The sequence below is a fragment of the Lactuca sativa genome, chromosome 4, assembly GCF_002870075.4.
Source record: "Lactuca sativa cultivar Salinas chromosome 4, Lsat_Salinas_v11, whole genome shotgun sequence".
In the NCBI taxonomy this organism is placed as follows: domain Eukaryota; kingdom Viridiplantae; phylum Streptophyta; class Magnoliopsida; order Asterales; family Asteraceae; genus Lactuca; species Lactuca sativa.
Window position 1 is genome coordinate 346,601,840 of NC_056626.2, and position 72,089 is coordinate 346,673,928.

At 38.9% G+C, this 72,089-nt stretch overlaps 3 protein-coding genes across 3 annotated transcripts; all 3 read right to left on the bottom strand.

Moving 5' to 3' along the window:
- Positions 1–852: 852 nt before the first annotated feature.
- LOC111910688 (receptor-like protein 44) lies at positions 853–2,084 on the bottom strand. The gene has a single exon (XM_023906519.3). It carries the CDS (start codon positions 1,826–1,828, stop codon positions 992–994), a length of 837 nt encoding a protein of 278 aa, XP_023762287.1. The 5' UTR covers positions 1,829–2,084; the 3' UTR covers positions 853–991.
- A 422-nt stretch (positions 2,085–2,506) lies between these two features.
- On the bottom strand, positions 2,507–3,981 carry LOC111910672 (uncharacterized). The gene is made up of 3 exons (XM_023906507.1): positions 3,059–3,981; positions 2,977–2,996; positions 2,507–2,847 (listed from the first exon to the last, which is right to left on the bottom strand). The coding sequence occupies exons 1-3, from the start codon at positions 3,979–3,981 to the stop codon at positions 2,507–2,509; spliced, it is 1,284 nt and encodes a 427-aa protein (XP_023762275.1).
- Positions 3,982–31,177: 27,196 nt separating this feature from the next.
- LOC111910671 (uncharacterized) lies at positions 31,178–31,795 on the bottom strand. The gene has a single exon (XM_023906506.1). The coding sequence runs from the start codon at positions 31,793–31,795 to the stop codon at positions 31,178–31,180; it is 618 nt and encodes a 205-aa protein (XP_023762274.1).
- Positions 31,796–72,089: the final 40,294 nt, after the last annotated feature.

The following is a 72,089-nucleotide window of genomic DNA, read 5'->3' on the forward strand; positions in this document are numbered from 1 at the left end:
AAAGAAAATTCAATACCTAAGTACGATACTACGATGCACCGATTTATGTCAAAATTAATGGGTGTCAAAATACCTGTTTTCCTTCATTTCCCATATTAAATACTATCAGTAGGTATTTTGTACATCGAATGTATTCATAAGAATAATAGTTGCATAATAGTATAATACATTTATATGGATCAAGTCAACGAGAAGAGTTGATAGGCCACTTGTTAAATACTAGTTGATTACTTGATTGATGATTAACTAAATTATTGTAATTTTCATAATAGTTCTTCTACCATTAAAGATGTATCATAGTTGATAATTATATTTTTTATACATCATCATTTTTCCAAAAATTAATGCAAACTAAAAGAACTCTGTTTGAGCATAACACCGAAAGTTCATGTGAAAAATCAATCACAAAACACTAATAATATTTTAAACGTGTCAAAGTTTAAACTTTATACTTCATTTTAAAATTTCATTCCTCAACCATTAAACTGATGCTTGTATTAATTTATACGGGCACTTTTATTAAAATATTATTCAAAGAATAACATTTTAACAACCCAAAAGCTTTTATTATATTCTTAATCAAAAAATAAACATTTTAACAACCCAAAGCATAATAAAATGTTTACTTCCAAAGATTTATTAATTTACAGTTGTAGACAAAATGCCACCTTCCCTACCACCCACCCATACAGAGTACGACTGCAGTACCACTGACTACTACTGACTCATGCATACCACCCAGGCTCTACAATTATATTCTTGAATTTCGGGTATAATTTTCAAAAAAAAAAAAAAAAACTTTTTCTATGTTATCAACATAAACTGAAAATAAAAGAAAACCCATAAACAAGATTTTCCAGAAAACCTAATCACAATCTTTAGAAATTAGAATGCACAAGATAGACAAAAAGAACCTTACTTTTAAGTTTTAACACAAACCCACTACAATTCCCCAAATTAATCAAATGTTTGATTCGTTAAACACTTAAACTCAATAATCAGGCATTAACTGAGGAATCTTGGCTTCTTGTTCATCAGCTCTCTTCTGTTCAACCGATCTTAACCAAATACAAACCACCGTGAAACTCAAAACCAAGCTCAAAAGCCCACTTCCCAATCCGATTCCGACAATCACCACCACCGATAACCCTTTACTGTTCATCGGACCCAATGGGTACCCATAAAGATCCTTGTTACCGGAGAAGGAGCTCGCGTTTAGCCGTGGCAAGTTCCCCGTCCGGTTACCCAGGCTCGCCGGAATAGGTCCAGAAAGCTTGTTGTTAGAAACGTCAAAAACCGATAGCCTTGCTAAGGACCCGAGTTGAGGTGGGATTGTTCCTGTTAGATCGTTTTCGTGAAGGTCGATTACGTTGAGGTAATTGCACATGGCGAGAGACGGTGGGATGGCGGCGGAGAGGTGGTTGGAGGAGAGGTTGAGTACGGCGAGGTTGACGAGGTACTGGAGTTCGACGGGGATAGGTCCGGCGAGGGAGTTGTTTGATAGGTCTAAAGATTGTAAATTTGTGCAGTTGGAAATATACGGCGAGATTGTTCCCCGGAGACCGAGGTTTTGAAGGGAAAGCTTGTAGACACGGCCATTGTTGCAGGTAGCTCCGGCGAGATTTGAGTTGAAGTCGGAACAGGGGTTGGAGAAGGTGGGTATGGACCAGTTGCGGAGGTTTTTGTTGGGATCATCGAAGGATTGAAATAAATGGGTCAAGCAAGATTCATCTTTGGGATCCGGCGATGATGGTGGAAGGAAGGCGCATATTAGCATGAACAGAAGTAATGATTTGGAAATACGCATTTCTCGATGTGTAGTGCGCATGTTAGGGAAAGGAGATGGTGATGGTTAACAAGAGAGTGAATGGCATTTGGAGGGGTTTACTTTTTAGGCCATTTTTTGAGAGAGGAGGCGTGGGAAGGCACTAAAGTTTGTGTTTGGTCAAAACCCAACAACAAAAAGAAAGAAGAGATATGATTTTGTATATTTTTGAAATACTCTTTGTGCACGAATTAAATGTATTCTTTATAATTTTTGTATTGATAATGTATTTTTAAGTTTAAGCCACCAAAATGTCTTTCATTAAGGCAAACCAAAATGTTTCTGGTTCTAACACTATCATATGTTTTCTTTTTTTAAAATCGATCGTCTTAATGTTTATAAAAAAACTTATAAGGAAAAAGAATACTAGTATGATTATTCTCAACCCTTTGTTATGACTATAAATATTAAATAATTAACTTTCTTTTAACAGCATTATCATATATTAAAAAACTAAACCTCTAGCAAGGAGCTAGAGAAAAGAACAAATTAAGACCAGATTGTATTTTGTAACCACATCATCTATAGTGAAGTAGCCAATATTTTATTTTAGGGCATGCCAAATAATTTATGAAATATAAACTAGTAGCAAAATACTTCAAACGATAATAAAATGTAACAATGTATGCATTTTTAAAGTAAATTTTTCATTTTAGTTGCACACGACGCTCTCTTACATCATTAATCATTTAAAATAGGGTCTAAACTAAAAATCTTAGCGATATCTTTCTCGATGTAAAGAACTAGACTATCAGCAATAAAATCATCATCCATCTTGTTACGTAGTCTATTTTTCACAATTTTCATGGCAAAAAATGCACGCTCAGTAGTCGCAGTAGACACCGGAAGGGTCAACACGAGTCGAATCAATCTGTCAACAAGATAGTAATGACTTGCTTTCCCTATCTCTACCAAGTATTGACATACTTCAACAATAGATGACAACTTTCCCAAAAGTGGATGGTCCTTCACATAAGCTTCAAAGTGCTTCAACTGAAATTTTCGAACATCTATTTCTTGTTCTGTGAAATCAAGATAATAATATTTTTTTTGCAAGTTTGCAAATAGTATCAGAATTGAAGCGTTTATATCCCTCCTTTGGATCCAAAGCAAGACTAAGTTCTAAAAGCTCTACAACTCTTTCATTGAACCTTGTATCAATTTCCTGTAACTGAAAATCAATAGTTTCATTAAATATATCAAAATGATAGTGATGCTTAATAATAATATGACCTTCCTTTCCTGTTGCTTCTCCCTTCAAAATAAGGATCTTTGAATTCAGGAATATCAATATCATGCTTCTTACAAAACTCAATGACATCATCAAGAAAAGTTGCCCATTCATTATCTCTAAAGGTTTCAATTAGTTTCTTTGTGTGGGAGACCATTGTGATTGCACTTATGTTGTCTTGAGATTTTTGTTGTAAAGCTTGACAAAGAGTATTAGTAATTCCCAGAATTTGTTTCATCATATGTAAAATGAAAACAAATTCAAAAGATGTCATTCTTTTTAACGCGATACTAGCATCACCTTTTGTTTTATAATTAGAGCCCACCTTTTTTATGTTTTCCAAAACCGTACAAGTAGGATTATACATCTGAAGAAGACTGCTAGTAGAAGTAAAATGTGAGGTCCAACGAGTGTCTCCGACACGCTTTAAAGTACCAATTTGATTAGCCCCTTTACCCGTATTTATTTCACCAAACTCTAACAATTCTGCAATTCCAGCAGCTTGAGTAGCTTGTAGCTCATCTTGGCGTTTACAAGAAGCACCTATGGCATTCACAATGAAAGATAAATTTTGGAAAAATTCATGTACAGAGCTTACTTCTCTAGTTGTTGCAACCAACACAAGTTGTAACCGATGAGCCATACAATGTATATAATAAGCACATGGATAATCATTAAGGAATAATGCTTGTAATCCCTTCCATTCACCATGCATGTTGCTGGCTCCATCATACCTATCCACGGAGATTCTCAACAACAAGCTCATAAGAAGTAAGAGTTTCACATATAGAAGAATACAAAGTGGAAGATGATGTATCTCTGACATGAACAAGATCAAAAAATCATTCTTGTATGTAACCTTTCTTGTCAACATATCTAAGAACAATGGCCATTTGTTCTTTCTTACTTTCATCACTTGCCTCATCAACGATTATTCAGTATTTAGAATCACAAATATCTTCAACTATCTTTTTTCGTACTTTCTCAGCAAAAACATGTAAAATTTATTTCTGAACCTCAGGTGAAGTGTACTTCGCGTTGCCGGGTGCATTTTCTAAAATGACACCTGCAACTTCTTCGTTGTGAGAGGTTGTGTGCTTGATTAACTCAATGAAGTTACCACGATTTTTTGAATCAGTTTTCTCATCATGCCCTCTAAAAGAAATCCCCTGAAATGAAAGAAAACAAACAATATCTATTGATGTTTTCACCCTTAGCCTATTCTTTTCAATTTGATTAGCATATTGTTTTTGCATCACTTTATCAATATGTACTGAATGATTCATCAACGTATCACAAATCGCACAACATTATAATGCTGAGAGTTTGGTATATCTCCAATGTGTTTCAAAAATGAACAATGTTTCCCTTTAACTTTGTACCAATTTTTAAAACCAATGGTTGTAAATGCATCATGGCCATTATGGGTATTTGATTCTTCAAGGAAAATATAGCAATAAAAACAATATGCTCTATCTTTAGTTTTAGAGTACTCAAGCCAAGGGAATTCGGAATACCATTTAGATTGAAAACGTCGTGGATGACTTTTTGACCTAGATGGAGGATATTTAGGCAACACAGGTTGATGTGGCCCCGATCTTAAGTATGCTCGTCTATTTCATCCTTCATATTGGTTGCATATTTCCATATAGGTAGACGTAGGCCAAAATCATGTTCAATATAACAAAATGTAGGATTCTCAACCGTTGAAGATGGTGCAGGGCTCTTAACTCTTGAAGATGGTAGAGGGTTATCATCTTCTGGAGGCGATTGAGGTTTCTCAACCGGTAATGATGATGATGATGACGTGTTTTTCTCTTCGCCTCTTGGTAAAACATTACGCGTGAAAAATGAATCCAATCTTTTTTTGATGTGTGCCTATTGTTCAACAAAATTCACTAATCACAAAAAAATTCAATTACAAACATAATCTTATATTTGTATACAAAGCAAACTTATATGTAATACAATAACACATAATACAATTATTCATATAACTATTTCATAGCAACAATTAACAACCTAATGTATAAAAACCATACGAATATACGATAAAAATGTAAAATCAATGCAAATCTCAATGTTAAATTGGTAAGAACTAAGTCAATTAAAAATTATATATGATATACATAAAACAAATTGATTAATTAAGATAAAAAAAAAACAAACCTGTGACACTATTGAGAATTGTGTTTTATTGCTAAAAGAAATTGAAACGACGAAATTGAGATGCCGGCAAAAAAAGGTTTCCCTAATGTAATGAGAATTTGCGAATTTGCTACTCAATGATAAAAAAAAAACTTAAAAGTTGCAAAGGTGGATGGGTCACTATAGCCCAAAATTTGCTTTCATTAATATATATATATATATATATATATATATATATATATATATATATATATATATATATATATATATATATATATATATATATACTTAGGTTATTCTATTTACACTAATTATTGTGTTATTGTATGTATAAATGTGGGCCAATTATTTTACTTTGTAAAGTCCGAAAAACGGATCTACCAATGATCAAAGACAAATAGCAAATGCACAAAACGAAATAATAAGCAAATAAAGAACAAACCAAGCTTGCATACGCCTTAAAGCTTTAAAACGTCAGATACAACTCGGTGGAAAATACGAAGGCATCAACAATCTTAAAAGTCTGACACAACACCCTATTTATAGACACTTACAACCGTGAGGAGTTTACAGCCGTAAGGAGTTTACGGCCGTAAACACATACACAACCGCAAACTATAGACAAAATCGGATTTCATACACAACCCCTATCACTAACTATTATACCTATACCAAACCATTATCCAGGGCCTTTCAATCCCCCCCCCCCCCCCCCCCCCCCCCTTGGTTTGGACTAGCTCGAAGCCATCCCTTGTTAACGATCATCACGTCCATTTGGCCCATTGCTCCATTCCACATTCGCTTGTTCAAAATCTTCGCCACCATCATCGTGTACACCTTAGCTCCTTCTTCGTACACATCCTCAACAACTTTAATCTTGAAGTTGCTAAGATAGTGAATGTCCCATTTCCTGAACTGCAATAAGTCTCTGCGATCATACAACCTGATGCACCCATTTTTAAGTTTTATGACAGCACCAGAAGTATTTTCATCAAAAACCCAGCATTCCAATGAGCTAAGTGATCCATCAGGATAGCCTTGTAGCACCGGAAATTGCTTGACTTGCTTTGTTGCTGGCCACATCACAATCTGCAATGGCTTATCAGTGGACGGCTCCAAAACATCCGAATGCTCACATATAACAGATTTTGCGGTTGGCATCGATGGAAATCCCTTCTTCACTTGATCATCAAGAAAATGTTTGAACTAAGTTACCTGAGGATTATTCATCAGATTGATAAACGGAGCTTGAGACAACTCCGTCAGATCGATCCTTGTCAATGACCCAAATGCATGAATGTCTTTGTATAGTTCGGAATTACCACTCTTTCGAATGACAATCCACATCCTAAGCGGGTCATGAAATCCCCATGTAGCAACTCCCGATCTATCTCAAAATGTATCTCGGAACCTAACCAATTCAAGATCAGTAACAGTAATTAAAGGTTCGCTCCGAGATGCATTCCGATTAGTATTCCTTTTAAACATCAACTGTCCTTTCTGCACATCATCTTCTTGACCATGACGAATAAGTTCTTGAATATGTGGAGCCAAAGGAGGTTCATCTATAACACGATCAGCAGTACCAGAAGACTGACCGACTGGCGAGTCTACTGGAAAAGCTTGTACATGAAGATTAATTCTCTGTTCCTCAACAGACGTCTGGTATCTGTCACCAAGATCAACCTCAAGTTTCTTTTTCAGTTCAAAATAGCTCGAAGTTAGCAGATTAAAATGATCTTGCAAGTCGGAAATCTTCTTGGTCTTCAGCTTCTTATCCTTCTTGAGCTCAACCAATTGTCCTCCAAGACTAGACTTATCTGATTGTAGCTTAGAGACTTGAATACGAAGATCGACATTCTCGGCACGAAGTTCTGCTACCTGAATATCTAATTCAATATTCTTTTGGCTAAGAGCTGAAATCTCTTTCTGCAAACCAGCAAGAGTGAGATTGTCACTCCTAGCACCACCTTCATCAATAGAGACACCTTTTCCTCGAGGGCCTGGTGTTAAAAGTTGTTCTGCTGCCATGTGCAGCGCCAACCTTTCAGAAGCAGCATCCTGATTAAATCTAGGAACTGAGAAACCGGGCGGTGCAGAGGGACCAGCAACATCAAATGCTGAACTTGGACCAGTAGGGAACATCTTGGTAGTGGTGAGTCTAGTAATAATAGCAGTGACAGGAGGGGTAGGAAGACCGCTAACCAAACTTGCGATTAGCTCAGATTGCCTTACATCAAGTCTTCTTCTCTTAGATTGAGGTTGGTCAGATTCTGGGGTAAACACACTCATGAATGGTTCGGATGTAGGATAAGCGGATACAGGAGGGGAACATCCTATAACCATCTCCATAGGAATAGAAGTAGACACCATTTGCTTTGAAGTAGGAGTTCGAGTTTCAAACGTCTCGCTTGATTTCCTTGTCTCAGTTGTTTGCAGAACAACATCATCGACATTGTTGAAAATTGTGTCAAGATTTTCATGAGACACAATGTTGGCACTGCTTGCCAAAGAAGCTGCAATATCATCACAATCAAAACCGGTTAAGTCAAGATCACTAAATGAATCATTTCTCTCTTCACCAATATGCATCTCTCCACCAACTTGATCATCACTAAACTCCTTTTCATGTTCTGAGACAATTTGAGCTTTAGGAGTTGGTGAATCTTCTTTTTCGGTTTCTTCATCCTCTGATACATCGATAACAATATTGTTTGGAGTTGATTTTTCAGCAGATGCTTGCTCCGAGGATGTTTGCTCGGACGACTCGTAAGACTCTGTTGGTTCATCCAGTTCTGTAAACTTGTCAAACTTTTCCAGAGGATACAGTCCTTGAAATATAAACTTGCCTTTTCGATTCTGTTTGATGAGTCCCACCGTGTGGGGACCCAAGGACTTCATATCCAATGTCTCTCCCTCCTTCCTGACGTTGGGAAACTAAATGTTAATGAACATTTGCACGAAACGGGGATACAACAGAAAAGTATCCCGAGTAGAGGCTCTGATGTTGATAACAAATTCATCAAGGATGAACTTTGAGAAATTGAATCTTATACCAGCAGCAACAGATACCAGTGCACCAGTTGTGCGCTGAGAAATCTCGTCTGCTCCAGACCTCCTTCCCGAGATGCAGCTAACAAAAACATGTGCCAAAAACCTCCAGTATGGATGTAACAACTTTTTCAGTGTCGGCAGAAAGGTTCCCTCATAACTCATTCTTCGCAGAATTCTTTGAGCATCTTCGATTCCAATTTCTGTTGGGAAGTTGGGTTGATCATCAATCAACAATGCTTCACGAATAAAGCCTTCATCAATGACAATCTCTCAACCCTGAACTTTTGCCTTCATGGTAAAATTGCCATCATCATCCATGTATGTCTTTGCAGTCGCCCAAAACTCGCGAATTAAACTTTGATACACCACCGAATTGACTGTGATTGCGGTGCTAAGCAGCATTCACGCAATCAATGAATCATCGAACGCATATCAGAATGAATAGCTGGAGGATCCGCGAGTACAATTGCAAGGTTGTGCATATCTACAAATTTTAAGTTCGCCATTGTCTGCACTCAAACACAACTGTAAGAAACCTCAAAATAAAATTTTATTTTGACCCAAAAAATATTCTAATTAAAAATATGATCAAAATAAAAATTTCATTATAAAAATGAGTGAAAAATTGAGTTTACTGCCAAGATTGTAAAAGAAACTGTGAAATTTGATTTTAAATAAACATCAACCGAAAATTAAGTTCTTGGGCCATAAACTCGAAGTTTACGGCCTAAGGACCCTTTTGAAAAGACATCACACATCATTTCCTTATTTAATTCATTCAAAATTTTAAGGCAGTGAACACATTGTTCCAGGGCCGTAAACACAGAGTTTACGGCCTAAGAACAGTCAGTCGATAAATCGCCAAAACACGACCCTACACGTCGAATTGATGCACAACATTTGAAGATATGTAAATTTAAAAATCAGTAGCATCAAAATAAATTAAAAACAAAACCAAATTGCAAACATTTGGAGTTTACGGTCGGAGCTTACGGCCGTAAGCTCCGACGGATCTGTTTTTGCGATTTTCGACATAATGGCACGGTGAAAATCGAAACAAAATACATATTCGTGATCTATAAGTGATTACCTTTGTGATGATGTAAACGGTTTTTCGAAAATCAACAGAAAATTTTTGAGCTTTTGAGAGGGTTTGAGGGGTTGTTTGCGGCCGGAATCTCGTGAATGAGGAGATTCCGGCAATGAACTCCTTTTACCCTCTTTCACCTTCACTTACCCTCTTACCTGATAACTACCTAATATTTTCAACTTCCAACAATTAAAATTAAAAAAAAACTTTGAGGATTAATTTAAAATAATTTCGAAAATAAAAAATAAAATAAAAATTAAAACTAACAAAACACAATTTAGTGGCTAGAAAAATAAAAACAAGACAAAATAAAATTAAAACTAAGACAGTAAAAGTAAAAATAAAACAAAATAAAATAAAATTTAAAATTGCAAATTAAAAATAAAATAAAATAAAAATTAAAATTAAAATTTTAAAAGTAAAAATAAAATTCAAATAAAATTTTGACAAAACAAAAAAAACTTAACCACTATTACTTTTGTGATGCTTGGATCAAAGTTATTGGACAATCTTATTCACTTCTCGGTACCCTTATCTTCACATCTTCGTCTGATCGATTGCGAGTATTGTGGTTCACTTAAACATGAAAATTTTTGACAGTTTTGGACATTTTACCAATGACAAGATTCAGGCATATATCTATTATTATGATAAATCCTAAATCTTAAATAAATTTACCTTATGACCATTTAACTGACTACAACCAGGGATATTGTTGTCCACCTAAATCGAGCAGCGAGATCTACAGACAACCTGTATGTGTTCAATTTTAAGTGTACCAGAACGTGTTTCCCACTTCCTGATATGCTCCAGCCATCAAGAACTTCTAGAGTACTCCTTACACCGGGTGAGCAGACAACCATTCAGAGAGAAGATAGATTCATAATTCAATGACTTATTTCATTAGAGGGGTTGAGAAGTAGAAAGTTGCATATGCGGTGTACCAGGTCGGATTTGAGGTCACGCAAAGGGGACAACATATGGCTAATAGATAGGAGAAATTTCATAGATATCACATGCAGAGAAATAGAGTTGCATATGCTGTAATCCAGGTCGGATCTCTTCCAATCACGCAAAGGGTGCAGCATATGACTAATAGTAGGAAAGAAAGAAAATGATATTCTACAGACCTAATTTATCGGAATTTACCAGTTGCCCCATCCAACCAGAATTAAGGACAGAATCCGCACATCGAGGAAGAGTGACTCCACGGTTCCAGATACGGGTTATTTAGTGTGACCGACAGATTACCATGTATATCTCCTTGCTCAACCTATTCGAGCGTCGTGACATCAGGTTAAACGGATCTAACTAGGTCAAAGCTTGTCAAGTCCATAAAATTTATTAGGTTCAACTTTTCCTAGTCAAGTCCATTTAAAGTCTTTCATGCCTACCAGCACATCGAATACAGAGCGTAGACGATTCAACTTAGCTACATTACACCGATTTAGATTGCCTGTTATCACTAGATGATTTCATTTCCCATCACAATACTTACAACCGAAGTTGTCAACGATAAACTTTAAAATGCTAAACAGAAATGACGCTATTTTTGGATTTTTATTATTTTTTAATTATTTTTGTTGTTTTTGGATTATTATTTCTCCCCCTAAATTTGTGCATGGGTGAGAATACGAAACAAAATAATGCGCAAATTTAAACTATCCTAAAATAAAAAAATGAAAATGTAAACAAATAAAAAAAGAAAACAAATTAAGAAAAGAAACATAAAAAAACTTAATCCTCAAAACGTATCATTTTCAGAAATCCCACAAGCACATCGAAGCGAGCTTTGTTAAATGACTTTGTGAACAAGTCCGCCACATTGTTATCTGCGTGGACCTGTTCTATCCGAATTAAAGATCGTTCATAACAGTCTCTGATAAAATGAATTTTAATGTCGATGTGCTTGGTTTTAGAGTGTTGGACTGGGTTTTTAGCAATTTGAATTGCCGCTTCATTATCACAATAGATAGGGGTTTCTAAGTAATTCAAACCGTAGTCCAACAGCTGATGTTGGATCCAGATAACTTGAGAACAGCAAGCTGATGCAACAACGTATTCCGCCTCTGCTGTTAAAGTCGAGACAGTGTGCTGCTTCTTGCATTGCCATGAAACTAATCTGTCACCTAGGTATTGACATCCTCCTGAAGTTGATTTCCTGTCAAGCTCACAGCCTCCATAATTACTGTCAGTAAAAGCATAAAGATCAAATTCAGAATTCTTCGGATACCAAAGACCCAATTTAGGGCTTCCTTTGATATACCGAAAAATTCTTTTAACCGCAATAAGATGAGAAAGTTTAGGATTAGCCTGATAGCGTGCGCATTGACAGACTGCAAACATAATGTCAGGTCGACTTGCAGTAAGATACATCAGCGATCCGATCATCGATCGATAGAGAGTTTGATCTACGGGCTCGCCTTTAGGATTTGGAGTCAGAAGAGATCGTTCGGCCATCGGTGTAGAAGCAGATTTAGCATCGTGAAGCGCGGACTTCTCAAGAATATCCTCCACATACTTGGCTTGATGTAGCAGGATTCCGGTTGAATTCTGTTTAACCTGAAGCCCCAAAAACATGGTCATTTCTCCCAAAGAACTCATTTCAAATTGTTTCTTCATTACACTTTCGAACTCCTTGCAAAGCTGTTGGCTCGTTGATCCAAAGATTATGTCGTCGACATATATTTGTACGAGTATCTGGTCCTTGTTGACGTGCTTTATGAACAATGTTTGATCGATAGTCCCGCGAGTGTAACCATGTTCGAGCAAATGCTTTGTTAGGGTTGCATACCATGCTCTAGGAGCTTGATGCAACCCATATAACGCTTTGTCCAGCTTGTAGACATGATTAGGATACTTCGAGTCGACAAACCCTGGAGGTTGATCATCGTAGATTTCTTCCTTCACCTTGCCATACAAGAAAGCAGTCTTGACATCCATTTGAAAAACAGTAAAGTTCATATACGAAGCATACGCTAGGAAGATACGAATAGCCTCCAGGCGAGCTACTGGAGCATAAACTTCAGTGTAGTCAAGACCCTCGACTTGTCGAAACCCACGAACTACCAAACGAGCTTTGTTTCGCACAATAACCCTTGAATCGTCCTGCTTGTTACGATAGACCCATCGTGTGTCAAGAGACTTTTTGCCCTTCGGTAACTCAACTAACTTCCAAACACCGAGTTTTTCAAAATTGGTGCAATTCCTCATGCATTGCATCCACCCATCTAGGTTCGTTTAGAGCCATTTCTACATTCTTGGGCTTAATTTGAGAGATAAAGCAAGAATACAGACATGTATTTACGTCTCCACTCTGGCTTCTAGTTTTAACACCATCATCTAGCTGGCCAATGACGTTCTCGATCGGATGATCGCGTTGAGCTCTTGAAGGTATTTCTTGGCTGATGTCATTTAGAGAAACAGGAAGAGTATGAATGTTGATACCTCCTTCATTTGCTGGTTGGGCAGCACCAGATGGTTCTGTGACATACTCATCTGCAATAAGATCAGGAAAGAGTAATCCCATAAAGGTTGTGGAGACAGCGGAAGCATCGTTTGGAATGAACTCTTTCTCTATAGATATATGAGGTGTTGTTCTAGCATCAGAAGAATCAATATGGACTGATTGAGGACTATCATGTTCCAAGAACGGGCTCCCTTGAGGAGTAGTAGAAGACTCTCCCGAAAATGTTGCAGAAGACTCCCCCTTAGGTGCAGCAGAAGGCTCTCCCTCAGGTGAAACAGAAGGCTCCCCCTCAGATGCAGTAGGAGATCCTCCCTTATGCGAACCAGAGGTCTCTCCCTCAAGTGAATCTTTAGCTTTCCCTTTTGATGAAGCAGAGGATTTAGATACAGGCTTGTACACAACTTCTTCGTCTTCATCTTCAGAGATACTCTTACAATGCGAGCCAGTTCTAGATACATCATTTGAATACATTTTTATGGATTTGAAAAGTGACGTGTAATCAAACAACCAATCCGGACCCACTCTTGCGTCTGTCTCATTCTCTTCCAACCAACGCACGTCATAGGATTCCACAATCTGTTTGGTTTTCTTATTGTAGGCTCTATATGCAATGCGAGCAGCATACCCTACAAAATAACAGTCATCGGCTTTGGCATTAAACTTCGGGTTGGCATCTAGGTGAAGAAGGGTGCAAGGACAGCCAAATACTCGGAAATGACTGACTGACGGCTTGTGTCCATAGTAAATTTCATACAGAGTTTTCATTTGAGCTTTGTTGATAAGTACTCGGTTCTGAAGATAACAGGCAGTGTTTATCGCCTCAGCCCAAAAGAAAACTGGAAGTCTTGAGTCACACAGCATCGTTCTTGCAGCGTCTTTGAGTGTTCTGTTCCGCCTTTCAGCAACACCATTTTGTTGAGGTGTATGAGCTGAACTAAATTGATGCAGGATACCCTTTTTAGCGTAGAAATGATTGAGAACATAATTCTTAAACTCTGTTCCATTATCGGTAAGAAGCGCTTTCACCCTATGGTTGGTCTGATTCTCAACAAGTACAATGAACTTCTTGATCAATTCAGTGACGCCAACTTTGTTGGATAGAAAGAAAACCCACGTAAATCGAGAGAAATCATCAATCACAACTAAACAGTAAGAGCTTCTGTTGATGCTTAGCACGTTCACTGGACCAAACAAATCCATCTGAAGTAATTGAAGAACCTGACTGATTGATTTCACCTGTTTTGGCAAATGCGGCTTTTGATGATGCTTTCCTTGAGCGCACGACACACATTTTTCAAACGTAATAAAATCCTTGATGGGAAATCCACGAACCATCTCATTCTTGGCAAGACAATTTAGATTCTTGGCGTTAGCATGACCTAATCTTCGGTGCCACAGCATTGCAGTTTGCTCGAAGATCTTGGAGAATAAACACGTAACTTGTTCTGGGAGATTGCTATTCATATCAATGATATAGGCGTTCCCATCCCTTTTTGATTTTACGAGAATCCATTCTTCCGGGATGAAAAAGCCTGGCTTCAGAATCATGCATTCCTTGTCAATGAAATGTGATGGGTTTTGGCCATATGAACATTCCTATGTGCACATGCAAACCCTAATGCTTGGATCTAGGTTTCTCTAATTAAACATGCTTTGAATCCAAGACTTCTAATGACTAATTAGATATAAGAACTATACAAAATCAGATCTAGAAGTTTACCTTTGAATCTCTTGTTTGATCTTGTTGTCTTGGAGCTCTAGAGTCACAATTGTCACTCCTCTAATGGCTTACAAACACCAACTAGCAAGGAGGATGATTTGAGAGAGAGGAGAGGGATTAGAAATCAGCTAGGGTTTCTTTGCTTTAGCAGAGGTGCCGATTTCCCTTGGCCTAGGGGTCTATTTATACTTGTAAGGCTCCTAGGGTTTCACCCGTAAACCCTAATCGGATAATCTTTCCTTAAAGCAATCCAAATCCTTTCCAAAGATAAGCCTTGGACGAATTTGAGGCTATCCCAAGCCCTAGAATTCGTCCAACCTCTATCCAAGAAGGATTTACAGCCCAAAGTGTAACTATCAAACAATTGACAGTTTATACCCTCTTATTTAATTAATCTCTTTAAGTCACCAAATTAATACTAATTAATCTATGACTTATATTAATCAAATAACAATATTATTATTCATTATATTATTCTCATAATATATCAATAATATTTATTCTCTCATAATAAATCATCCTATCAAGTTGCTATGGTGAAGGCAACCCAAAAGGATCATGCACAATCGGGTCAAATACTTGCCTAATATAGTTGCAGCCTTCGACACTATTCCAACAGTCTCCCACTTGGATAAGTCTAGTAACTATATGCACAAGTACAATTCGATTTGCAATTGTAGCTCTCAAAGACGCTGTCAAACTCTGATCTAATCAATCTTGTCCTTTAGATAAGGGATCGTACAGTCCTCTGTTAGATATCATGCAGACAATTCTATGGAATATTTAGTCTAGCATTTTGGTTTCTCGATCTCCGATTTATTCAACATAGAACTTAATCGAACACATCAATTCAGTTTTGACCGGGTCCGACACATAAGTCAAATCAAATCATCGAGCGGCCGAGATATCGCTTTTACCTTCTTAGGATAAAAGTTACAGATAAACTTCGACTTATATGCATTTACTTATTCATTAATCAACTATACACAACAATGCGTTTTATAACATCGAGTTACCAATGCGTTTTCGCATTATCAATGTACAATCAATTAACAAATAACAAACCATATATCTAGGTTTTAAGACTATACGATATTATCGTCCTGCGATCACCTTTTTATATATCATATTCCATAAGGTGATTCCAGCAAGCGCGGGTTTGTTCCAATGCTCAAAACTAGTTCATAAGCACTCATGAACGTCGCAACAATCGTTTTCTATGTCTAATACCATTTAAACAATCTACACACCAATTCACGACAATCTTCATTCATATCTACATCCAACATATGAACGATTGTGGATAATTTGAATAATTCGATTATTCTTAATAAATTCTGTAACGACCCAAAAATCATGACTAAAAATTTCTTTTTAAAACATTACTAAAACCATATTTATAAAAACGTATCATAAGTCGTAACATAACTTTCAAGTATTAAATTCAAAACATAATCTCATTATCAGAGTAAAACATTCCCTAGGCTAACTGACTATGGTGTGTGCACTGCAATCTCTCCGAGCTCCTTTTTTGAAAACTGAGTACCTGAAACCAAAACTGAAAACCGTAAGCACGAAGCTTAGTGAGCTCCCCCAAACTACCACATACCATACAATAACATATAAAGCACATACTGGGCCTTGCCCACTGCATCGGACCGAGGTCCGGACTAACTGGGGCTTGCCCCCTGCATCGGACCGAAGTCCGGAAACTGACTGGGACCTTGTCCCCTGCATCGGACCGAAGTTCGGACTAACTGGGGCCTTGCCCCCTGCATCGGACCGAAGTCCGGAAACTGACTGGGACCTTGTCCCCTGCATCGGACCGAAGTCCGGACTAACTGGGGCCTTGCCCCCTGCATCGGACCGAAGTCCAGAAACTGACTGGGACCTTGTCCCCTGCATCGGATCGAAGTCCGGACTAACCGGGGCCTCCCCCTGCATCGGACCGAAGTCCGGAACTAACTGAACATAACATAACATAAACATATCAACTAGCATGAACACATATATACTGCATACTGCATCGGGCCGTAGCCCGGAACACATAACACATAAATCCTGTCTGAGCCACGAAGGCATCAAACATACCAACTACTGCATCAGATCAAAATCCGGAAACTACTGCTAGCTAAACGGGCTGGCATTGTGGCCTTAGACCCGTTCCTACTGGAAGGAAACTCACCTGAACTGTTGAGCTCTGCCGATAATCCTCTGGCTGCTAATCGATAATCCCCTGAGCCGCTGCTCCTCCAGCTCTCTGAGCTTCAATTGTTCTGGAAGACCTCACAAGCTTTGGATCTACTGCCACTTCCTGAATCCCTAATGAGTGCCTTCTTCCTTCTTCCTTCAAATCACCCAAAATGGCAAGAAAGCTTGAATGAGCAACAATGGAGGTTTAGGGTTTCTGGTTCTGGACTATAGGGCCGCAAATGAGCCCTAGGGGAGAGAATAAGATGCTTAAATAGGGTACCAAGTCCCGAAATTAGGGTTTCCCAACCCATACCAGACTCACCGAGTCCACTTGCCGACTCGCCGAGTCGGTCACTTACTTTACACCCGGATCCCGCTCCGACTCGCCGAGTTCCTCCCTGGACTCGACGAGTCAACCCTCTTTAACTTAGGGTTTTTCCTTTCCTTTCTTGACCTTTCTGATTTCGGGTGTTACAAATTCAATTATTCTGGAAGTCAAAACATGCAAAATGAAACAATAGTTAAACAATTAACATAAGACATTAACATTACTCATAAATAATACTCCTTTTATTTAATCATCAAATGTTAATTACATTTATCTATTACACGTTTCTACTACTATCTAATCTATGCTAATATCATCCTTCAGCCCAATACTCCTAGCATGCTGCAAGTGCTTAACCCTACTCAGTCCCTTCGTAAGCGGATCTGCTGGGTTATCTTTCGATGATATCCTTTTCACTACGAGTTGTCGTTCTTCTACACGATGTCTAATAAAGTGGTATTTTCTGTCGATGTGACGTGATCTACCATGATCTCTCGGTTCCTTGGTCAAGGCAACCGCTCCTTCATTATCACAGAAAATCTCCATGGGCTCCTTTATGGCAGGTACAACTCCAAGGTCACCAATGAAGTTCTTCAACCATATCGCCTCCTTCGATGCTTCGCTCGCTACAATGTACTCTGATTCGCACGTTGAGTCAACTACGGTTTCCTGCTTGGAACTTTTCCAAGTCACTGCTCCTCCATTCAGGGTAAAGACCCAGCCCGACTGCGAACGGTAGTTGTCCCCGTCGGTCTGAAAGCTGGCGTCACTATACCCTCACACCTTCAAGTCATCACTCCCTCTGAGGACTGAGAACCATTCCTTCGTCCTCCGAAGGTACTTAAGGATATTCTTAACCGCAACCCAATGAGCTCTGCCAGGATTCCCTTGATATCTGCTAACCATGCTCAACGCAAAGGCTACATCAGGGCGAGTACAAGTCATAGCATACATGATTGAGCCAACTGCGGAAGCGTATGGTACTCGGCTCATTTATGCTATTTCAGCTTCGGTACTCGGACTTTGAGTCTTACTCAACTTGGCGTTACTTTGTATCGGTAATTCTCCCTTCTTCGAGTTTTCCATACTAAAACGTTTTAGTACCTTCTCTAAGTAAGTGTTCTGACTAAGTCCTATTAGTCTCTTACTTCTTTCTCTCACTATCCTTATTCCCAAAATGTAAGAAGCCTCTCCGAGGTCCTTCAAAGCGAAGCACTTCCCGAGCCAGGACTTAACTTCCTGCAGAGTCGGGATGTTGTTTCCTATGAGTAGTATGTCATCGACATACAAAACGAGAAAGCTAACTATGCTCCCACTGGCTTTGACATATACACACGATTCATCTTCGCTTCGTACAAATCCAAACTCTTTGACTTTCTCATCGAAACAAAGATTCCATCTGCGAGATGCTTGCTTAAGTCCATAAATAGACTTCTCAAGCTTACACACTCTATTCGGATGCTTCGGATCCACAAACCCCTCTGGCTGAGCCATGTAAACATCCTCAGCCAACTTTCCGTTAAGGAAAGCGGTCTTGACATCCATTTGCCAATCTCATAATCATGAAATGCGGCAATCGCTAGCCTCACTCTAATAGATTTTATCTTCGCAACTGGTGAGAAGGTCTCGTCATAGTCAACTCCGGGAGTTTGAGTAAAGCCCTTCGCGACCAATCGCGCTTTATATGTGTGTACGTTTCCATCCACGTCGGTCTTCTTCTTGAAGATCCATTTGCACCCAATGGTCTTATGTCTGGGCACATTATCAACCAAATTCCAAACTTGGTTATCATACATGGATTGGATCTCGCTATCCATTGCCTCTTTCCATTTTGCAGACTCCGGGCCTGCCATGGCTTCCTTATAGCTATTAGGTCCATCAAGGTTTATTAGTGTACCATCACTAATATACAAGTCCCCTTCGGTAGTAATATGAAAACCATAAAACTGGGGTTGAACTCTAACTCTTTCGGAACGTCTAAGAGGTAAGGACTCGTCAATTGGTTCAACCGGAGTTTCCTCCTCGGGTTGAGTGCCAGCGGTAGAGGTTCCTTCATCTATCGACTCTTGAATCTCTTCAAGCTCGATTTGCCTCCCACTGTCTCCTTGGCCTATGAGTTCTCGCTCTCGCAAAACTCCTCTCCTCGCAACAAAGACAACATTGTCCTTCGGTCTATATAAGAGATATCCAAAGGATTTCTGCGGGTAGCCGATGAAAATACATCGCTCACTACGAGGTTCGAGCTTGTCGTGAGTATCTCGTCTTACGAAAGCCTCGCAACCCTAAACCTTGATATGTGCTAACGAGGGAGCTTTACCTGTCCACATCTCGTGAGGTGTTTTGGCAACCTTCTTAGTAGGGACTCGGTTAAGGATATGGGTGGCAGTCTCTAAGGCATACCCCCAAAAAGAGATTGATAGTGAAGCACGACTCATCATAGAGCGAACCATATCCAATAAGGTTCTATTACGCCTTTCTTCCACACCATTCAACTGCGGTGTCCTAGGAGGCGTCAATTGTGAAACTATTCCACACTCCTTGAGATAATCGTGGAATTCAAGACTTAGGTACTCTCCTCCTCGATCAGATCGAAGCATCTTGATTTTCCTGCCCAATTGGTTCTCCACTTCATTCTTGAACTCTTTGAACTTTTCAAAAGTTTCTGAATTTTGCTTGATTAAATAGATATACCCATATCTACTATAGTCATCGGTAAAAGTCACGTAGAAGCGGTTCCCATCCTTCGTGGTTGATCTAAACGGTCCACATACATCGGTATGTATTAGGTCCAATAGACCCTCGCCCCTGTCACACGTACTTGTGAAGGGTGACTTGGTTATCTTTCCAAGTAAACAAGATTCGCATGTGTCATCTTCCCTAAGGTCGAATGACTCCAACACTCCATCCTTTTGGAGTTGGGCTATGCGTTTCTTGTTGACATGTCCAAGACGACAATGCCACAAGGATGCTCTATCCATACTATTGGAAGAATCTATGTTCAAAACATCATTTCCTAAGTTATCAATAATTATAACAGTTTCATAAATTCCATTACATGGTATAGCTTCAAAATAAAAGACACCATTTAGATAAGCCAAAATATAACCATTCTCATTATTAAAAGAAAATCTAAAACCTTGTCTAAACAAACCATGAAATGAAATGATGTTTCTAGCCCTTTCTGACGAATAGCAACCAAATCTAAACTTAAACCATTCCTAAGCACTAAAGAATACACTCCAATCTTGGTCACAGACGACGATCTTCTATTCCCCATGATTAGATTTATTCTTCCAGCCTCCACATCCCTATTTCTTCTTAGTCGCTGCACATTAGAACAAATGTGGTAACCATAACCGGTATCAAGAACCCAAGAAATAGAATGAGATGAATCGTTAGATTTGATTGTGTGTACACCTGCGAAAGACGGCTTGATCTTTCCTTCCTTGATGGCTTGCAGGTACTCTGGGCAGCTTCTCTTCCAATGTCCTATCTTGTGGCAGTGGTGGCGCTCTGCCTCCTTTGGGTTAGGGCAGGGTTTAGCAGGATCAACTTTGGTCCCACTAGAAGAGGCACCATCTCGGGCTTTAACCTTGTGATAGTTCTTAGACGAAGCCTTCCTCTTCTTTCCCTTTCCTTGTCCAATAGCCAAGACAGGAGCAGCGGGTGGATTGGGAGTTGGTGCAACAGACTTGTCCTTGAAGTTGCTCTCAGCGACCCTCAAGAGACCTTGGAGTTTGCTTAGGGTGACCTCCTCTTTGTTCATGTGGTAGGTCATCCTAAATTGATTGTAGCTTGGAGGCAAAGAGTGAAGCACCATGTCGATCGCCAAGTCTTCCCCAAAGTCAACATTCAACTTGCGAAGACGGTCGACATACCTTTGCATCTTTTGCAGGTGCACAGTAAGAGACTCTCCATGACCCATCTTAGCGGAAATCATGTTAGTGAAAATCTCATAACGCTCTTGTCTCGCGTTTTGGTGGTATCTCTCTAATAAGTCTTGATACATCTCGTACGGGTACATGTCCTCATAGGACTTGTGGAATTCGGAGTTCATAGTAGCTATCATGATGCAATGTACCTTCGTTGCATCTCGTTCGTGAGTTTCAAAAGCGGTCATTTCAGCTGGAGTAGCGATTTCAGGGTTGATTTTCTCGAGCTTCTCATCGAGGACATACTCCTTATCCTCATAGCAAGCAATGGTACGAATGTATCTTATCCATTCGCTAAAGTTCGTTCCATCGAAGGTGATCTTTTGACAAAGGCTCATCAATGTGAATGAACTAGCAGCAGTGTTGTTTGCGTTCGACATCTACAATTAGAAAGGACAAAGATAGATTTGAATATGAATCCCTAATTATCACCCAATAAGAAAAATTAGGGCTAGGATCCAACAACAATATTTACATATTAGAAAAGGGATGCCGTAATCTAACATGCAAACAATTTGAAGGTAAGTGAATGACGATTCACTAATTCTCCACCATGAAAACCTGACTTAAGTTATAAATGAATTTGAGAATTCCTAGGTTTAGATGAGATTCATTGAAACTTTTCAATGGCATGTTTAAATCTCGATATGCCACACTTGTTTGTGACTGGGATTCTGAGGATCACAAAGCGGGTGTGAATTACCATGCAAATTCACATGGTGCCTTCATTGTAACGATCATCTATTCGACGTGCCGGTAAACCATACACGCTCCATCGAACTATGATAAACAATGAATCACCCTTTTCCACCTTCGCTTTGAACCAATTAGTGTGCCGGTAAACCACACACGCTCCACTAACTTCTTAGCTAGGTGTAAAGTGTAATTTCATGGGATTGCATCAATTCACTTTTCCTAAAGTAACTAAGATTGGGAAATTTTTGAAAAACATGTAGTTACTTTGTATTTCATATTATACTTTTAATGAGAGGATGAGGTTGCCCTATCCTACCCGTTCGGCTAACGACCCTCCACCGATCAAGCAAGCGGTGGGTGTGAGTGTACACCCATTAAGCGCCATTTTATAGGCCGCAACCTTATACCCACCTTATAGATCAGCTTCGTGAATAAGGCCTACTAACGGTAAGACTAGCATTTTAGTTATACATATATATATATATATATATATATATATATATATATATATAATAATAATCTTGTAATATTATATTAGTATAGGGTTGTATTTTAAACTTGTAAAATTCTAGGGTTTGAATTTAAATTGTCTAAATTAAACTTTTAATCACAAAACATAAATTTCAAAACTTGAGGACAAGTTTTAAACATTTAAAACATGGAGGATCAAATAACAAATAATCTTAATTAACAATTAATTCCATAATTATCCATATTTGATTTATTTAAGATTTCTTGCAAAATAATTTACCAATTTAATCAAGATAATTAATTAATTATCGCATAAGGAAATTAAATATTTTATTAATTGATAAATCTCTTTAATTAGATCAAGATTATAGTCATATATATCAAAAAATCGGATTAGGGTTAATCTAATAAGATAAAGGCAAGTTTCCATAAGATAAATATCAAAAAATCCTGCATTTGGCCCTTCCTGACGCTCGGACTCGCCGAGTGCACCATGGGACTCGCCGAGTCAGGCCAACTCGCCGAGTCCACAATGGGACTCGTCGAGTCCATGACTCAGAAACACAAATTTCGAATTTTGCAGGTAAGATTCAAACAAACAAGCAACAATTTAATAGAAACCAATCTAGTCTCTGATACCACTGATGGGTTTTGGCCATATGAACATTCCTATGTGCACATGCAAACCCTAATGCTTGGATCTAGGTTTCTCTAATTAAACATGCTTTGAATCCAAGACTTCTAATGACTAATTAGATATAAGAACTATACAAAATCAGATCTAGAAGTTTACCTTTGAATCTCTTGTTTGATCTTGTTCTCTTGGAGCTCTAGAGTCACAATCATCACTCCTCTAATGGCTTACAAACACCAACTAGCAAGGAGGATGATTTGAGAGAGAGGAGAGGGATTAGAAATCAGCCAGGGTTTCTTTGCTTTACCAGAGGTGCCGATTTCCCTTGCCCTAGGGGTCTATTTATACTTGTAAGGCTCCTAGGGTTTCACCCTTAAACCCTAATCGGATAATCTTTCCTTAAAGCAATCCAAATCCTTTCCAAAGGTAAGTCTTGGACGAATTTAAGGCTATCCCAAGCCCTAGAATTCGTCCAACCTCTATCGAAGAAGGATTTACAGCCCAAAGTGTAACTATCAAACAATTGACAGTTTATACCCTCTTATTTAATTAATCTCTTTAAGTCACCAAATTAATACTAATTAATCTATGACTTATATTAATCAAATAACAATATTATTATTCATTATATTATTCTCATAATATATCAATAATATTTATTCTCTCATAATAAATCATCCTATCAAGTTGCTATGGTGAAGGCAACCCAAAAGGATCATGCACAATCGGGTCAAATACTTGCCTAATATAGTTGCAGCCTTAGACACTATTCCAACAAAATGCTTAGAATAGCCCTTGTCACAGATCTGAGAAACACTTAACAGACTGTGTTTCAACTCGGGAGCGAAATTCACATTTTCGAAACTTAAAACTCCATTTGATACGGTTCCCCTTTGAGTGATCTTACTGCCATCTCCACCCGTAAAAGAGACATATCCCCCATTAAATGATTGAATGTTGTACAGTTGGGCGATATCTCCCGTCATATGTCGGGAACAGCCACTGTCGACGAACCAGGGTCTGACGACATTTCCCCGCAACTGTCCCTGCAAAATGTGCGGGTTTAACTAGATTTGGGCACCCAGGTCATGATCTTCCTGGGTGATCCCGATGCCTTTTCAGATTTATTACATTTAAACTTCTCTGAGGACACAGATGATGTATTGGGAGCAGATTTGGGCATCCATTTATAATTAGGTTTTCTAAATGTCCCAGTTGACTTAGTCATTGTATGCTTGACAGTCTGCTCAAAGCATGTGTGACTTCTACCAGAATTGGTTGAAGACCCACTACTGCTTTGTGACGAGCTTGACCTTGGCGTGGCTGTGCTCCTTTTCGACAGACTGCCTAGGACATGGTGATTAAAAACCTTTTTATGTCTGTGAAAAATAGCCCGTTTTCTATTTCGTTCATCTGCCCAATCATCATTTTGAGAGCGACTTCTAGAGGAGTTTTTATTTAAGGACCTTCCTATGAACTTGTTCTCCCCTCTTGGAAGATTATAACTCACAAACATTCGATTAAGACAATTTCTAGCAATATGACCACTAGTACCACAATTAAAACAAATCTGTTTGTTATTGTTAGAACTTGTACTGCATTGATCAGATTTGTTTTCCCTACCAACACCCTTGCTTATCTTACAAGAACAAGCAACATTATTAGGTTGTGAGGCAAGTGAGGGTGCTATAATGGTGGAAGGTTGTGAAACTAGTGGTGTTTTAACATCTTTATCACAAACATTCAAATTGTCAACCAAATTATTCAAAAATTTATCAGACATAGGAGAACAACTCAAAACAGTATCAGAAGTAACAACCACGGTATCAGAAGAAATAAAAATAGTATCAGACGAATCAAAAACACCACAAGAACTATTGTCACTTAAAACATTTGAAAAAGAATTTTCTTTATTTAAAACTAAAACTTCAGGTTTGGACTCAATTTTATGTTTAGACACAGATCCTTCAACTTCGTGTTGTGACTGATTCAAGGATTGATCTGCAGGAGAAGTAGAAATGTTAGTACTTTCAACATTAATAAATCCTCCCGAAACAAAACCATAAGATTTTCCATAAACCATAAAAGATTCATTAGCAATTTCTTCTTTGGACAGTCGCTTATTCAGATATGAATGATTAAAGGGAGGTGGCACATTATTATATCCTAGACCTTTTGATTGATTTTTCTTAAATTTCATGCTGTGATCTATCATATTTGCAACTACCTCACTTGAATGATCATATTTTCTAACATCAAGCTTGGCAGTTTCAAATTTGCCACTTAAAGATTCAATTTCAGCCACTAGTTCTGCGTTTTGTTTTACTACATAATCATAGTTTTCACATTTATTACTGTAGTCCTCCTGGAGTTTTCTAAAGTCCTTTATTTTTGATTCTAGTTGAGCCTTAAGAGGTTTCTGACCTTTTCTATGTTGATATCCTTCATATCTAAGGTCTTCTACGTCCCTTTTTAATTTTTCATTTAATTCATGAAGGATTTTAAGGCTTTCTAGTTCGCTTTCTAAAGTTTCAATTTTATCATGTAGGGTTTTTACATAATCAATACAAGCCTGAGAACATGATGGGAGACTTACCTTGGATGAGTTAGGTTCATGAGAAGAGGATACCATCAAGGCAAACTGAAGCTTCATCACGCTGTCCTCAACCGCAACAATCCCTACTGGAGTATCATTTCTTACCTGTTCCAGGTGAGCATTTTCTGGTCCAGAGATGTTGAGAGCTTGTATTTGATCTTCCCAGTCAAACGATTGTGCCACCATAGCCTTCTCATTGTTCGGTTGACCACTGCTTCGGCTGTTTCCCACTACAACTATTGTTCTGTCATTATCAAGTCTTCTATCGGGATGTGGACAATCACGAGCAAAATGCCCTGGCTCGTGGCAGTTGAAGCACCGAAGCTTTCCTTTATTGAATCCAACCTTCTTGTCAGCGCTCATCCCCCAATTGTTCTTCACTGTCTTTTTGGTAAACTGTTTTGCCCTAAAGACTGTCATGGCAATTTGCCATGTGATGTCCATTTCCTCAACGTCCTCCGGATGAATTTGATCAAGATCTACAAATGACAATTGAGGAGGAAGCTCCCCAGCTACAAGTGCATTGTAGCAATTGACTAGCCCTGCAGAAAAGACAAGGTTTTCATCAAGCTCCTTTACCTTTGAAGAGGAAGCCACATTTGAAGGAGCAGTCAAGAATGATTGGTTCTGTGGCTGGGGTATAGCTGAGGCAGAGGGAGCAGATGGATGAGAGAGCATCTGAGCCTGAGAAGGAGCAGTGAAGGATAAGCCTGCAGATGAATAAGAGAATGAAGAAAGATCATTATTAGATGAGATGCCAAGATTTGCAGCTGAGTATGAATTGACATGATTTATCTCTCTTTTCTTGTCATCAATATCACATGCTTTGATGACAGCCATCACTTCAGCTAGGGTAAGGTGATTGAGATCTTTAGTCTTTTTAATTACAGCTACATTCATGTCCCAAGATTTTGGGAGAGCATTCAGTAGCTTCTTATTAATCTCAGACTTTGTACAAAAGATCCCTGCCACTGTCATCTCCGTGTTGAGAGTTGTAAATCGCTGCAGCTGGGCTTCAAGAGTCTCTCCAGGCACATAGTTGAACATGTTAAACCGTTGCCTTAACATGTCTTGGCGACTCTCTCGCATATCCTCATTTCCCTCATACACCTCAATCAGAGCCTCCCACAATGCTTTAGCAGAAGTGTATTCCCTGAATCCTTGAGCAATGTCCGGTGAGAGAGCCATAGTTAAAATGGTCAATGCCTTTTCTTGTTCCTCGATGATCTCGAAATCTTCATCGGTGTAGTTTTCGATTTTCTTGTCCACCACATGTCCTGCAACTGTAGTGGTCATTCTGATCGGGTCCTTTATAATGCATTTCCAGACTTTGAAGTCCTTCATCTTTATATACTTCTCAATTCTGTATTTCCACTCGGGGAAACCATCAGCGGACATGAGCCTTGGAATGCGCGTGGTGGCACCCATCACAGCATCGAGTTCTTGATATTGATTAGGATTTTGTAATTCCATTTTTTTATTTAAATTAAAATTAATTAATTATTAAATAAAATTTAATTTGCGATTTAAAGAGATTTATTTTTCAGAAAAAATATTTGCTGTTAATGGCTAACTCCCGAAAATTAATTAATTAACCTTCGAAATTAGTTTACTGCCGAGAAGTGATTGCAGCTGTAAACTCCTAGTTTACGGCCGTGAACTTGTCAAACTCTAAAACAGAAATTTTAAAGCGAAATTGATCTGAAATCGATTATCAGATAATTGATTTACGGCCAATCTTTTAGTGTCAATGATTTTTCTGTCAAAAATTTATTTTATTTTAATGATTGAATGCAATAAAATATGATTTTTAATATTAACAGCCTTAAATCAAGAACTCGATTCACTGGAGAAGAGATTTGTTTGCGGTATATGAGCTTGAAGAGCTTGCGGCCGTGAACTCAATGTTTACGGTCGTAAGCTCAGACCAGAAGCTTCTGAAATCACAAATCTCGACTGGAATGAAAACCCTTTTTCGCTGTGAAGATCGTTTCGAACAAAATCGCAACTGTAAGATGCCTTTGACACTGGTCTCGCTCTGATACCAATTGTAAAGTCCGAAAAACGGATCTACCAATGATCAAAGACAAATAGATAATGCACAAAACGAAATAATAAGCAAATAAAGAACAAACCAAGCTTGCATACGCCTTAAAGCTTTAAAACATCAGATACAACTCGGTGGAAAATACGAAGGCATCAACAACCTTAAAAGTCTGACCCAACACCCTATTTATAGACACTTACAACCGTGAGGAGTTTACGGCCGTAAGGAGTTTACGACCGTAAACACATACACAACCGCAAACTATAGACAAAATCGGATTTCATACACAACCCCTATCACTAACTATTATACCTAGACCAAACCATTATCCAGGGCCTTTCAATACTTAATTTAAGAAAGTGATTAATATATATTATTAAATTAAAGATAATTGAAAATACCATCTAATTTCATTCTAAGGGTATTTTAGACAACTGAGATAAATTTAAAAAAGAAAATTCCATATTTTTGGGTATAATTAACTCTCTTGATTTTAAAATTCAAAATTTTTTAATTACTTTAATTTTAATTATAATGTAATTTTATAATTAAAACCGATTTTATTCTGTTAGAATTAGATTTTCTATAAATTTCAGGATACATATTTCTATTAGAATGATATTCTATGCGAATGCAAACACTGACTAATAACACATTTTTGGATACAACTTCAAATTTTTCATTACATTCTTAAAAAGGTAAAAACTTTATATAATAGTCTATGATAATGAAATACTCACTAATAACAAATAAAATTATGTATATTATTCGACCTTAATATTCTAACAGAATATATTATTACATATACTCCTATCATTCTATTGTAGAATATTCTATCAGAAGAATAACTCTTTCCTTGATCATCCATTGAAATTATACATTTAATGAAAATAACTATCATGATCAAATCATGTAAGAATAATATTCTCTGAGAATGCTTAGAATCACTTTCAAATTTGCGGTCCATTCTTCAAGCATCAACTTCTGTCAAAACAAAACTAAATTGTAGTTTAGATTCCAATAGAATTGGAATTCATGATTCCATTCCAACAGAATGGAATTCATGATTCCATTTCAGAAACATTGACGAGATCTTGAGAAAACAAAACAAAAATATTTGCAACACTTTTTATTTGTAGAAGAAAAACTGACACAACATTAACATGCAACATAGAAAAAAATTATGAGTTTATTACCATCTATACTTGGCTTGTGTTTCTGCTTTTGTGAGAAAGCCTTTTGAGCGCCTTTCTGCCAATTCCATCTCTTTAGATCTCATATCAAAGTATAAAGATCCAATCTGATGTTTCCTCTTGTGCAGCTTCGTTGGCTTCCCCTTCCCTGAAGAAGCCGACTGAGAATAATCCATAATAGGAGACTATAAGTACAATTCTAGAACATCAAAATCATTTTCAATCTTACAAATTGAAACAGGGTTCCTACTTCTTACTATGAGACCAAGAAAATATAACCAATTACCTGATATGAGGCCCCAAAAGCTATTCCAGTTGATTTGACTTGGTCTTCTCGTGGTCGATTCTTCATCAGTTCATCCTGACTAACCTCAATTATCTTATGCGGAATCTCATTCATACCTCTCTTGCCAGGAACCCTTGTCATATTTTGTATAACAGTTGCTTCTGAAATTTCTGGCTGCATATTTCTATCAATCCAAATTTCTAAAAAATTGGGGGAAATGAAAGTAAAACAGTGGCTGCTTGAGTCCTCGCTACACCCACAGAAGCCACAACAGCCTCACTGTGATTCCCGTTTCCTGTCTTCGGCCCCATCGAGCCCCGGAGACGAACATTCTCCTCCTGATAGATCGTTCAGTCAATCGAGGAACACTAACTGATTTGACCTCGGTCTTCCACCAATCGACAACACCCCTAAACGATTCCCGCACCCAATTGTACCTGGTTGTGTGAACATCCAAATGTCTTCAAAAAAATTGTCTATGAGATTGAGAGATAACAAAAGAAGAGTGAAATCAGGAAAAAAGACGAAGCATAAAATTGAAATGATTCCCGCCTAGGGTATGAATATAGGGAGAAATCCAACCTGGGTGCCAGGGACTTGATGTGTCGAGGAGTTTTGAAGCAAAGATGATGGCTCTAGTTTATTTTTTTCCTTCTTTTTTATTGGATTTATTCCGACGGCGGCGGTAATGGGGAGTCGGAAACCAGGTGGAGCAGCGCCACCGCCTACCAACAAATCGTCGATGTCTTCCATGTCTCCGGCGACACTGGTCCGTCGACTGTGTGGGTTTGAAAGTGGGGAGGAAAGAGGCGTAGTAGCTATGTATCAGTATCAACGACTGATGGTGCTTCACTGGTTGAAAAGCCCTAGTATTTTAAGCGGATACATTTGTTGAAAGCAAAGTCCTTATTTATTTAGGTTATAAATCAATACCATGATTACAAGGATTATTTTTGGAAGTTACTAAACAAATTACTAAATTACCCTTATTTATTTATTTAATTATTTAATTTTTAATTTAATTTTGATTGGCCCACATTGATACATATAATAACACAATACTTAGTTTAAACAAATAAACCTAGCTCTCTCTCTCTCTCTCTCTATATATATATATATATATATATATATATATATATATATATATATATATATATATATGTATGTATGTATCCTCAAGTTAATTAGGGTGGGCCATGGCCCACTCTTGCATTTAATTAGCTCCGTCCCTGATCATCCAGTTAACCCGAACCTTAGAATTTTGAAACGAAAACCAATGAAAAGAAATATCAACAACAGAATCAAAGAGCCTATATTTTCTAGGTTTATTGCTACTAAATAGTAAAGAATTACAAAACGTCCAAAGCATCCATATGACCACCATAAATACCGACTCAACAATCGGGCACTCCATATGAACCGTCGGTCTAGAATCAACCCAATCCATCACCTCACGAATAGATGAAAACACAAGAAGGTCCAAGTGAATTCAATGCCCAACCCGACTCCAAACTTGATCAACAACCGAACATTGCAGCGACAAATGGTTCACACTTTCTTGAGAATTATAACACATAGGACACAATAAGAAATCTATCACCACCCCGCTTGCCACCAATTTAGCTTTAATCGGAATGCGATCCAAAAGCACACGCCATAAAAATGTTAATTTTAATAGGGACAAAACGGTCCCACCTAGTAGGCATACTACCCATAGGAAGCATCATATCATCAACCCAGTTCTGTGGTGATTTAATAGTAAAAATATTCGACGGGTCAAGCTCCCAAGAACACTTTTCCGACATCTCCCCTATGCGAATAAGATTTAATATCTCCACAAGATCATCAAATTGGGTCGATTCAGCCCCTCCTCTAATCCACCGACGCCAATGAAAATTTCATCCCCCCGAATCCCAATAGTCACTTACCCGAGCATCTTGATTAAAGGATAAAGCAAAGAGCCTCCTGAACCGCTCCCTAAAAGGAATATCCAAGCACCAAACATCCTTCCAGAACCTCGTTTGAATCCCACCCCAACCACTTTATGCATGAAATTAGAAGGGATACAACAATGCTCATGGAGATGATTAATGGATCCTATAATCTTTTGCCAAACATCCCCACCGCTTCCTATTCTCTAATTGTCCAAAAAACCACCACCTTCCCCATGAAAAAATTTGACAATTTTAACCAAAATAGGTCCCTTGTCATTAAGAAACCGCCACTTCCATTTATAAAAAAGTCTGAGCTTAAAAGCATCCAAACTACCAACCCCAAGATCTCCATGAGCATATGAGTTCAAAAATTAACTTCCAATTAACCCAATGAATACGATGTTGACCTTCATCCACTCCCAAAAAAAATCGAACCCTCAAAGCCTCTAGAGAGTGACAAATAGTCGCAGGAAGACTAAACAGAGAGAAGAAGTAAATACCTAAACTCCCTAGAATCGACTTAATAAGGGTCAGAAGACCTCTAATGGACAACAACTTGACCTTCCATGAAGATAACATCTTCTTAAATCGGTCGATGATAATCTGCCAACCTTTAAGATGAACCATAGATTCTCCAACTGGGATACCAAGATAAACAAATGGAAGAGTTCCATCCGAACACCCGGTAAAAGAAGCTAAAGTAGCAATCTCCACCGGGTTAACCCCTACCCCATAAAGATTTGATTTAGTAAGATTGAGATTAAGCCCCGACACCAAATAAAAGCACCTTATAATACGAATCAAGTTCTGAATATTAGAGACATCCCACTCAAATCGTGTCATCTGCATAAACAAATGAGAAATGCGGACCTCACCAGAACCCATTGGAGCACTCCGAAACACTCCTTCAGTAACCACATCCTCTAAGGCAATATGAAGCCCTTCCATAGCTATGATGAATAACAAAGGAGAAATGGGGTCTCCTTGTCTAAGACCTCTGAAAAGCTAAAACTCATCAGTAGGGCTCCCAATAATCAACACCGAAGATCTAGCATTAGAGCACAAACCACGAATCCAGGCTCTCCATTTCTCACTAAAACTGAGAAACCCCATGACCACATCCAAATACTCCCAGCTCACAGAATTGTAAGCTTTTTCAAAATCAACTTTAAACATCATAAGCTTTTTCTTTTTCTTTTTAAACCACCTCACCAGCTCATTAACCATCAATGGGCCATAAAGAATTTGACGAGACTTAAGAAAAGCCGATTGCTCTGACCCAATAATATCATGAAGAACAAGAGCCAACCTATTAGTCAGCAATTTTGCAATAATCTTAAATTGCAACCCAATAAGACTAATAGGGCGATAATCCTTGATACAAAGCGGATTATCAGATTTTGGAATCAAAGTAATAAAGGATGAATTACAACCCTTCAGAAAGACCAGTTTGGCAAAAAAACTCTTGCACAAAAGCAATAGCATCATCCGCAAGGATCTCCCAAAATATATGAGAAAACGGAAAGCAAAACCATTCGGACCTGGGGCACGATCAACACCTGTAACATCCCAAGACCAGGTATACTCTATAAACCCTTGTTCTATTGGTAATTGTCAAGTTTGGTCCTTATATGAGAAAAGGGTGGTAAATGAGTATGCGGGGCGTATGTGAGTGTACGCTTAGCGTACTCATAAGCGTGTTTTTGACGCAGAAGCAACCTAGTACATGGGCGTACTAGGCCTAGAATGAAAATGCTAAATTGGGGTGTGTCCCTATTTAAAGGACATGATGGCCTCATTTATGGCCACCATTCCCAAACATCAAACTTCTCAAACCCTAACCCTTGAGCTTGTGAGGTCATTTGTGAGTTATTGAGTGTTCTTGTGTTTCTTTGGTGTGAAGAAGAAGCTTTGAAGAGGAAGGAGTGGGAGTCCAGGCTTTGGATCTGAGCTTATCTGTGGTTGGAGCTTTAGTTAGAGGTATAAAGCTCAAAGCTTTCTCACTCTTTTGATTTGTGCATCATTTTAGTCCATTTTAGGGTTTTTGTCCCAAAGTTGGATGCTTTATGAGATATTGACCTCCAGAGTTTATTATCAACTCCTTTGAGTGTTTTGAGCGGTGTAGTGTCATAAAAATCAAGACTTGGACGTTTGAATTAAACCACGTATGAGTTATGAGCATATTTGAAAATAGAGAGTGAGAGTTTTGAAGTTTGTGGCTTTATCAACCATGCAAAGGCTTAAAGTCGCAAACTTTATGGAGTAAGAGTCTTTAGGACATCCAGATCTAAAATTTGAGCTAAGGTCTTAACGGATTAAGAGCACGATGTTGACACGTCTCGCTTCGGTGAGGACCCGCTGGTCTCAAAACTGGGACGTACGCGCAACGTAGGACTGAGAATCCCTGATCCATGCGTGGCAAAGGAGTACGCCCAGCATAGAGGGCTTATACGCGCCGCGTACGCGCTGCCGTTGACTTTGAGTTGACTTTTAGGGTTTGGTCAATTTGTGGACTATTAAGGTCATGGAAGGGTAAGATGGTCTTTTATCCTTCTGTGAGTTTGTAGAAGGATTACTCTATCTTCTTTGAGAGCCATTATTAATTAGAAATAATTATCGTTTGTGTTAGGCGGAGGCTAGACCGGTGATTTAAGATCGAGGCTATCCGATTTCTTACGAGGTGAGTCTTCTCACTATAGTTACTTGAGTGGTAATACCGAGCGGCCGGAGGGCCTTATCTGAGTTATTGACCGGAGGGTCCTATGTGTTTATATTGAGTTATGTGATATTGTACTTTTCTATCTTTCTGATATTTGCTATGTTATTCTGTTTTTTTCTGAGATCGGACCAGAGGGTCCAAACCAAGTTGTGAGACTGGAGGGTCTTCACTGAGATGTGAGACTGAAGGGTCCAACCCGAGTTGTGAGACCGGTGGGTCCTCACCGAGATATAGGAATGGAGAGTCCAACCCGAGCTGTGAGATCGGAGAGTCCTCACTAAGACACATGACCGGAGGGTCCACACCTATTTATAGCCATGAGAGGCTTATTATTTGTGTATGTGGTATTTTGGGGAACTCACTAAGCTTTATACTTACCGTGTTGTGTGATATGTGTTTCAGGTACTTCTCAAGATCGCGGGAAGGCACCGTCTTGATAGTACACACTGGAGCGAGATTATTTTTATGATTTTGGGATATTGATTTTTACTTGTGGATTTATTGATATTTGAGACACTTGTGGTCTTTGAGAAAATGTAATATGAGTTTATTGTGTTTTAAAATGAAAAAATTGGTTTGAAAATTTATGTTGTTACAAGTTGGTATCAAAGCCTTGGTTTGAGGGATTTCGGTGTAACGCCCGCAGACTCGGGCTAGTCAAATTAGAGACAATAACCGTTAAAAATGACTTTATTATGGAAGATTATTTTGAATGAATAATCTTAACCAAGCTATATTATATGTCACAAGGGTTCCGTACATAAAAAGAACGCCCAAATCTAACTTCGTATGAGGAAGTTATGATTTTTCTAAGTTTCGAATTGGCAGTGCACAACCCGAAGTTCGAATATTAGATCGAGTGACTTTTGGCCAACACAACCTAAATGAGAATCGAAGGTCTCATTAATAGAAGCATAACAGTAAAAAAACAGACAAAAACGGACATCGGATGAAGAAGTTATGGATTTTTAACGGACTAATCCCGTCCCAGACTGTTAAAAATATAACTTTAAAAATAAACTCAAAATTAGCCGACTGAGTCTAAACGAAAGTTAGAATATGATCCCGCCTACGCGTGGATATAAAGAACGTCCAAAATGGAGCTCGTATGCGAGAATTATGAATTTTAGAAGTTGAGTATGCGATTTGCGAAGCTGTTGCGAGACTGATGACGTGGCGCGATCCCAGCCGTCCCTTGCTCCCCATGGTCCTCTCTTTCGATGTTGACACGTCTCGCTTCGGACGCCCAGCGTTCGCATCGGACGCCCAGCGTATGAGTACGCCTTGCGTACGAAGCTCGGTACGCCCAACGATCTCGGTTTCCTTGGTTTAGAAGCACCCACGGTGATCCATCCGAATACCGATGCGTGTTGTACTATCTTCGGTGTATGCCCAATGTACCTCAGACTACGCCCAACGTAGTGCAAGACCAGGTGCCTATAAAAGGCATGCAAGGGCAAACTTCTTTCTTCTCTAATTCACTATCTCTTTCTCTCTCTACTCTTTCTCTAGACTACCCCAACCCCCCTAAAGTCTAGGAAAGCCCTATAGAACCCGAAGGAAGCCCCGGAGCTAGCGAAGGCTCCGAAGAAAGAGCTTTTTGGCTCGGAAACGCTGCTCCAGCGAAGCCTGGTTTTTTATAAAAACCCGCTGTATGTAAGGTATGCCTACCATACTTTAAATATAGCTTATATATAAATATAATATTGTCATAGATAAGATTTATCAGTGATTCAAAGTCGTTATAATGATTGATCTGCTAACGGGAATGATGTCTAGGCTGTGATTTAGTGAGGTGTTTAAAGTGAGATCTAAACAGTATACTTCATATACCAAATGGACCCTACCTCCGATATGATCGTACCTGGTTGTTCCTTACTTGATAGATCATGAAGTAGACTTTGAATTAATGATGAATCTAGACTAATAATTAGTCACAATGAATATTATACTAAAATCTAGTGGTAATGATACTAGGTTTCGTCGAAAGAAAATAAATTAATAGAAGCGAAGTGCTGTTTAAGTTCGGTATCACCACTTTATCAAGTGAGTGCATGGTTACTTTCATCTTACACATAGATATGAAGTATTTTATATAAACTATGTGCTATGTGTGCATTATATCTGTATACTTGCTATCTATGTTGGATGAATGATTTTATACAAGTCTTAAATGATTTAAACTGTATATGTATTTATATCTAAAAATATGTTGGGTAAAACATGGGTAGATGAAATTTGAGTTGGATGGTGAGATGAGAGATGATATAGACCATGAGATAAGGGTGAGAGGTGAACAATGAGAGAAGCCTTTTACCTAAGAATTGGCCCCGTCATCTAGCAGAGTATGGATGACAACCACATACTATTCCTGACAGTCCAGTGGAACACTACCAGGGTCGCAATCTGTAGGTGTTGTGAGCGAGATGTTCACTTGGTGTACTCTAAAAACCCATTGACATGTATTACTAGTGGACTCTCGAAAATGATACTGTCAATAAACGAGATAGATAAACCCTGGAGACTATGCAGACTTAGTGCCTAAACCCTAGCAACTATGGATTTAGTGTCTGTTGAATAAACCCTGGCAACGATGGATTTCGTGCCTATTCCTTAGGATGATCCTTAGGAATGAGTGAACAAGGAATAGCTGATTCATAGGGTAGATCCTTAAGAGTAAATAAGATAATGGGGATGGGTAATTGGGTTAATTGTTTGATGATTAAACATAATAATTATATTATTGTGGGTTGAAAACCCTATGTACTCACCAGGTTTCCCAACCCGACCCACACCAGCTTATTTGTATCACAAGTGTCGATATGAAGTTACATTACACTGAGAGACTAAAGAGATGTAGATCACTAGTGTAAATGAATGTAAGTTCTGTTTATGCTTACGTTTCTATATTGATGATGACATCTCAAATGTTTAAAAAATGAATAAAAATACTTTTCTTAAGAAATGCTTTGATAACGTATTTATCATGTTTTTCTGGGAACAAATTCCGCAATATTTTTATTAAAAGAAGTACTATGATTTTTATAAAGCGTAAACAAAATCAATCTTTTCTAGCCGTGAAAATGGGGATGTCACAGTTGGTATCAAAGCATTAGTTTAAGCGAACTAGGAATAAGGATTTACTTCTAGACTTAAACTTAGAATGCTAAGTGATGATCGTGAGAAGTGTGTTTAATAAATTTAGGTAATACACCTAAATAGACACAAGCACTAGCTTATTTTGGGAAAATGCCTAACATGCCTTTATGTGCTAAATGATTTATGATATGCATTATATGATTGGATCTATGATCTGTTGCTGAGTGAATTTAGAAACTTTATGTGTTCAAATTTCTAAATGTTTAATTACAGTATCAGAATTGACATGTAACTTTTGGGAGTGATAGGGAGAATTACACGTCGATCGTAAATAAAATCTTCTCTATCTAAATTCTCGTCACTACACACCGAACATCAAAATTGGATGTATAGATCAACATGGTAAGCACTTGAAGCGGATTCGAAAGCAATAACCCGCAACCAGAGTCACAAGTAATTGAGCATGCACCAGAAGTAGCAGCCGCACCTGAGCCAATCACGATGGCGGGAGTACAAGCAATGATGCGGTTGATGCTGGATCAACAAATGGAAGAGACAAGGTGTTTATTTCAGCAAAGTAAGGACAAACTTACTGTGCCACTATGCCAGACACCCAATTTTGAGGCATCCATCTGGGTTAAAGTGAGTAAGAAGAGGAAAATTGAAGGATCACCAACCTCCAACAAGGAGAGCAAATTTCCAAAGTCTGGAGGAGGGAGAGGAAGTGAAACAAGATGGTGCGGGAAGTGCAAAAAGAAACACTCTGTAAAATACAGAAAGGAGGCGACTTGTTTCAAGTGTGGAAAGCCTGGACATTACGTCGATGAGTGTACATTCAACACAAGGGTGTGTTACGAATGTAATGAGGAAGGGCACCTCAAGCAAGACTGCCCAAAGAGGAAAGGAGTTACAAAGCCAAACGCACCGCTAAAGCACTATGGGAGATGCTACGAAGAAGTGACTTGTTTCAAGTATGGGAAGAATGGAAATTACACCAATGTCTGTACATCCAACAAGAGGTTATGTTATGGATGCAGGGACAAGGGGCATATATTGAAGGATTTCCCAAAGAAAAAATGAAGCAACAAGAGCGAATGCACCTCCAAAGCCAAAAAGCATCCTTGATGAAGCAACTGACAATACAAAGAATCAGGAGTGAGGATGGATAACCGAAGATCAAGTTATAAAGTAGATATGTAGATAGTACCACACGGTGTAGCCTATTGGAGGCATAGTATAGGGTGAACTTGAACACCTATGTAATCATTTCAAGGAATAATATAAAAACCTTCATTGTGGTATCTGGTGTGTTAAGCTATTATGTGATTTTCTTGTATGGTGACTTGGGAAACTGCGAGACAATACTCGGGACGAGAATGAGTAGGTGTAAATGGTAGTAGAGGCCTATACTACCGGAAGCACAGGAATCGTACTTGGATTAGGGAAAGCCGCAAGGTTACCACAAAACTAGTAAGTGATTTTGTTTTGTTCATGTCTATCGTTACCATTGTTTCAGTAATGACTAAGAAGATGATTGTTAATCCAACCCTAGTGGTCATATCAAATTGAGTCCGACTATTCAGGGAACCAAGTTCGATGTAGCATCTGACCTAAGCTAGAAGATTGAAGTGAAAGATAATCGAAACAATCAATAGAAGTTCCGCGATTGTTGTTAAAGTAAGAAGCTTGTAGCTAGAAAGCTATATGCTAGAATGTGATTATATCACATTAGAACATGAAGGATGGTATAGTCTATTCTGGAATTTGACTCTAAAAGACCCGAGTCTAAGCGTCACGTCATACAATGAAAGGTCATTAGAGCATGACCCATTAGTCCATGGTGGTAATCAAAGAACTTATCTTAAGTTTGTTAAGAAGAAGTAGTATCCAATAAAGAATCGAGATTGTGATTCGAAGGTCATGATTGGAAGACTAACGTGAGATAGAGAGTGGCTGCACGATCGAGTACTGCTTGAAGTCAATATGTCTAAGATATAGATACTGATTCGAAGGAATATAGAAGTTACGATTATTACCTAGGATGAAGATATAACGTACGGAGTCATTATACAAGTCTTGTTTTGTTGATGATTCTGGGACGTAATCATCCTAAGGGGGAGATAATTGTAACGTCCACAGATTCGGGCTAGTCAAATTAGAGACAATAACCGTCAAAAATGACTTTTTGATGGAAGATTATTTTGAATGAATAATCTTAACCAAGTTATATTATATGTCACAAGGGTTCCATACATAAAAAGAACGCCCAAATTTGGTTTCATATGAGGAAATTATGATTTTTCTAAGTTTCGGATCGGCAGTGCATAGCCCGAAGTTCGAATATTAGATCGAGTGACTTTTAGCCGACACAACCTAAATGAGAATCAAAGGTATTATTTATAGAAGCATAATGGTAAAAAGAAAGACGAAAATGGAAATCGGATGAAGAAGTTATGGATTTTTAACGGACTAATCCTGTCCCGGACTGTTAAAAGTATAACTTTAAAAATAAACTCAAAATTAGCAACGGAGTCTAAACTAAAGTTGTCGAGTATGATCCCGCCTATGCGTGGATATAAAGAACGTCGAAAACGGAGCTCGTATGTGAGAGTTATGAATTTTAGAAGCCGAGTATGCGATTTGCGAAGCTGTTGCGCGATTGATGACGTGACGCGATCCCAGCCGTCCTTTGCTCCCCACGGTCCTCGCTTCTGATGATGGCACGTCTCGCTTCAGATGCCCATCATTCGCATCGGACGCCCAACGTACGAGTACACCCAATGTTCTCGGTTTCCTCGGTCCAGAAGTGCCCACGATGATCCATCTGAAGACCAACGCATGTTGTACTATCTTCGGTGTGCGCCCAACGTACCTCGGACTATGCCCAGTGTAGTGCGAGGCCAGGCGCCTAGAAAAGGCATGCGAGGGAAGCCTTCTTTCTTCACTAATTCACTATCTCTTTCTCTCTCTCTCTACTCTCTCTAGACTACGCCAACCCCCCTAAAGTCTAGGAAACCCCCTTAGCACCCGAAGGAAGTCTCGGAGCTCCCAAAGGCTCCGAGAAAAGAGCTTTTTGGCTCGGAAATGCTACTCTAGCGAAGTCATATTTTTTATAAAAATCTGCTGTAAGTGAGATACGCCTACCATACTTTAAATATAACTCATATATAAATATAATATCATCATAGATAAGATTTATCAGTGATTCAAAGTCGTTATACTGATTGATCTACTTACGGGAATGATTTCTAGGTTGTGATTTAGTGAGGTGTTTAAAGTGGGATTCCCTAACAGTATACTTCGTATACCAAATGGACCATACCTCTGATATGATCCTACCTGATTGTTTCTTACTTGATAGATCATAAAGTTGACTTTGAGTTAATGATGAATCTAGACTAATAATTAGTCACAATGAATATTAGACTAAAATCTAGTGGTAATGATACCAGGTGTCGTCGAAAGAAAATAAGTTAATAGAAGCGAAGTGATGTCTGAGTTTGGTATCACCACCTTATCAAGTGAGTGCACGGTTACTTTCATCTTACACATAGATATGAAGTATTTTATATAAACTACGTGCTATGTGTGCATATTATCTGTATACTTGCTATCTATGCTGGATGAATTGTAACATCCTAATTTTGTCATAGGTAGTCCTTGGGGGTGGAAGGGATAAGTCATAAGAGCCCTAGGGCTAAGTTGTAAGTTTTGGGACCAGGAGGGGTACGATGCGCGTACATAAGGGTACGCTTAGCATACTAGGGCGCGCCCTAGTATGCTGGGCATACACTTGTGTACGCTGGGCGTACTGATAAAAGATGGAAACCCTAATAATTGGAGTTGGGAGCTATATAAACATCCTTATGGTCCATTCCCTCTCATCACTCTCGGCCTCCATCTTTCAGAAACGTTCCAAAACCCTAGTCCTTGTGAGAGAGTGTGAGTTGGTGGTTATTTTGAGCTCTTGAAGGTGGAGCCATTGCATCAAGGAGTTAGAAAAGTTTGGCTTGTAGATCTGAAGTTGTGTTTTACCCTAGAAGCTCCATAAGGTAAAAGCTTCAATCTTTATGCTTGTATAACATAGATCTAGCCATTCTAGCATTTAGGAACCATTTCTTGTCCCAAAATTTCCAAGATGATGTATGTTGTGTTTTGGATGAAATAATTTGTCCTTCTAGACTATTGGAGGGGTGTTGAGGGTTAAAAATGAGGTCCCAATGGCTTATGAGGTCCCATGCAAGTAGTAAAAAGATCTTAATGGATTAATACCTTGGATTAAGAACATTCTGGACGTACAAAGTGATAAAGTTCAAGACTTTATGAGTCCTAGGCATATTTGGTCGATGGATCTGAAGTTTGGGCTTAAGTGCTTAAGCCATTAAGCACTTATGGGGTTTTTGGTTCAACTCGTATACGCCCCACGTAGGAAGCTGTACGCCCAGCGTACAGGGTCAACGACCCTGTTTTCTAGTCAACATGAGTGGAGGTATGCCCCGCGTACCAGAGGAGTACACCCAACGTACGTTCTCTGTTGGGTTTTTTTACTTTGGGCTTTGAGTTTCGGGCTTTTAATGGGCTAGCTGGACTTAGGCCTTGGTTGGACATTATGGATATGTTGTTTTGGGCCAAGTCTTGGTATGCATCTTGGATCTAGGCCCAATTAGGAAGTTGGGCCCAATTTGGAAAGTTGGGCCAATGATGGGCCTTGTTATATGGACTTATGGATCATGGGTTTGGTATTCGGCCATGGCCCAAATTAGAGGGAGGGAAAGTTGGGCTATTGTTATAAGGGATTCTTGGTCAAAAATTTATATTCCCATTTATTGACTTATTTTTTGCTATTTTGGATAGTTCGGGATTGTCGGTGAGACGGTGGTTCGGGAATCTGCTTCTTCGGTTCAGATCGGCATTTTGAGGTGAGTTATCCTCACTTTATCAACATGGTCTAAGGCACCAAGGACGACCCTTTCTCGGGTTGTATACTGGTATTTGCTTGATATGCTTATTGATCTTCTAGATCGGTGTCCTGGTAGTTAGGACGGTATTGTGTTTAGTAACCTGGTTAGCTCGGTATCCTGGTATATAGGATGATGCTATGTTTAGTGACCTGGTTTTGGTCGGTACTCTGGTTAGGATGTTGCTATGCTTTATGATCTATTAGATTGGTTGTTTATATATGGACTGCTATGTGATTATCTGTTTGTGTGCACATGATTGTTTGGTATGCGGGTTAGGTTGAGGCGGGTCCTGCTTCGTGCTGTAGGCCAACATACCCACGGCGGACCGGATAGACTGCAGACCCGGGAGGGCACATAGTTAGGCCGAAGGCCCGACAAGCGGTCCGGATAGGTTGAAGGCCTTGCGAGGGCGGTCCAGACGTGGCGAGGTTCGGAGAGTGGGCCAGATAGACTGAAGGCCCGGTGCGGGCGGTCCAGTCATATTGTAGACCCAGATAGTGGACCAGGTGGACTGAAGGCCCGATGCGGGTGGACCAGTCACACTGTAGACTCGAGAGACATGACTATTCTATATTTTTTATATGATATGATATTGTTATATGAGGTTGGTATTTTGGGGGTAACTCACTAAGCCTTCGAGCTTACTTTTATCGATTATTGTTTCAGGTACTTCTGGTGATCGCGGAAAGGCAAAGGCGTGATCGTCCACCTTCTTATATTTTTATGAATTGATTTTGGGAATACTCTGATGTTTAAACTATTTTGAAAACAATTTGTAATAACTTAATGGTTTTAATGTTTCGAAAAGTTTTAAATTGGATTGATTTTTTTTATGGGTGTTACATGAACGATTTTATACAAGTCTTAAATGATTTAAACTATATATGTATTTATATCTACAAAATATGTTGGGTAAAACATGGGTAGATGAAATATGAGTTGGATGATGAGATGAGAGGTGATATAGACCGTGAGATAAGGGTGAAAGGTGAACAATGAGAGAAGCCTTTTACCCAAGCGTTGACCCCATCATCTAGTAGAGTATGGACGACAACCACAGCCTATTCTAGACAGCCCAGTGGAACACTAGCAGACTCACAATCTATAGGTGATGTGAATGAGACGTACACCCGGTGTACTAAAAAATCCCATTGACATGTATTACGAGTGTACAATCAGCCAGAGCCCAAACGACGATTTCCCCAAATACCCTTACTTATTTGTTTTATGAGATATTAATGATGCATGCTAGAGGATAGGCTAAGTAATTCATATTTAGGGCTAGAGTTGCCTGATTTGTGATGCCTTAGCCTAGGGGTCGTTGTTATCTGTTATGTGCTTTGAGTATGTGCTGAGTAAGAGTATCTAGCAAGAATCACTTAGAGAGAGTCTTGAGTTGGGAAATAATCTAGGAGAGATACCTAGATGAGCATATGAGAGATCTACTGAGAGAGTAGTCTGTTATTCGGGAGAGTTAGAGTACTTGTGAACTGGGATCCTAAGAGGAGGACTTGGGATGACTACAAGTTGGTGTGGAAGGTAGTATTGGGCCCGTACTATAGAAAACACCGAATCTGTATGCAATCCAATTAAGAATCCTTTGGATGCTAAGGAACAAGTAAGGACAGGTGATCGAGTGTGAGTATGCTCGAGCGAGTCTCTAATGATTTTTCATGTTGTGTTTCAGAGACATCATGGGAGGTACGCGCCACAACCCCGAGAGCAGTGGGACTAGTGATGAGGAGATTCGTTGGAAGGTGGCCGCAGCCATTTGAGAGGCAATACCGGAGATGTTTGGGTCTATCATGACCACCCTGATTGAGATGTTTGATGAGGGATACACTGCTATTACTGAGGCTGCTGCTTCCGTAGCCACTGCAACTGTTCATGCCGCTAGGCCACAAGGAGGCAACTCAGTGTTGTTTCGGGAGTTCAACAACATAAAGCCACCAAAGTCTGATGGGACACAGGATCCGATTTCTGCAATGATATTGATCACTGACATTGAGGGTTGCTTTTATACATGTTCATGTCCAGAGCATTTGAGAGTCCGGTTCGCGCCGAACCAGCTTTGCTTAGGAGCGAAGGACTGGTGGAAGTTTGTGATGACTGATTTTACTCCTGCAGATCATGCTACAGTGACTTGGGAGAGGTTCACCAAGTTTTTTCGATATGAGTATGTTCCCCAGTTGGAGTGGGAGCGTGTGGCACAGGAGTTTCTGTCTCTTAAGCAGAAGACAAAGTCGATGACTGAGATTACGAGGATATTTCATGAGAGGGAGATGTTCTGACCTGACCACGTGCCCACTGAGTAGGCACATGTGAGTCGGTACTTGAGCATTTTGAGGAAGGATATTAGGGAGTTCATGGCGAACTCGTCTTGTCGGATATTGGCTAATTTGCAGACCAATGCAAGGAGGAGGGAGATTGAGTTGGAGATCAAGACCAGAGACGAGGGAGAGCAGCAGGAGAGAGACAGGAGACCGAAACAGTCGCAGCCGGCGACTAAGCTGGCTAAGCCCGCTGATTCGAGGGCTGGAGGCCAGAAGGGCCGCACTTGTAGCAAGTACGGCATGACCCACGAGGGATCTTGTCGGGCAGGGATTTGCTAAAAATACGGAAAGGAGGGACATATAGCGAGAAATTGCCCCAAGGGATTTTCTGTTTACTTCCATTACAAACAGACAGGCCATCGGAAGGCTGAGTGTCCTCAGCTTACTCAGGGATCAGCCTAGACTAGCACTCCTGCTGCTTTGCATGTTACTGATGAACATATAGGGAAGGCCGAGCCTCCGAAGGCTCGTGGCAGAGCATTTCAGCTTAAAGCGGAAGCGGTCTGCGCCACGCCTGATGTTGTTAATGGTACTTTTCTTGTGAGTTATGTACCTGCTTTGCTGCTGTTTGACTAGGGTGCGAGTCGATCTTTTGTGTCCTTAGCTTTTAGTTGCCACATCGGCATCTGATGTGAGGCGTTGAGTCGACCTCTAAGAGTTTCTATAGCTGATGAGCTTGCAATTTTTGCTACTGATGCATTCCGAGGGTGTGTACTAGAATTTTTTGGTGTTGAGTTCCCGATAGACCTGGTACTGATCGCGATAGGGGATGTTTGTGTCATAGTGGGCATGGACTGGTTGAGTCGGTTTGGAGCTGTGATCGACTGCGAGCGTCAGATAGTGACCATAAGAGACCTTAGTAGGGGAGTGCTTACAGTGTATGGCGAGGGTACCTGAGTTGGATCAGCTTTCTACTCTGCCACCAGAGTAAGACAGAGTCTACAGCAGGGTTTTACAGGCTTTTTGGCGTATGTGATGGATATGCGGGTTGCTACAGAGAGATCGAATTTTGTCGCTGAGGTTCTGATAGTGTGAGTTTCCGGGTGTTTTCCCTGAGGAATTTCCGAGTGTGTCTCCCGAGAGGCAAGTAGAGTTCCTGATTGATTTGGTTCCGGGAGCGGTGCCTATCGCCAAGAAAACTTATCGCCTTGTGCCACCAGAGATGCATGAGTTATCCTCACAGCTCTAGGAGCTGCTGGGGAAGGGTTTTATCAGACCGAGTAGCTCACCATGGGGAGCGCCAATCCTTTTTTTCAAGAAAAAGGATGATTCACACCGGATGTACATCGATTACTGGGAGTTGAACAAGCTGACGTTTAAGAATCGTTATCTACTACCAAGGATCGATGATTTATTCGATCAGTTGCAGGGGGCGTCTTATTTTTCCAAGATCGATTTGAGATCTGGATATCATCAGATGAGAGTCTGCGAGGTGGATATCCAGAAGACGACCTTTAGGACTCGTTATGGGCACTACGAGTTTGTGGTGATGCCTTTTGGGCTCACCAACGCACCGACGGCGTTCATGGACCTCATGAAACGGGTGTGCAGGCCTATGTTGGATCTATCGGTGATCGTGTTCATCAATGATATCCTGGTGTATTCGAGATCTAGAGAGCAGCACGGGGAGCATATTAGAGAGATTCTCGGAGTTTTGAGGACGGAGAGGCTTTATGCCAAATTCTCCAAGTGTGATTTCTGGTTAGGAGAGGTCCAGTTATTGGGACACTTAGTTAATCATAATGGGATATTAGTCGACCCGGCCAAGATTAAGGTAGTTATGATATGGGAGGTGCCGAGATCCCCGACCGAGATCAGAAGTTTTTTGGGATTGGCTGGCTATTATTAGAGATTTATCAGGGATTTCTCCAAAATTGTCGTCCCTCTCACCAGATTGACCCGTAAGGGTGTTACTTTTACTTGGGAGCCCGAGCAGCAGACCTCATTTGAGACCCTTCACCAAAGATTGTGCGACGCCCCAGTGTTAGCCCTACCCAAGGGAGTGGAGGAGTTTGTGGTTTATTGTGATGCTTCTATATCCGGGATGGGCGTGGTGTTGATGTAGCGGGGGCACATGATAGCATATGTATCGAGGCAGCTGAAGCCTCATTAGACGAGGTATCTCACCCACGACCTGGAGTTTGGGGCGGTGGTGTTCTCCCTCAAGATCTGGCACCAATACTTGTATGGGGTCCGGTGTACCATATATGCGGACCACAAGAGCCTGAAGTACCCAATGGATCAGCCCAACCTGAATATGAGGCAGAGGAGGTGGTTCGATGTAATGAAGGACTATGACTGCGAGATCTTATGTCATCTGGGCAAGGCTAATGTGGTAGCTGACATCCTTAGCCGTAGAGTAGTGAGTGATCCGATCCGAGATGTGTACATGAGAATGATAGTGATGACTCCAGTCTTAGATACAATTCGAGATGCCCAGGTGGAGGCCGTGAGATCGGAGAACTGCAAGAGGGAGCGGGTGATTGGGCAGGTTTCTGAGTTTGTGACGGACAATCGTGGGCCTATGACTTTACCAGGGAGGATTTGGGTGTCCTATATGAGTGGAGCTCAACATATACTGATGAAGGAGGCACATATATTAAGATTTTCGATCCACACAGGGGCCACTAAGCTGTATTTGGATCTGAAGAGAGATTATTGGTGACCCTTTATGAAGAGAGACGTGGCATGGGTAATTGAGAGATGGTTGACCTGTCGTCAGGGTAAGGCGGAGCACCAGTGACCACATGGATCGTTACAGCCTCTTGAGATTCCCCAGTGGAAGTGGGAACAGATTTAGATGGATTTTATCACCAAGCTACCAAGGACTGTGCGCGGGTTTGATGCGATATGGGTCATTATAGACTGGCTGACGAAGAGTGCTCACTTCTTCGCCATTAGTGAGAGCTCTTCTTCAGAGAGACTGGCCGAGATTTATGTGAGAGAGGTGGTAGCACGACATGGAGTGCCGACCTCGATAGTGTCAGATCGAGATGTGCGCTTTACTTCCAAATTTTGGAAGAAGTTTTGTGAGGAGTTAGGTACTCGGTTGCATTTCAGTACCGCATACCACCCGCAGACAGATGGGAAGAGTGAGCGGACGATTCAGACGCTCAAGGATATGCTACGTGCATGTGTCATGGACTACGGAGGAAGTTGGGACACCTACTTGCCCTTGGCTGAGTTTTCTTACAACAACAACCACCCTTCCAGTATTGGCATGCCTCCCTTTGAGCTCTTATATGGGAGGAGGTGTCAGACTCCCATTTGTTGGAGAGAGGTAGGGAAATGAGTGATGGGTGGCACTGAGATAGTGCTGAAGATGACCAGGCAGATTCAACAGGTCAGACAGAGGTTACTGATGGCCCAGAGTCGCCAGAAGAGTTATGCAAATCGACGACAATCCGAGTTAGAGTTCCAGGTTGGAGATTTTGTCCTCCTGAAGGTATCCCCATGGAAAGGGTGATGCGATTCAGGAAGAGCAAGCTGGGGCCTCGATACATTGGTCCTTTCAGAGTGATTGACAGAGTACATAAGGTAGCTTACCGGCTGGAGCTACCTGCAGAGCTGATTCAGATTCATAACACCTTCCACGTGTCTCAACTGAGGAAGTGTGTAGCCGATGAGACGGTGGTGGTACCATTAGGGGACATTCAGGTGGATGCGAGCTTGAATTATATTGAGAGGCCGATAACAATCTTGGATCAAAAGGTGAAGGTTCTGAGGAATAAAGACGTGCCCTTGGTTCAGGTCCAGTGGCAACATCAGAAGGGATCCGAATGGACTTGGGAGCTGGATTCCAAGATGCGTGAGTAGTATCCAAAGTTATTTCAGGAACATGACTTTGAGGGTGAAAACTGATTCTAGTGGGGGAGAATTGTAATATCCCAAGACCAGGTATACTCTATAAAACCTTGTTCTATTGGTAATTGTCAAGTTTGGTCCTTATATGAGAAATGGGAGGTAAATAACTACATGGGGTGTACGTGAGTGTACGCTTAGCGTACTCATAAGAGTGTTTTTGACGCGGAAGCCACCTAGTACACTGGGCGTACCAGAGGGTATACTGGGTGTACTAGGCCGAGAGTGAAAACCCTAATTTGGGGTGTGCCCCTATTTAAAGGACATGACGGCCTCATTTCTGGCCACCATTCCCAAACATCAAACTTCTCAAACCCTAATTTCTCATACCTTTAGCTTGTGATGCCATTTGTGAGTTATTGAGTGTTCTTGTGTTTCTTTGGTGCGAAGAAGAAGCTTTGAAGAGGAAGGAGTGGGAGCCCAGGCTTTAGATTTGAGCTTATCTGTGGTTGGAGCTTCAGTTAGAGGTATAAAGCTCAAATCTTTTTCACTCTTTTGATTTGTGCATCACATTAGTCCATTTTAGGGTTTTTGTCCCAAAGTTGGATGCTTTATGAGATATTGAGCTCTAGAGTTTAGTATCAACTCCTTTGAGTATTTGAGTGGTGTAGAGTCATAAAAATCGAGACTTGGACGTTTGAATCAAACCATGCATGAGTTATGAGCATATTTGAGAATAAAGAGTGAGAGTTTTGAAATTTGCAGCTTAATCAGCCATGCAAAGGCTTAAAGTCGCAAACTTTATGGAGTAAGAGTCTTTAGGACATCCAGATCTAAAATTTGAGCAAAGGTCTTAATGGATTAAAACCGAACGAGTGAGAAGAGCAAAACTGGGACGTACGTTGAGCGTAATCCTAGTACGCGCAACATAGGATTGGGATCCCCGATGCGTGCGTGGCAAAGGAGTACGCCCAGTGTAGAGGGATTGTACGTGCCGCATACGCGCTGCCTTTGAATTTGAGTTGACTTTTAGGGTTTGGTCAATTTGTGGACTATTAAGGCCATGGAAAGGTAACATGGTATTTTATCCTTCTATGAGTTTGTAAAAGGATTACTCTAGCTTCTTTGAGAGCCGTTATTAATTAGAATAGTTGTTGTTTGTGTTAGGCAGAGGCTAGACCGGTGATTTGAGTTCGAGGCTATCCGATTTCTTACGAGGCGAGTCTTCTCACTATAGTTACTTGAGTGGTAATACCGAGCGGTCAAAGGACCTTATCTGAGTTATTGACTGGAGGGTCCTATGCGTTTATATTGAGTTATGTGATATTGTGCTTTTCTCTCTTTGTGATATTTGCTATGTTATGTTGTGTTTTTCTTAGATCGTACCGGAGGGTCCAAACCGAGTTGTGAGACTGGAGCGTCTTCACTGAGATATAGGACTGGAGGGTCCAACCCGAGCTGTGAGACCGGAGGGTCCTCACCGAGATAGGAATGGGGGGTCCAACCCGAGCTGTGAGACCGGAGGGTCCACACCGAGTTATTGCCATGGGATGCTTATTATTTGTGTATGTGGTATTTTCGGGAACTCACTAAGCTTTATGCTTACTGTGTTGTGTGATATGTTTTTTAGGTACTTCTCAGGATCGTGGGAAGGCACCGGCTTGATAGTAGACACTGGAGCGAGATTATTTTAATGATTCTGGGATATTGATTTTTACTTGTGGATTTATTGACATTTGAGACACTTGTGGTTTTTTGAGAAAATGTAATATGAGTTTATTGTGTTTTAAAATGTAAAATTTGGTTTGAAAATTTACGTTGTTACAACCCCACAATCCCAAACTGCATTTTTAATCTCTTCAGCCATGAACCCCACCTCAATAGAAGAATCAACCCTCGGATCCAAAGAGTTGAATCTAGGACTTCGACGATTGAAACTAACACCAAGAAAAGGCTGAAACTTACCTGCATAAAAATCAAAAAGAGCCTTCTTAATACTAGCAGGCTCTGAAATCCACTCCCCATCAATCGTAACCCCTTTAATCATCAACTGCCTTCTGCGCTTTTTCAATAATGCATGAAAGAACGCAAAATTCTCATCTCCCTACACATCCCAAGTAGACTTAACCTTTTGAGCAACATCCAGAGGTCTGAGTTTTTCCAAATTCGCCAGATCTCCACGAATTCCTCTTCTTTAACGAATAAGGTCATCACTAGATTCACCATCATCAATAAAATTGTCAATCTTTACCAATTGCCCCAACAACTGAGTTAAAGAAAGATGTGTAGCCGACTTAGTCTCCACATTCCAAGACCGAATCCTAGCTTTAATAAATTTAAGCTTGTTTTGAAAACAACAAACTTATTCCAAGATGGATCACTAACAAAATCAACCACAACTCCTTTAACCACATCTTCAAAACCCTCCAGAGAAAGCCAAGAATTGAAGAATTTAACAGGAGAAGGCCCAAAATCAACCATATTAGAATGCAGTAGGATAGGGCAATGATCCGATCATTTCCTATCCAACACCGAGACCTGAAGATGATAAAAAAAAATCATAAACCGCATCTGAGACCAAGAACCGATCAAGCTTGGTAACTTTAGCACCAATGTCATCAACTCTAGTAAACCGCTTTCCAACCATAGGCACATCAATAAGACCAACATCTTCAATGAACTCGTTAAAGTACCGAGCATAAGTAGAGCAAAAAAACAGAACCAAAACTTTCACCCACCTCCCTAACAACTTTGAAATTACCAAAAAAGACATAGTTTCCCCCATTCCTTCTCATGAACGCCGAAAGATACCCCCAAAGATGTTGCTTTCCCACTAGATCTTGAGGAGGATAAATATTAACCATAAAATAGTTAATATTAAATGGAATCCGCAAGCCTCCCATAATAACCACATTTCTAGTACAAGTAACACTAGTTTTAGTAAACACATTCGTGTCCACACAGAAAGAATACCACCCGTTCGACCCCGAGCGCTACTACTAGCAAAATTGAATCTATAATTACCCCACATACTTGGATCTTGAAAAGATCAACTTGCGTCATTCTCATTTCTTGCAAACCCAAAAAAGAAACTCCAAATTGTAAACAAAGCACCTTAACCCAATTTCTTTTTAAAAAACAACGTGTACCACATATATTTAAAGAAATGCACTTCATTGATTCACTTGTACGACACCAATACTAGATAAAATCTTTTTAACCCGTTCCTTATTATTCTCCATATCATACCCGAGAAGGCCACCCATTTCAAAATATTGCCTCAACAGATCTTCTATATCATCAACAACTGCCGAGACTTTCTTTTTAAGGATCTTAGAAGATCCATGAGATGTAGAAGATTGATCTCGTCTATAACAGGGAGGTTGTGATGGTGATTCGGCTGCCCCTCCCCCTCCACATTATCTACCAAATGGGGCGAATCACCATGCATCTCACAACCATTCTCCATAACCGTAGATGGCATCACCGGATTACATTTATTTTCAGTGACACCTCTCATGACAACAACGTTTGGTAGAAAATACCCCCCATCCACAACTCCATCACCTTTTCTTTTATTATTTTTTTGGAAAATATCTTCCTTTTCTATCAACAAATCCAACTCCTCTAACACCATTAATAGGTGTATTATCCATGCTAAAAGACTTCTCTTGCCCCCCATCAACCTTATCGCCATTCTCCACATCAATAAAATCATTCACATCGTCATCAAAACAAGCATCTTCTTCCTCTCCCCTTGACAGGTCCGAAATTTCTGACCCTATTTCTCCCCCCTCCAAAATATTCGGTTCCCAATTTGAAATTTCACGCACCACCACCCCATATTCAACACCTTAAGCAACCACTTTAATCATATCTTGGATCAAAAAAGGTTTCCCAGTCTTAATACACACACGTTTAACCGCCAAAGGAGCATCCCCATCATCTTCAATAAAACAAACCTCACCCCACATAGAAGCCAACTTTTTAACAACAACATCATTCCAAACACAACATGGTAAACCCACCAACTCCAACCAAATAGCACGCTCTTTAACAAAAAAACCAGGAACGACCGGTCTAAAAACTGAGAAATAAGCCTTGACCGCCTTAGATTTCTTAAACCATGTACAAGCAACTTCCGATACAAAAGAAATATAGACCCAATCACTAGCAACATACTTAATGAAAATTTCCGGAAAACCTTCATCTTTCAAGAGAATACACAACTTCGGAATCAATCTAATATCCCGTAGCTTGCTAAAACTGGTACTGTTAATGACAACAAGTTATCGATCTCCTGTCCCTGTAAAATACATTTAGGAACCAAGCCTTTATTAGTTTTCCCACTCCGTGACGCTTTACGACATTTGCATACGAACTAGAATGTGCAACAACATGCACATTCAGCTTCTTCACCTGCTCAACATAATTATGAGAATCAACATTCTCCTTTTTATTCAATACTCCCTTGTTACTAACATCTCGACTAAACCGAGTCACAAAAGCAAATAAATGAGACGATCCCATCCAAATCTCTCTAAGTTTTCGTTCCGACAATAGATCATCTTTATCTTTAATAAATCAAACAAATGTGAATCGATTACCAAGTTTTGATAGTTTCCTAGCAACATAAACATCAACCACCTTCCTAACATTATCATAGGCCTCCCATAAGGTCTTGACGTCTGCTTCTGGAGGGAAATTGGTCAAAAAGAATGGCGTGGAGACACTCTCGATCCTTCTGTGATTCATTGAGACTGACTGCGACTGATGTCCCCGTTCATTACCAACCATCGAGAATCAGCAAGAAAAACCGAAGAAGATGAGAAGAGAAGGGAGAAAAATCAATGGCGCTTAATCATTTTTAAATGAAGAATGTATTTTCAAATTTATACCACCGAAATGTCTTCCAGTTATATGGGCAAAAGGAATTATAGTATAATGATTATTCTTAACCATATGTTATGAGTTATGACTATAATATCTATTTCAAGTTTTAGATCTTATTATTTATCGATTTTTTTTCTAAAAATATAGAAATTCATAACCTTTTATCTTCTTTCCATTGATATCAAATTTGATAATTTTTTTTTACTTTTTTTATATGTTCAGATTCACATTGTGAATATACACTATAAATCATTAATTTTATATAAATTCACTTTATGAATCTGCACAAATTCATAGTGTGAATCTGCACAGATTCATAGTGCGAATCTATACAAATCTCGTGGCACAGAATTCACAGGGTGAATCTGTATAGATTCACAATGTGAATTTAAATAAATTCATAGTGTGAATTTGAACCTATCAATTTTCTTTTATTTATCAAATTTGATATCAACGGATGTGGGATAAAAAGTTATGAATATATATATATATATATATATATATATATATATATATATATATATATATATATATATATATATATATATATATATATATATATATGATGAAAAAATTGTTCTAGAAGTTGAGAAAAGATTAGTTCCTTGGTTCTAAGGTTTAAAATGGTTCCTTGTTGAACTCAACCCATATATATATATATATATATATATATATATATATATATATATATATATATACACTACTTTTTAGCGAGATTTATCTAAACAAAAGTTATAGTAGCCTGAACGCATTTATATAAATATCGTTAAAATTCAAGATCATATGAAAAAGTTATGACGTTAAGAACACAAGATCTAAGCCAAACCATATGGCCTAAGCAATCAGGTATCCGGGCCGTTACCATAAGCATCAACAACTTTGAATACCTTGTTAATTTTTGCTCCATGTATGAAGTCGTAAAAAAAACCTAATTAAACTAGTCGCAAGTACTGTGTGTAAAAAAACAACAAAACTTATTTTGGAAAAAATAATATATATTAAGGACAAAATGTGCAAAAAATATTACCTATTAAGTCATTTTTTCTAGCTTATCTGGAGCAAGGTTGTAGAACTCGCTACTCGGTACTTGCTCAGTCGACTGCCGAGTAACGAGTACTCGGGGAGTAATCAGATTCGGTAATTCATGTAGAAATATTTTTAGGAAATTATATATGTTAAAATCATAATTTGTTTGAAATATATAACAAAATTAGATACATGTGAATACATAAAATTTGAAATACACACAATTGTCTCACTTCGTGAATAATTACTGAAAATTTAAGATGTATATGTAGTAATAATTACATGTGTGTGTTAAATAATAAACCATTAAGTGTATTCTATATATCAATCTTGAAATTCTTGATTTTTTTTCTCTTTCTATGACAATTTTGCCCATTTGACCGAGTTTGACAATGTTTGACTTTGTTGACCGAGTAGGCCCGAGTTAGAGAGATGTTGACCGTGTCTTGATCGAGGTTGACCGATTTTGACCGAGTTTTACTTAATCTGAGTTTTTTTTGCCAAGTTCACATAACTCGCCTCGGTGGAGGGCCGATTCTGAGTACTCAGCCGAGTAGGCCGAGTTTTGCAACATCGACCTGGAGTACTCGGTCATAAAGACTGAATGCATTTATAGTTTAAACAAGTTAAAAAAGTAGATATAGATGAAAAAAACTCAGTGACCAATGTATATAAATCGAAAAAAATGTTACCATTTAAAATGGTTATTATGCACGAACTAAATGTATTTGTTTTTTTATAATTATATAATATATTAAAAGAATGTTCATTTATGAATAGTAAGTTGTATGTTTTTTTTTGTCATTTTTGCCCTTCTTTTTTAACCATTTTGACATTTTTAGTAATTGGAATCAAAATTTTTACATTTTTTAGAAACCTTTTAATATTCAAAGTTTGACCACAACACTTTAAGGAATTGACTACTTTGATTCATTTTCTAAAAACTTGCTAATTCCAACCCCTTTAATTGTTTAGCTATTTTGACACTTTTGGTCCTTATAGTCAAAACTTTTACATTTTTTCATAAAAAACACAAAAAACGGCTTGGGGCGAAGCCCGGATTTTTCCACTAGTTTGTATTAAAAATGACAGTAATCAATTTTGTTTGTATTTAAAGTTAAACGAATGTTCCCTTATGAATAGTATGTGTTTTGTTTTCATTTATACCTCTCAATTTTTAGCCATTTTGACACTTTTGGTCATTGAAATCAAATTTTTTATTTTTTTAGAAACCTTTTAATATTCAAAGTTTGGCCACAACACTTTAAGGAATTGGCAACTTTGGTCTATTTTCTAAAAACTTGCTAAGTCAACCTTTTTAATTCTTTAGTCATTTTGACACTTTTGATCCTTATATTCAAAACTTTTATATTTTTTCATAAAAAACACAAAAAACGGCCTAGGACGAATCCTGGGTGTAAGGGTGAATTTTGTTGTAATTAGTCGAAGTATTTCATGTCTTCGTATGTACTAGTCTTCGTTTCATATGTAATGTATTTTACTAGGGCATTGTATTCGAAGATTAATGCTTAGTCCTTAGTATATTTTTTGTACGCTTTCCTCTCCTATAAATACGAAAGTCCATAATATTGTGGTTTCAGCTAGGCATTAATTTTGTATAGTTCTTATTAGGGTGGCAGTGTATGTAAGGCAGTGTAGCGGTTTAGACTTGATGTATGTGTGCAACCTCACTCATGTGTGCAGCTATACACGTGTGTGCGGCCGCACACGCGTGTATGGCTGCACACTCGTGTGCTGGTGAGGGTACTATTTATAGGGATTGATTTGTGTCAGATTGTACTAGTGGCTGAACAGTGCAGGTGGTGTACTTCTCAAGGTGTACTTGACATTTATGATATAGATGTGTGCACGCTTGATGTTATCTTTCTTCTACTTCTTCTACACTCCATTTTGATTGTTATTTGCTTCATTGATTACTGAATTGGATCCATATTTGGGGACTAACAATTGGTATCAGAGCCAATTTGGTTTCAATTGAAGTATTTTAGAGTGTGAGGTTGCAAAATTTCACTGTTTTTGAAGTGCATTTGTCGAAGTTGATCAAAGAACTGCTGTTTGATTATTGTTTTCAATAGTTTGAAATGAAGTTTCATAAAAAATCTGAGAAAATTTGTGTGTGCGGGTAGCATTTTAAGTGTGTGCGGTTAACTGTTGAAGGTGTGCGGTTGAATCGTTTGAAGGTGTGCTGTTAGGTGTGTATGGTTGAGTGTGTTGTTAAGGTGTGTGCGGTTGCATTTAAGAATTGTGTGCTGTTAAGTGTGTGCGGTTGTGTTTGCTGTTAAGGTTTGTGTGATGGTGAGTGTGTGCGGTTACAATTCGAGTGCTGTTGAGTGTGCGATTGGAGTTGCGGTTGAGCATAAAATTGTGCGTGCGGTTAAGTGTAATCTTATGTGCGGTTATACTTTGTGTGTGCGGTAACAATCACTTAAGCTTGTCAAAATGGAACCCCAAAGCATGATTGCTCATCAAGAATTGGATGCAATTATGGGAACCACTACTCGAATTCCCAAATTGTTGTCAGCTGAAGGATTTCCTAAATGGAAATATCAAATTGAAAAGTATATCAAGATGAAAGATTTCAAAATTTGGAGAAGTCTTTTAAGAGGTCCAATTCGGATTACAACAACTTTAGAAGATGGCACTGTAATCGACAAACAAGTTGAAAACTACACTGATGATGACTTTGAAAGAGTCGAGGAACAAGAAAAGGCACTCGCTACACTCACCATGGCATTGTTTCCAGAAATTGCTCATGGGTTTCGTGAATACACGTCAGCAAAGGCATTGTGGGAAACGCTCATAGAAGTCTACGAAGGAAATGAAGACATGAAGCAAAGTCGACAAGACATGCTCCGACAAAAAATCAACATGTTCAACTACGTCTTGGGAGAAACACTAGAAAATCAACTACAAAGGTTTATCACACTAACCACTGAAATGAGCTTTGCGGGTATGATGGTTACAAGGTCTGAGATCAACAAAAAGCTGCTAAATTCCCTTCCAAAATCCTGGTACATGAATGTCTCAGTGATTAAAAAGACAAAAGACCTGAACCGATTGAGCTTAGCCGAAACAATGGCAATCATTAAAGCTTGCGATCTTGATGATAAACAAAGAGAGATCAACCATGTCAATTTGTACTCTACAACTAATCTTGGAATTCAAAACAACATCACCGCTTTCTCAAGCTTTACCACTCATCCAAATTCTCAAGTTCATGTTCCTCAAGTTCAGCCTTATGCATCCTATCAAACCATACCATACAACATACCTCAAATGCAACAAACTCAAGTCCCTCAATCTCAAAACATATCTCAAGTTGGTTCTAGTGTTGGTTCTTCCACAACTGTTTCAGTTCAAACTCACGGAATTGGTTCTCAAAGTTCATCTGCAAGTGAAAAGGAGGAAAATATGGCTCTCGCTACTGGGTTAGTGAACTGCTACAATGCCTTTGTGGCCTGTGAGCTCTCTCCACAACTCTTATTCTCTGATCTCGACCAAATCCAACATGAGGATGTGGAAGAGATGGACATTACTTAGCAAATGGCAATGATAGTATTTAGGGCTAAACAATTCTCCAAGAAAGCTGGAAAGAACAACTGGGGTGTAAATTCTGACAAGAAAATGGGATTCAGTAAAGGAAAGTTGTGTTGTTACAATTGTCATGAACTTGGACACTTTGAAAGGGAATGCCCAAAACCCGATCGACGAGAGAACTCTAAAAGAACCATGGTGCTAGTGACTTATGTCCACAACAACAACAAAGGATCATCTTCAAACAATCAGTCTGCAAACTTGGCAATGGTGGCCCAATCTTTTAGCTGGGAAGATCAAATTTAGGCGCTAAACATTTCAGGACCTGAAAAGGCACATCTTGCTCAAATCAAGGATGAAGATGAAGAAGAAATGGAAGCATATCCAAAAGAAGAGATGATGAATCTTCAGTTTGCATTCATGGTGCAAACCACTCCAGAACCGGTCAAACCTGAGGTTAGTGAATTCGGTTGTTCTCAGTCTTGTATTAAAACTATTAAATTTTTGAGAGATCAAATTGAGATATTCAAAAGAGAGAACGAGGACTTGAAATATGAGGGATATACACTTAGGAAAAATCAAAAGCCCTTAAAAACTCAATTAGAAAATAAAACAAAGGACTTTAAGAAATTGCAAGAGGATTACAGCAACAAATGTGAGAACTATGATCATCTCAAAAGAAAATTTGCTGATGTAACCGCAGAACTTGAAACATTGAAAAATCGTTTTGAAAATGCTGAATTTAATTTCAAAAAATACGATGGGTCAAGTGAAATAATTGCAAAAATGATCGAAGGTCAAATGCACTGGAGAGATATCACTCACGGTAATCAAATAAAAGTTGGAGTAGGATTTGAGAGTGTCCCCCCTCCCTTCAATCACAACTACACTGTTATTCCCTTGTCTCCAGAAGAAATTGACAGAGAACCTCACATGGTATACGGAAAGTCAGCTTCTGAGCAGGCAATACAGTCTAATAATGAGAGTTTGCATACTAACATTTCTACCTTAAGTGCAGATATATCAGTAGTTCAGGAGGAGCATGAAGCTGAAACGTTTGAGTCAAATAATCCTATGTCTAAGTTTGGTGTTAATTTCTGTGATGAGTCTGTGTCGAAATCAAACGCTAAGGTTTTTGTGTCTGGTGGTGTATTATTTTAGTCTGATAATTCTGTTAATGAAGGTGTTGTTTATGATAAAACTGCTAAATTTGATTTGAATGTCTCTACACCTTCCACACCTGCTTCAAAATCCTGTGATGGATCTTGCAAGTGTGGAAGTGTTAGAAATGAAGAAGGAAAGAATAAATCTGTCGATAGCAGTGCCAAAACCATTGACAATAAACAAATCTATTTTAACTGTGGCACTGCTGGACACATTGCTAGAAATTGTATGAACCGGATGTTTGTTTCTCATACAACAAAAAGAGGAGAGAACGAATTTCGGGGACGATATTTAACTAGAAAAACTCCAAGATATCGTTCTCGAAATGGTGACTTGAACAGAAATTCAAACAAGAAAATGGCCAATTCTCAAAAGAATAAACAGGTTTTTCGTAAATTCAACAATAGTTTGCCAAAATCAACTCAGGCTAAGCCTAAGTCGAATTTGTCAAAGAGCAGGACCGGATCTTCAAACTCTTCAAGTAGAAAATCCACTGGCTCGAAGCAAACTAACAAATTTTCAAAACTTAACTTTCAGTGGATACCAAAATCACCTTCAAAATCAACTTCAGATCAGTCACCATTTACCTCTAAATCAAATGAAAAGAAAGAATCAAGTGAAAAATCTGTAAAAGGAAAGGGTCAACCCAGGATTGTGATGACCTGGGTCCCCAAAACTAAATGATTCCGCTCATCATGCAGGGACAGTTGCGGAGGAATTTCGTCAGACCCTGGTATGTCGACAACGGCTGCTCCCGACACATGACTGGAGACATATCCCAATTGCATGACATTAAAACTTTTAATGGAGGATATGTTTCCTTTGCGGGCAGAGAGGGCGGAAAAATTACTCAAAAAGGAACTGTTTCAAATGGAGTGCGGAATTTTAAGAATGTTAACTTTGCTCTTGAACTAAAGCATAGCTTGCTGAGTGTATCCCAGATCTATGACAAGGGTTACTCCACTCGTTTCACGGATAAGGAATGTCTGATCTTAAAGACAGGCGTTGTCATTCCTGAAGATTGGATTCTTGTAAAATCTAAGCGGGATGGGAATGCATACATTATAGACATGAATAAAAATATCCTTGACGAAGTCACTTGTCTTTTCTCCAAAGCTTCTGAACAAAATGCGATGTTGTGGCATCGTCGTCTCGATCATGATAATGCAAAGAACCTAAATCGGATTGCAAAGAACGAACTGGTCTGAGGCTTACCTATCAGAGATTTCATTACATTTGAAAAATGTGTTTCCTGCGTTCAAGGAAAGCAACATCGGAAACCACACTTTCCAAAGCAGATCAAATCCATAAGTCAAGTGCTCGAGTTGTTACGTCTGGATTTATTTGGTCCGGTTAACGTTCTTAGCATCAATCACAACTCATACTGCCTCGTTGTGATAGACAATTACTCTCGGTTCACTTCGGTTTTCTTTCTGTCCAACAAAGCTGGGATCGCTGACCTCATCAAAAGATTCATTGTGATGATCGAAAATCAGATCAACAATCGAGTGAAAGCGCTGCGTACCGATAATGGAACAGAGTTCAAGAACGCCGTTCTTGACCATTTTTGCGCTGAGAAAGGGATTGTGCGTCAGTTCAGTTCTGTTCGAACACCTCAGCAAAACGGGGTTGCCGAACGCAGAAATTGAACTCTAAAAGACGCCGCAAGGACGATGCTCTGTGACTACAAGCTTCCTGTGTTCTTTTGGGCGGAGGCGATTAACACGAAGTGCTACGTTCAGAATCGCGTGCTGATCAACAAAGCCAGAATGAAGATACCGTACGAAATTCTATACGGACACAAGCCATCTGTTAGCCATTTCCGGGTATTTGGCTGCCCTTGCACCCTTCTCCACTTGCAATCCAACCCCAAATTCAATGCAAAAACCGATGACTGTTAGTTTTTCTGATATGATGCTCGAACTGCTTACAGGGTTTACAACAAGAAGATTGTAGAAAACAGATTGTAGAATCTTTCGATGTTCGTTGGCTCGAAGAAAATGAGACAGATGCAAGAGTGGGTCCCGATTAGCAATTTGACTACACATCTCTTTTCAAATCATTCAGTTTGTCCTCAGATAATCAAGCAGGATCTACATCAAATTCGAAGATCATTATTGAAGATGAAGAAGATGAAGTTGTTTACCGACCACCACTGGTTTCTTGTGATCCTCCAATGGTGCCCTCTGTTCACAATGATTCTTCTGAATCTTCTCCTCAATGACCTTCTCCTGATGTTGTTGCTACTCCTCTAACTCCAGTGGAAAGAGAGTTCATGAACCAAGAGACTTCCGTTGTAACTTCAAATATGATGGAACTTCTCTTTCCAGAAAGTATTGCTGAAGAGTTTGTAGCAGATCCTCCGAACGAACCTTGGTCATCTACTATGGATCACACAGCAAATGATGGAGCGGTTAACATTCATACTCTTCCAGTCTCTGTCAATTATATCAGCTACGAGATCCCTGCACGCATTCAGCGCGACCATCCAATAGAGAACGTCATTGGCCAGCTGGGCGACAATGTTCAAACGCAAAGTCAGAGTGGAGATGTTAATACGTGTCTCTACTTTTGCTTTATTTCTCAGATTGAGCCCAAAAATGTCAAAATGGCTCTGAATGAGCCCAACTGGGTTGACGTCATGCATGATGAACTTAATCAATTCGAGAAGCTCGGGGTTTGGAAGTTAGTGGAGCTGCCAAAAGGAAATAAATCTCTTGACACCTGATGGGTCTTTCGGAATAAACAAGACGACTCAGGTGTAATTGTGCGTAACAAGGCTATATTAGTGGTTCGTGGGTTTCGGCAAGTTGAGGGTCTTGATTATACGGAAGTTTATGCTCCGGTCGCTCGCTTGGAAGCCATTCGTATCTTCCTTGCATATGCTTCCTATATGAACTTCACCGTTTACCAAATGGATGTAAAGACTGCTTTCTTTTACGGCAAGGTCAAGGAGGAGATTTACGTTTACCAACCACCCGGTTTCGTTAATTCAAAACTTCCCAACCATGTTTACAAGTTAGACAAAGCTCTGTATAGGCTGCATCAAGCTCCTAGAGCTTGGTATGCTACCCTAACTCAGCATTTGCTCAACCACGACTATTCCAGAGGCACCATTAATCAAACCTTATTTATCAAACATGTCGGTCCGGATCAAATTCTTGTTCAAATCTATGTGGACGACATTATTTTCGGGTCTACAAGCCAACAACTTTGCAAAGAGTTCGAAGCAGTGATGAAGAAGCGGTTCGAGATGAATTCGCTTGGGGAGATGACCATATTTCTGGGGCTTCAGGTCCAACAATCTTCAACCGGAATCCTTATTCACCAAGCAAAGTATGTGGATGATGTGTTGGAGAAGTTTGGGTTCCGAGACACGAAACCTGCTCTTACACGCATGGCAGAAAGACCTCTACTGACCCCTGATCTTGAAGGTGAATCCGTAGATCAGACGCATTATCGATCAATGATTGGATCACTCATGTATCTGACTGCCAGTCGCCCAGACGTAATTTTTGCGGTCTGTCAATGTGCTCGCTACCAGGCTAATCCTAAACTCTCTCATTTACTTGCTGTTAAACGGATTTTTCGGTACCTCAAAGGTTGCCCAAAACTAGGTCTTTGGTATCCGAAAAATCCAGAATTTGACCTTTATGCTTTTGTAGACAGCAACAATGGAGGGTGTGAGCTTGATAGAAAATCGACTTCAGGAGGATGCTAATTTCCGGGCGATAGATTGGTTTCATGGCAGTGCAAGAAGCAGCATACCGTTTCCACCTCAACAACAGAAGCGGAGTATGTCGCTGCGTCTGCATGTTGTTCTCAAGTCATCTGGATCCAACATCAGCTGTTGGACTACGGTTTGAATTTTCAAGAAACCCCTATTTTCTGTGACAATGAGGCTGCGATCCAAATTGCCAAAAAACCGGTCCAGCACTCAAGAACCAAACACATCGACATCAAAATTCATTTTATCAGAGAATGTTATGAGCGTTCGCTCATTCGGCTAGAACAGATCCGCTCTGATAATAATGTAGCGGATCTATTCACCAAGCCGTTTAACCAAGCTCGATTCGATGTGCTGATTAATTTTTTGAAAATGATCCGTTTTGAGGATTAATTTTTTTAGTGTTTAGTTTAGGATAAATTTGCGCATTATTTTTCCTTTTATTTTATGCACAAATTTAGGGGGAGAAAAATCAAAAATCCAAAAACATTAAAAAAATTAGAAAATCCAAAAACAACTGAAATTAGACAATCCAAAAACATCAGAAAATTAGAAAATCCAAAAACATTAGAAAAACAAAAAAAATTAAAAAAAATATATCTGTGTTTTATGATATGATTTGGGAAGTGATATTATCAAGTGATAACGGACAATCTAAGTTTGTGTAAAGTACCAAAATTGGATTCTCTAGGCTCTGTATTCGATGCGCTGGTAGGCACGAAGAATTGAACGGACTTGACTAGGTGCAGATGAACTTAAGGAATCTAGAGACTTGATAAATATTGATCTAGATAGATCCGTTTAGCCTGACAATACTCGTATCTGGAACTGTGGTTTAACTTTTCCTCGATGTACGGATTCTGTCCCTAATTCCGGTATTGACGGAGCGAGTGGGGAATTCCGATAAAGTAGGTCTGTAGAAAATTATTTTCTTTCTTTCTTACTGTTAGTCATATGTTGCCTCCTTTACGTGATTGGAAGAGATCCGACCTGGACTGAAACATATGCAAATCTATTTCTCTGCATAGTATATCTATGAAATTCTTGCTATCTGTTAGCCATATGCTGTCTCCTTTGTGCGATTAACAATCCGACCTAGTACACAGCATATGCAACCTTCTATTTCTCAATCCCTCTAATACTATAATTAATTATAATCCAAACCTATCCTCTCTATGAACAATAGTCTGCTCACCTAAAGTAAGGAGTATCTCGGAAGTTCTTGATTATTGGGGTACATCAGGAAGCGGAAAACACGTTCTAGTACATCTAAAATTGAACAATTCTAGATTGTCTTTAGATCTCGCTTCTCAATTTGGGTGGACAAGAATATCCTTGGTCGTTGTCAGATAAATGGTCTTTAGGAATTTTTATCCAATAACTTAGGGTCAATCTGTCTTGTCACTTATAGCATGTCCAAAATTTGTCACAAATTTTTTTCGTGTTTAAGTGGACCACAATACTAGCGATCGACCAGATCTATTCATGAAGAAGAAGGAACTGATAAATGAACAACAATTGTCCAACAACTTTGATCCCACATCTCAAAAGGTTAAACAATTTATAGGATTAAAATTAAAATTAACTTTTTATCGTTATTAGTATTTCCATTTTATTTTATTTTAGTCTATTTTATTTTATTTTTATTTTTATTTTTATTTTTATCTTATTTTTAAGTTTACTTTTAGTTTTATTTTTAAAATCCTTAGGAATAATAAATTTTAGACCTTTAATCCTCAAAATGGTTTGTTTTTGAAAAATGCTTGAGTATGGGTATCAGTTTTTGATTATTAAAAGGCTGAGGGGGAGAACATGAAATTTTTTTGAGTACATAAAGGGTTTGTGCGGTGTGATATTCACCGGCACTGTTTTCATTTCACTTTTCCTCAACCGCACACAACTTTCTCACTCTCTCTCTCTCTCTCTCTCTCTCTCTCTCTCTCTCTTTAAAATCTCAATATTCCATCAAATCTCTTGAAATGAAAGCACTTTTCTGGTAATTCTCATGAATGCGACTCTCATAACGAATTTTTCATGAAAAATTGATCATTGTTTGATGCTTAATCAAAGGAACAAATGTTTCATCTGCAAGTGCGGCCGTACACGGGCATGTGCGGCTGAACCGTGTGCGGCTACACTGAATTGTGAATGGTTGAGCGTGTGTGGCTGCTGCTGCACACTTGCACGTGTGCGTCCGTGTGCACTTTCATGTGCGGTTGCACAATCTCTGTTATAATCAAAATTATTTTTTCCCTAATGATTGCTTGTGTTTCTTTTCAGGTTAAGATGGGTGATCTGGAATTTGCTAAGGTTCACAACTCTGCCATTTTTCTTGAAGGCCCTCCTGCAGCTCACAATGACTTAAAGTTCATTGTTGATGTTTTGAAGAAGTGTTGCCTGGTCCATGCATTAACAACATGCCCTGCAATTTACCAGAATCTGATCAAGGACTTCTGGAGAAGCGCAGTTTTGAAAAAGGATAACCAGGGTGAAAAGTTCATTGAAGCGACAATTGAAGGAAAGAATGTTTAAGTGTCAAAGAGTATCATTCGGGACTCTCTCTAAATTGATGACATATCTGAGTACTCTATGGAGATTAACATTCATCAAACCCAGGATGTCTTAGACCATATGGGGTATGAGGGAACTTTTTCCCCTACCATCAAGAAATTGCTTCCTCCTTGTTGGAAATATCTGGCTCACGTGTTTCTGAGCTGTATTTCTGGCAGGAGATCGGGTGCAAATGAAATCTTCTTGGCTAACACAGCATCAATCACAACCTTAGCTGTAGGATTTGAGTTCAACTTCTCCAAGTTTATAATGCATGAGCTGGTTCTAAATCTTGAGGGGAACAAGAGAGTTAAGTTTTTGATCTACCCAAGATTTCTGCAGATCATCTTCAATGTTATGCATCCCGAGCTACGGAGAGGAAACGAAACTTTGGATCTCAAATCCGTTGGTCCAACTGCTTTCTGGCTAATGAAACAGAAGAGAGGTGGAAAATTTGTTTTTGAAGGAAAGTTCCCTTTGATAAAATTCAGAATTTTTGAAGAGAGTGATCGATCAGAATCAGAAGATCAATCCATCCCTATGGAGTCTGAAGACATTGTGCATTTAACCTCTGAGCCAGAAATTGAGGAGGTTCATTATTCTCTTATAGCCATAGTGGCTGAGGAACATGATTATCAGAAGGAAGATGAAACATTATCTGCTCACGAGGAAGATGATGATGATCTTTATGGTGATGTAGAATTTTTGAAGGAAATTGACTTTATAGGGATTAATGATGGCATCCCGACAAATATTGAGTTTGATCTTGATGATGAAGAATTTGCTCCTTTTCTTGGAATCTCCAGCAGCTGCCTTAATAAAGTCAATGAAATTGCTTCTTCAGCAACCAAGACTAGGGAAGAAGGAAATGTTCTCAAAATTTTGCTCTCCACATCAAAGCCCATGGAGGTCGCATTAAGTCAAGGAGATGTGATATCAGAGATTCCTCCCTCTGTGTCATCTATCTCAACATGTGCTCCTTTTGTTCCTGAATCAATTCAGCCCCAGACCTCCCAGTCCTCTATGGAAACAAGTCAATCATGTGCGAGTCTGGAGGTACCTATTGTGTGTAGTGCACCTCAAGTTTTCTCCAAGGTCACTGCTACTACTGCTTACACTCCACCAACACAAACTGATGAAGGCCCGAGTACCATGTTTGAGATAGGCGGCTCATCATCCATCCCAGAATATTCTCCCACCAGACCTTCAATGGATGAAGCTTCAATTAGACTGGCGAAACACCCAGACCAACACAATCCAACCTCCTCTTGTGGCAAAGGAATATCATTTAGAGAGGAGCGCATAGGTGATGACAAATCTTCTCCGTCTGATCTTCGTGAAGAAATTGGGATTCTCCGTCAGGAACTCATTGAGAAGACCATTCAGATGGATCAACTCACTTCTTACATTGAAGAGCTTAGAGTAAAGGATGAGGAGAAGACAAAGCAGATTAAAGATCTGCAGACGAGTCTTGGTTCAGTGACAGCTAAATACTTCAATCTCAAGAACGTTCTGTATGACGCTTTTAGAGACGGAATCAAGTGCCTTTTTTAGCAGCCACATGGAATCGATGATCCTCCCACAGCGCACTCACAGTTTGTCTCTGACGACCTTCCAGTCGATCCACCTGCTCCTAGAACAACCACTATTGTCAATAGATTTGAAAAGGAGCCAGAAGGAAGCAGAGCCCGAATAACGATCAAACAGGGAATGAGAACCGTAACAACCAACAAGAGCGAAGGTTTACTATTCATGAAAAACTCAAATGAGAATCGCAAGGCAAAAGACCCTGTTTTGACCGTGACTGATCTAAAGAAAAGAAAATTTGGTGACGAGTTTGGAGATAGGTCCGGAATCCGAATGTGGGCCTTTGATCCTGAGTCTGATATGTGGGTTGTCAAAAGGAACTCAGGTGTTCCTGAGTATTACAAGAGCACCCACGATTTCAACTCATGCACCAAAGTTGATCTAGCTGAATTATCCAGGGCCCCATTCCACAATCCATCAGAAGATCCAAGTGCTTCAAACTTCAAGAGGTTTCTTGAAAGGCAAGTCAAAGAAAAATTTCCCAAGATGAAGACTGCAAGAGCCTTGTATCGAAAAGATAAAGAAGTTCTTGATCCAGAATCAGGAAAACCCATGAAGATCATTCTTTGGCCTGCTACAAAATAGCAGAAGGAAATTCCTATCCCTTAACACTTCCAGGAGGGATACCTTGATAAAATGGAATTTTGGGCTTATGATGACGAAACTCTGACTGCTGCTATTAAATTCAAGGATCGAGAACAAGTCCTGAGGTTGATATGTGCCAAAGATCTTCTACGATTCAGAGAGAGGGATATCCGCACTCTGGCTCGTCACCAGATTATTTGCAAAAATATGTTATGGAGGCTGCTGCTAAAGAGTTTACTGCAATGGTGGCTACAATCATTAACGGAAGGATGTGGATGGGGTCCATGGGAAGATCAGATCTAAAGCTGTTTGAGAAGCCAATTGAGAAGCCAAATGAATGAAGATCAAGACTATGCTAGCCTCAAACCAAGGGGGAGATTGAAAGTCCGTAATATTGTGGTTTGAGCTAGGCATTAATTTTGTATAGTTCTTATTAGGGTGGCAGTGTAGTGGTTTAGACTTGATGTATGTGTGCAGCTATACACGTGTGTGCGGCCGCACACAGTGTGTGCAGCCGCACACGTGTGTATGGCTGCACACTCATATGCTGGTGAGGGTACTATTTATAGGGGCTGATTTGTGTCAGATTGTACTAGTGGCTGAACAGTGCAGTGGGTGTACTTCTCAAGGTGTACTTGACATTTATGATATAGATGTGTGCATGCTTGATGTTATCTTTCTTCTACTCCTTCTACACTCCATTTTGATTGCTATTTGCTTCATTGATTACTGAATTGGATCCATATTTGGGGACTAAAAAAATAGGAGTGTTTACTAGAGTTAGTGACGAGTCTTCACAGAACTTTTATCTTGTACTCTATAAAACTTCAAAGCGTAATAGAGCTGAACCAGAAATCATATTTACATCGTTGTTCAAATCTCGCACACTTATTTTTGATCATTTTTACTCTGATTCATTACTACTCGATTCCTTGTTTCATCAATTGGTATCAGAGCAGGAATCATTACCCTGATCTGATTTTCATCTTTTCAAAAGTTTTTAAATCAAATTTTTTGGTTTAAGAAATTTCGCACTTTTTGAAAGTGAAAAATTCACTGGATCTAAGTCTGTGATTCGATTCTGCACTTGAATCATTGAATCGAGTGTTCTACTAGTGATTCTGATTTGAATCATATAGTTTGTTGTCAAATTCTTAAAGTTTTTTTTTTAAATTCTAAAGGTTTTCTTCCGTACATCAGTGGCATCTTTCAATCTTAATTCCATGATTTCATTCTCTCATCTTTTAGGTTCATCCACCAAAATTCCTATGCTAATTCCTGAGTATTTCGATTAATGGGCTGATCATATGCAGGAGTATGTTAATCGTTTGGATGAAGAGTTGTGGAATTGTATTTCTGGTGATCGCAATCCACCATCAAGTGTTCAATCAATTGGTTCATCTTCTGGAAATTCCGAGGTAGAGAATCAATCTGATCGTCTTAAAAAACTGGAGAAGAGATGCATGAGAGAGCTGAGAGGAGCTTTGCCTCCTGTTGTTTACAACTATGTAAGGAGGTGTACAACAGTAAAGGAGATCTGAAACAATCTCAAGGAGAAATTTCAGGGGAGTGAAAAGACAAAAGTTAATTCTGTAAAACAATGCTTGGTGGAACTTAAGGACTTCAGACAAAAAGATGGTGAAACAATTGAGGTTTATTACGATCATCTTAATGAACTAATCTATCGATGCAATCGATATGAAATCACCAGATCAGCCATGGAATTTAATCTTATATTTGTTATGGGTCTTCGAAAGAAATGGCGTAGTGAGCATGATGGTTAAAAATCAACAGAGCTTTGATACGTCAACTTTGAATGACTTGTACCATCAGCTGAAGTCAAATGAAAGTGAGGTGAATGAAATTGCAGAAGAATCAAAGGCAAGTTTGGGAGGTCCACTAGCTTTGGTTTCTAATATTTCTGAAAGGGAAGCAGAGAAAGATGTTTCTGATGAAGACGAAGGATTCATCATGAACTCAGATGATGAGGAGATTGCTTTTTATTCTAACAATCGTGTGAAAAAGTTCATTAAAAAGCCATTCAATCTGAAGGCAAAGTCTTCTGAGAGTAAAGGAAATAATGTGACGAAAAGTGCCGAGGATGAGAAGAAAAAGGAAGAAAAGAAAGATACGAAGTTTGTTGAAGGAAAAACTGAGAAGAAACTGAAAGGAGATGCTGCAATTGATTGTCACTATTGCAACGGGGCTAATCATTTAGCTAATGATTGCATGTTAAGGAAGAGAGATGAGAAGAAGAATAAGACGAAGGATGAAGCATACTATATGGAAAAGTTGGTGGAGTTGCGTACGAAGGCAAAGAATCTCCCATTAGTTGCTCATGGTGAACAAAACTAAGATGGAACTTATCAAATTTGGTCATCTGGATCAGAAGATGAAGAGATGAGACATCCGACCCACAGAGCAATGTATGCGAAGTTGGAGGAAGGATCAGATGAAGAAGCATACGAAGTTCATGGGAGATGCTTCGTATCAAAAGCTGCTGACAAATCTTTAATGACTACAAAGGTACATAACATTCTTGAATCTTTTAATATTCCAGTACATGCTTACAATTCTGAATTAATATCCTTTGATGAAACTGTTACTTATTTTGATTCAATTGTGGTATCTGCTAGCAATGAGGCTAAAAAGTTGTCTGTTCAGTTGTTAGAGACACATAAGAAACTAGATTCGAAAATTGATAAGATAGATTGTTTAGAACTTCAAATAACGAATATCATGGTTGATAGAGATAACTTGTCTAGTGAATCTAAATTGTTGTTAGCACAGAGGAACATTTACTGTAATTCGGCTAAAAGATTGTATGGGAAATTAACTGAACTACATCATTCGTGTGAAATCAGTAAAGAACAACATAGGAAATTGCTGCCATTTTTAGCTTATGAAAGAGCTGCGGTAGATAACATTTCATATGATTGTGAGAAAGAAATAGTTGAATTTGACAAAGTTCCTGATGATAGGTATAGATATGGAATTGTCAAAGTAAATGAAAAACTTGATGCTAATGATTTAGTTGAAATTGTAAATGATACTTTGACTAAGTCTAAACAAATTCATATTTTGAAAAAGACTGAAGCTTCAACATCCGATGCTCAATCTAACTTTGCTGATATTGAAGATAATTTTGACAATATTAGTGAAGTTAGTGATCTTGAGGATGTTGATTGTTCTCAGTTGTCCATTATTAATATTGCATCTTCATCTAAAGGGAAAGAAAATGTTAATGATTTGTTTGTTAAGAATGATACGAAACAACCCTCAAATTCGAAAGTTTGTGATTTGGATTTCGTGGAAATCCGAGACAGTTAGACAGATGATAGTGATGATAAAAAATATGAAGAACTTTCGAAGGAAAAGGTATTGTCTAAAGATGAAAACATTCCTCGAATTGTAGTTGACCAGGTGTATGGTGATACACAACAATATGAAAAAGTGATGACAAAACAAGGCGCTCATTATCTTGAAACAAATATAGTGGTGTATCCAATTTTCAAGTGTTCGGATGATGTTGTGTTTCCAAATCAAGTAGTCGTAACAACTGGAAATGTTGAAAAAGTCAAACCAGAATTCAAGAAATTGGTGGAACAAGATAATTTGAAAACATCAGAAAAAGGGTTTTTCTCAAATCAAAGCACTGTTCAAAACAACTTTACAGAGAATTCTTATGTTTTTCAAAGACAAAAATCTCAGAGAAAATGGGTGGAAAAATCAAAAATTGCGAAACATGTCAATAAACCAACTTTTGAAGAAATAAAAAATGGAGTAAATTTAAATTCAAAAGAATTCAAAGAACAAATTGAAAAATTTTCGAAAGAAAATCAAGTTTCAAAGAGACAAGCTCGAAAGAATTTTTTTTGGCAAACAATCGAATCTCGAAAATCATCAAATAATTTGTCAAAAACAGTTAAGTTAGTATATTTAGAAAGAAATTCAGACACAAAGAAAAATCTTGTTCATTCACGAAAACTGGTGTTTGAATCAAAATCACCAAAGTCTATTTTCAAAATGAAAAATTCATCTTTTCAAAACGAGAACAAGTTTATTGTCCAAAAATTAATTCAAATATTGAAGTAAAAACAACATCAAAGTTTTCTCAAAGACAACAATTTAAATCAAAAGTTGATACTTCCTATGCTGAATCATATGTTTCAAAACCAAAAATAGATTTTGTTCCTCAAAAGCTAAATTTTCCTAACCTTACGAAGAAACAAACAATGAAAGCTTCGTATGAAAAAGGAACAACTTCACGAAAGAATATTGATCATTGGCTCGAAGGGAAAGGCAAAATTTATCAATCAAGCAAATATTCGAAAGACCAAATCAACGAAGCATATGAGAAGTATGTGAATACTTCTTCAAATGGCAGTTCGTCATCAAAAGATTCGAATATCTTGGTAAAAGCATGGAAACCTGTCATAAAAGTGACGACCAAAAAATCACAAACTCAGAATGCTAAGGATGTTGTAAGTATACATACGAAACATACAAAACCTTATGTTTCAATCCCTGCAAATGAAGATGTTTATATTCTTAATAGTATCAAAATTAAAGTTTGTGATTTTGTCAACAGTTATTCTTTGTTGAAATCTAATTTCCAAGGACCCAAAAAGCCTTGGGTACCTAAATTCTTTCAGTGGTTGCAGATACTCTGTGACGAGCAATATGACAACAAATGGTACATTGATAGTGGTTGCTCTCGTCACATGATTGGAAAGAAGGAAAACTTGCGTGATTTTCGAAGCTTGAAGAATGGAGGAGTCGTAAAATTTGGAAATAATCATAAATGTTAAGTCAAAGTCTATGGGAAGATCACAAATGGACAATTCACAGTGAATCGTGTTGCATATGTCGAAGGCTTACAACACAACTTGATAAGTGTATCACAACTTGTGGTAGGCACTGGAAATCAAGTACCTTTTAACGAAGAATGAAGCATTATTTTGAATGTTTATACAAAAGAAGTTTTGCTGAAATCCAAACGAAAGGGTGACATTTTTACTTTGGACATCAATCCCAATTGTGGGTAAACCTGTTGTTTGTCTTCTTTCGAAAGCTACATCAGATCTGAGTTGGATATGGCATTGAAGACTTTCACATCTCAACTTTCGGAACATCAACAAACCTGTTGTTCAAGATATGGTAAGAGTTTTACCTGTACTTAAATTTGATAATGATTCTTTATGTGCCGCTTGTGAAGTTGGAAAGCAACATAAACAAGGTC

Bases quoted from the DNA above. Each gene is read 5' to 3' on its own strand.
- LOC111910671 (XM_023906506.1), bottom strand. From the start codon at position 31,795: ATGGAAGGGCTTCATATTGCCTTAGAGGATGTGGTTACTGAAGGAGTG.
- LOC111910672 (XM_023906507.1), bottom strand. From the start codon at position 3,981: ATGAGGCAAGTGATGAAAGTAAGAAAGAACAAATGGCCATTGTTCTTA. The intron at 2,997-3,058 runs GTCATATTATTA...ATTGATTTTCAG, and splicing joins AGAAGCAACAGGAAAGGAAG to TTACAGGAAATTGATACAAG. The intron at 2,848-2,976 runs GTTCAATGAAAG...TTGATTTCACAG, and splicing joins TTACAGGAAATTGATACAAG to AACAAGAAATAGATGTTCGA.
- LOC111910688 (XM_023906519.3), bottom strand. From the start codon at position 1,828: ATGCGCACTACACATCGAGAAATGCGTATTTCCAAATCATTACTTCTG.